We start from the raw sequence: 72089 nt of genomic DNA, 5'->3' as shown, positions 1-72089 counted from the left end.
AACTTATTCTGAAAATTCAATTAGTTGTTATAGAAAATATGTATTGCTTACTAGAAATCCAATAAACAAAAAGACCCATGACTGTTACATGAGTACTTAAACTTTATGTGGAGACATAAAAGTGGATTCAGTTCAAGTAAATAGTCAAAATGATCTATAGTATATGAATGAGATTGGGTGCCTTATTCTAGTAACACTATTGGATGCGACCCACTCTATAGTTGTTACAAGGAGTTGTAAAGTGCTACAGACGATGTGATCCTAATTCATACATATTATGACATGAGGAGTGAGGGCATTTTGTGCAATGGGTTTGTACAAGATCAGACCACGAAATCAGTCACTCTTACTTTATAACACTGTTTACTGTTTAAGACTGACTATTCAAAGCGATGACTTAGGTAACTTGACCTTAATCCTGAGCTAACTATGAACTCCTATTTATTTGAGATTATCCTCAGATTTGCATCGGTGGTTGGCTCAACAGCGCCAGCTCAATAAACCTCTATTTCAAGGGTAAGATCGGTTAGATAGCTGGGACATAGGGTGCAAGATGAAATTCACTCCTACCCGTTTTTAAGAATAGTAGAGAGGTTGTTCCCTTAAGTACTGACTCTGGGTCTTGAATGGGGCCCCACCCTCTCACTGGCCCGAGAGGGACTCGGTTTGTTGATCGGATCATAAATCAATTGTTCATTAGAGGATCAGTGAGACTTAAGGAACAAGAGGTAATCTCGGGGGTAAAACAGACATTTGACCCAACCGTTATTACGAACAACCTGTGAAGGGTTAACTTACTAATCATAGTTATATTGGGTGGACATAATATATCTACAGTGAAGGAAGTGCAACTATGGGCTTTAGTGGAGTGACCCATTAGTTAACGAATAGGGGTTAATTCGGTTTAAAGAGTTTAGCCAATTAATCTTGAATCGTTGGAGCTCATGATCTGTAGGTTCGTGAGGTACCCCTACTAGCTCGTAAATAGATTAGCTTTAGAGTAGCGTGATAAGTTAATTTGAAACGTTCAAATTAGAATTAAGGGAATTAGTACACGTTTAATTTTGGAACTAAACGTAATTGAAGAATTTAATTAATATTTAAATATGATTTAAATATTAAATTCATGAAGGTGGAATTTGTGTAAATTTAATTTAATATTGGATATTAAATTAATCAATCAATTAATTATTAATTATTAGAAAATTAATTTGTGAAATTAATTTTGTAAAATTAATAATATTTTCAATTTTGAAATCAAATTGATTTTTGGAATCATTTCGTAAAATTTGAAAAGTTTGAAAAACAGAAAATAGAATTATGGTTTTTTCCATTAACACCTTCAACTAGCTCACACTAAACCCACTTAAGTCTTGCTTCAAATCTCCAAGCATGAGCTGCACCTCATGCAACCTTCTTCTTTGCATGAATGTCCTATAGTAAATAGGGAAGAGTAGAGTGGAATTGAGGCATGCATCAATTGAGTTTTTGCTGAAAAATTCGAGTTGAAGAAGCTATTCTTCAAGTGGGTTGTTGTAGTGAGTTCTTATTCAAGTTCCCTTCATTCAAGCTTACTTTGAGTCTCACAACTCAATCTAAAGCTCCAAGAGAATAGTGGGGAATATCTTGAGGTGGTTCACAACGAGATTTGAAGAAGTTTTGCAGTTGAGAATCGAGAATAAAGAAGTTCTACAAAGGTATTGCTTGAAACATTCTTATTGTTATATGAGCATGATTTATTTACAGCCAAAATTAATGAATTATAATGCTTATTGATCATAGTTATTTCCGCTGCATGCTGATATACTCCTTCAGTATGATATAATTAAAGTGATTCAATTATATATGATATAATTAACATAATGTATTTGATACATTATAGTTTAATTGGAGGAATAAATATTTGAATGTGATTCAAATATATTTTCTATGAATGAGATTCATAGTTGTTAAATTTAATATAAATATGATTTATATTAAATGACATAAAATAGAGAAAAAGAACTATATTTTATATTGTATGTGAAGTAATATTAAAACTATAGGTTATAAATATAATATGATAAGTTGGTTATCATGTTTATTTATATTATTTATTATTTTGGATAATTAATCCATTTTTCTTTCAAACCACCTTAGTGGGTGGTTAAGCAATTTCTTATGGAAAATAGAATAAATAAAATATCCAAAAACGAGTCTACAAAATAAACACAGAGCCTATACGATAGAAGTTTTGAACTACACAATTGGAGAATCTTACTATGCGATAGTTTTTCTTCTTTATTCGTCTTCCTCCTTCAAACACATAAACTCCCTTCTAACCAAAATAGTCAAAATCCACCACTCCTAGGTTCTCACCCTGAGAATACCGAGGATACCAAGTTTTAGTTTCTTCAACCTTTTGGTTTGTGATTTACTTGAAGAGGGTCTTCAAGTTATTGTTGCTGTTTGTAGAGTTCCTGAAAGTTTGAGGGGTTTACGCGAAAAAAAGTTCTTCATAGGTATAATCACTTGAACCTTTTTTTTTTTTGTTTAAAAAGCATGCTGTAATTTTTGTTAAAGTGCATAATATGTTTGTGTTTATTGTAAATTTGTGTTTTCAATCTAAATTGAATTTGGACGATCCGCTTCCGCTCATGGATCTTTTTGTAAACGAGTTCCTTCAAATCACTCCAATTGACCCTAATAACCTTGAATTGACAACAGATCTTCATAGTTCAATTTTTTTGGCCATTTAATGAATCCTCAACAACCTTGAACTTCGATAATATAGAAGCTCCAAAAGCAAAAGTCCTAAATCGTCATCGCAATTTCTGATGCGGTGAAAGAGAAAAACAAAACAAGAGAAATCTTACAAGTGCCACCTCCTTTTCCTAATAGATAGAAGAAGAAAGACGATAGCCAACAATTCAAGATATTTCTGGATGTGTTAAAACAACTACATATCAACATCTGGTTAGTTGAAGCTCTTGAACAGAGTCGAAGCTATATGAAATTTGTAAAGGACATTTTTTCCAAAAAGTGCAGGTTGAACGAATTTGAAACGGTTGCACTCACTCAAGAGTATTGCGCATTATTCAAGAATAATATTCCTATCAAGATGAAAGACCTAGAAAGCTTCACTTTATCGTGCTCCATTGGTGGGAAAGAGGTTGGCCATGCGTTATGAGACCTAGGAGCCAACATCAACCTGATGTCACTTTCCATCTTTAAAAAGCTAGGCATTGGTGAGGCGAGACCTACTACCGTGACCTTACAACTAGCTGAACGGTCCATAACATACCCGAATGGAAAGATCGAAGATATTCTTGTACTAGTTGATAAATTCATCTTTCCTACATATTTTATTATTCTGGATTACAAAGCTGACACGGAAATACCAATCATCCTTAGGTGCCCATTTCTGTCAATTGAGCGAGCATTGATCAGCATACAAAAAGGAGAATTAACTATCAGAATAGGTGATCAGCAAGTCAAGTTCAATGTGTTTAACGCATTGAAATTCCTAGATAAGTTGGAAACCTGTCAGTGCGTCGAATATTCGGTGTTAACTACTGGGAGTTGAGTGAGAAGGAATTGCGAGAAGAAGAGGAGAGTGAGTTGGTTGTAGAAAAACTCCACGTGGTGATTAAGACTGAGCCTATTTTTGAGTCTTTGAGTTTAAGTGAAAGAGAATCTACAAAGATAAAATCATCATTGGAAGAGCCCCCTACCCTGTAGTTGAAAACTTTATCGGTGCATCACAAATACGCATACTTGGTCGATAACGACACTCTGCTAGTCATTATCTTTGGTGCATTAAGCGCAAATGATGAGATGACCCTACTGTAGGTGTTGAGAAAGCATAGGAAGGCCATTGAATGGACTTTGACCAATATACAGGGAATCAGTCCCTCGTACAGACCTTGGCCAAGATTCGGTTAGAGGAAGGGAAGGAAGGCTATGTGGAAAGATAGTGTAGGCTGAATCCAGCCATGCCTGAGGTGGTTAATAAAGAAATAATAAAATGGCTTAACTTATGGGTCATTTACCCCATTTCTGACAGCAACTGGGTAAGCCCAGTGCAATGCGTGCCAAAGAAAGGATGAATGAAGGTTGTAACCAATAGTAAGAATGAGCTAATTCCTACGAGGACTGTGATTGAACGGAGGATATGTATAAATTATCAAATGCGAATCTGGAAATAAATAAGTATCATTTCCCGCTACCATTAATTGACCAAATGTTAGATTGGCTTGCGGGGAACGAATTCTTCTACTTTCTAGATGGATATTCCAGATATAATCAGATAGCAATTGCTCCAGAGGATCAAGAGAAAATTATTTTCATATGCCCCTTTGACACATTTGCATTCTGGCACATGCCCTATGGGCTTTGTAATGCACAATGGATGATTTATTTGTTTTTGGTAACACATACAACACTTGCCTTGAGAATTTGGGCAAACTGTTAAAGCGTTGTGAAGATACCAACCTTGTCTTTAGTTGGGAGAAATTCCATTCTATGGTGACGAAGAGTATTATGATGGGACATAAAATCCCCAAAGCAGGACTTGAAGTGGATGTGGCGAACATTGATACAATCGCCAAACTCCCTGCACCTGTAAATATTAAAACCTTGAGAAGTTTTATCGGTCATACGGGATTCTATATTAGATTCATCAAAGGATTCTCCCAATTCGCACACCCCTTAAGTGTGCTCTTAGAGGCAGATAGACCATATAACTTTGATGACGCTTGCATTCAAGCATTCAACAAACTCAGGGATGTGTTAAATTCTGCACCCATTCTGGTGGTGCCAGATTAGTCACAACCTTTTGAGCTGATGGTGGCAATTGTTCCATGTTGGGATTGGTGTCCTAATTCTCCCGGAGTCTCGTTGTTTATAATATACACATTGTTTATGAATAAAATAAGTGTTATTTCATTCCGCATTTATTCATATCCAATAAACAAAGTTCCATGGTTATCTAATTTAAATTTAAGCATGTATATGAGATATACAAGTGGATCATGCCTTAAGTGATAACTTAAATAAGTCTGTAGTATAAGGATTTAGGTGGGATACCTGATCTTGGTGACACAACGGATATAACCCGTTTTGTAGGGGTTTGCAGGTGTTGTAAACTACTACATATGGTAGATCCCGACCATTCATGTGGAGACATGTGAGTGGGGGTGTCCTATACAAAGAGTTTGTATAAGACTGGTCTACGAGATGACTAGACTCTATGTATAACACCGTCGATACTAGAGACTTAAATCTCACCTAAATGACCATAGGTGACATGACCTCAATCCTGAGTATTTTGGGAACTCCTCCATTTGTGGGCGGTCCTTTGATTAGTATGGGTGAGGTTGACCAGATTGCCAACTCAATATGCCTACCTTTTTGGGGACTTGTCTGATCTGGGAGCTGGGAACTCAATTACACAAGATGGAATTCACTCCTTCCCCGAAGCATAAGTAAGTAGATAGATTGTTCCCTTAAAAACTGATTCCGGAGCTTGAACATAGTGGTCATAGCTTCTCTTTGGAAGAGAGGACTCGATCATAGTAAGACTATGACTTACGTTCATTAGAGGGATCAGTTGTACTTAAGGAGTTAGATGTAGCTACATGGGCATAACGGTTATTGGCCGACCTGTACTTACGAGTGATCTGTGAAAGGTTGTCGCACTATTGATTGGTTAAGATGGACACATAATATATCTGTAGTAAAGAGAGTTCAGCTGTCGGTCTTTTGTGAAGTGCCTAGAAGTTAAAGGATGGTGGATCCCGTGACTAAAGAGTTTAGTCAGTTATTCACATACCGTTGGAGCTTCGAGCTACAGGTCCAGAAGGTCCCCTTGGTATCTCAATGGATTCAAGTTGAGGATAAGTTCTTGGTGTTGATTTGAAATGTTTAAATTGATAAGAGGTAATTCGATTAGATATGATATGATCCATGTGGTGTATGAGATACATCAAGTGGAGGGTTAATGTAAATGAGATTTACATTAAGTGCCATGAAATAGAAAAAGAGCTATGGTTTGTATGTTTCATGAGATGAAATATTAAAACTATAGGTTATAAATATAGTATGGTAAGTTGGTTATCATTTATATTTATAATAATATTAATTATTGGATAATTATCTCTTTTTCTCTAATAATCAATTGAGTGGGAGGTTATTGGTGGTTTTATGGTAACCGTGAGATAAAAGGAAAAATGTTTTCCTAATTTTAGTAAGGTTTGCAAAAGTTGTTAATTGAGATTTCCAATCTTGGAAATTACTCACAGAATAGTTGTCAAATAAATCAGATTTACTAAACGACTGCTTGGAGAGACTACACGATCGTGGAATGTTCTTACACGATAGACACTCAGCTAGGCAATGAGCTAAACGATCGCATAGCTTTTGCTAGATGATCGCATAGCTTTTGTTAAACGATTGGGCATCGACCTATATGATAGGCTTTATCTTCTCCCACTTACTCAATCGTTTACACGATTTCTCTTCTTCCGGTTTCTCGCCTCTAACCAAGTCCACACAGAGCCCACAATCTAGATTCTCACACCAAGAATACCGAGGTAAACTTTTTGGCAGTGTCATACTTAACTCGACACAGTCGAGGTTCTGTGGAGGCCGTTCGCGGTGTTCAGGGTGTTTGTGACCTTGGTGATCGCTTTGTTCGAGTTCACTGTGATCGTACAGTGTAGCAGTCGTGTTGTACGAGTGTTCGATTGTTACAGTGTTGCTGATTTTTTGAGCTTTCATGATCGAGGGATCTTGAAGATGAATCTTGAAAAGTATGTTATGTTCTTCCCTTGATCGTGTAGTAAAGCATGTCGAAATTTCAATTTATGCATAACCATATTATTTCCGTTTGTGACTGTAATTATGTATGTTTATATATGATTGAAATTTGGAAAGATCCTTCCACTGCTCATGGAAATCCTCATGTCCGATTTCCTTCAATTGGTATCAAAGCCAGGTTGTTCTGATATTCCAAATTTTATTTCTGTTTTGAACTTCTTTTACAGTCTTGGTGGGTTTTCTGCATTTGTGTTTAAATATGAAATGCATTTGTGGATGGCATTGATGGTTGTTTATAGGTTTAATTGCCTCTATTTAAAGCTTTCTTTCAATTACAAAGTGTTAATTTGTAAGGGCCCCTGTGTTTTTTGTTGTAATTAACATGCAATTGAGTCTATAATTGTAAGAGTTTGAGTTAGTCGAGTTGTTCGTGATGAAGTTTTAAAGCATGAAGATGTGGTTCTCAGCGAGGAAGAAGACCAAGAGTTGGTCGTGTCGTGTAGTCTCGGGTAAACGATCGTTGGGATTTAACTAAACGATCGTATAGATTTTTCTATATGATCGTGTAGTATTTACTAAACAATCGTTTAGCTAGCTAAACAATTGGGTAAATCGTATACTCTATCGCGTAACATTGGTTGCCCATTCGCATAGACATTAGAGGTAGACGATCGTAGTAGAAGCATTTGATGCTCATCGTTTAGAAAAAGGCACACGTTAGACGATCGTGTAGCTAGCATGCCTCATTGCATAGTTTCTACCTACACGATCACGTGGTATACGATATGAAGGCGCTCGTTCAGCGATCATTTAGACGATGGTCTTAGCCGCATCGTTATCGTTTAGACAATCGTGTAGAGTTTTCATTGTGCGAAACGCGATAGAAGATCGCGTACCTCATGCTTCATCGCATAGTAAAAGGTACATGATCATTGCTAAACGATCGTTTAGCTCTGGGAGCATTGGTAAACGATACAACAAAGCATTTGTTCTTTCATGTAGACGATCACGGGGTGTTTGGTGCACGATCAGTTGGAGACGCGTTGCTTTGCCCGGACGGTTCAAGACCCAGTTCGCTTGTTTGAATCGGTGACTCCTTGTTTTGTAATAGTTAGCTTTAGTTTTAAGGATTTGAGGCAATTTTACCCGGTTCATCAACATTTGTTTATTATACATGTGATGTATGATGTTTTTATGGAAAAGTGTTTGACATATAGTTTGAAACCCACCTTAGGTTGTGCAATTATTCATGCATCATGTATTATACATGTTATAATCTAGCATGAAAAAATTACGTGAAAGCATGTGCATGCATTATGAAATATAAGAGTTATATTTTTGCATGCATTAAGCATTATCAAGCATCATTTTTATATTATAAGCATCATAGTATAAGAGTGTATGGAAGCATGTTGTGCTTGTTTCGTTGCTTGTTTGTATAAGCATTATATAAAAAGGTAGCAATGAATGAACAATGCATTGAACATGACACTTAGCCTGTTTATAAAAGTTATGAATGCCTTGTATGTGTTTAGCTTTGCGTTGTGGTTTTGGTTGTTTCCGTTTATAAGCATTATAAAGGAAATTAGAACTAAAATCGATAAGAAATAGTTGCATGCAGACTTAGGGTGAACTCATGTTTTTTAAAAGGGTTTTAAAATTGGATTGAGATAGACCTAAGTTCACTGGTTCTAATAAGATTAGTAACCTAAATTAATCTTTTAAAATCGATTTAATAGGATTAAATTGATTGGCATAAAAGATTAAATTTGTTTTAAATCTATCTATAAGGGACCTTTTGTCTAAGGCGGGTTCTATCTAGGCTGGGGTTCTTAAGCTGATGGAAATAGAACATCCCTACCTGGGAACCTACCTAGAAAGGTGAATTAGATAGATTTTCTACAAGCATGCGACAAATGGTCAAAGACTTCGTTGAAGAATTTAATGGATGATGATCAAAAGTTGATTAACTATCCAAGGTAAAAGTTACTCTTGGGCAAACCTAAAAAGTCACTTAGTTAAAATTTTTAGCCGTGTTTTTTCTAAGTAAACTAAACCCTAGATTATAAAATACTCAGTAGGAGGAAGAGATGTATATGATATATCAATGGTTCCACTCACGTTTCTCCCTGAATGTCCACACCGTGAGATTCATGCTTGGCCTCGTGGTGCTCTGGGAGCATCCCCCTTCGGATGGTGTTTGCATGAGTCAATATCAAGGTAGACGGAGAAAGTGTTTATAGTAAGTGGGTGAAGGGTGTATGTCAACACGTCCTATGGTCTCTATCATTGGTTCATACCGTGAGATCATTCTGTACTCCTTCGTGGCACCCTGGTAGTGTGCCCCTTTGGATAGGTTTTGTGAAATTGGTCAATATCAAGGTGAATTCCAAAAATGGATAGGGTCGCTTTAGGTTTTGTCCCAATTGGATTTTTTCCTTCGGATTGGTTGCTTGGGGCAGATCTCTAGGGCCTAAAATGGCGGGTCACACTTACAGGAGATTGTTAAGTAAGTTAATGATCTCTTGACCAAATCAATGATGGTTAGTCGTTATAGGAACAAGAGTTGTTCTAGTACTAATGACCTGTTGAGAATTCCTCAATTCAGAGGAAGGATAATTGACCTCCATTTGGCGGCTTTTGTCCTAAACCTTTGAAGCGTCATTGCGAAACTAGATGTCACACGGGGTTCATATTAGTTTTCCTAAAACCTTATTTGATGTTGTTTGTTTTACGAGTATTTGCTTAAAACCTAACGTAGTTCAATGTATTTTTTTCTTTTCAGCAACTCGTTAGGATTTTCGTTTACTGCCTTTAATATGACTGATTACATTCAATGGAAAGAGTCGTGTAAAATGTTTTTCGTGGTAAACGATCTCGAATTTGTCATGGTTGAGGAATGTCCTCAAGTCTCAACCCTTGATGCACCGCGAAATGTTCGCAAGACATATGAGGTGTGGATGAAGGCTAATTCATTGGCCCGACTTTACATTTTGGCTAGCATACCTGATGTTTTGGCCAAAAGGGTTGAGAATATGGATTGCACGCAAGATCATGAACTCGTTGCAAGATTTTTTTGAACGCCAATTCTTACTTTTCGAGTACAAAGGGATGGATGACAAGACCAGTATTGTCAGTTTTTTTGACATCGATCCCACTATTCTCCAAAAGAGGAGGACAGATAGTAAATCTGATTTATTGGTCTTGGAGACGTGTTTGGTAGAGAATGATGATTCTGCCTAGATCCTTGATTCGGGTGCTACCAACCATGTCAGTACCTCTTACCAAGGATTCAGTTCTTGGCAAACGTTGCCACAGGGAAAGATGGCTCTTAGAGTCGGTACTGGTGAGGTTGTTTCAGCTGTTGTTGTAGGTAGGCTGAATTTATTTGTTGACAAGAAACGTTATCTGTTCGGGATAATGTTTTCGTAGTTCCTCATATTAAGGGGAATTTAATCTCGGTTTCTTGTTTCATTGAACAAGGGTATACTATTTCCTTTTCTGATAATAAAGTGGTGCGGTTGATGACTTAAAGTCTTGTGTCCTATAGTTTGTAAACAGTTTGTATGAACGCTTGTATTGTATAATATATGATATTTACTTCACATATTGATTTTGCTCAGTTGTATGTTTTATTTACTTTACAATGAATAAACATAAAATCCCTAGTTATCTGTATGTAACTTAAGCATGTATGTGGTGACATACAAGTGGATCATGTCTTAAGTGATAACGAAAATGGTCTGTAGTATATGGATATAGGAGGGAAACCTTACCCTGGTAATGCTACGAATGCAGCCCGCTTTGTGGAATGGTCACAAGTGTTGTGACTTGTCACAGATGGTCTGATCCTGATCATTTGTGTAGGGGACATGCGAGCGGGGGCGTCCTATACAAAGAGTTTGTATAAGACCTGACCATGAAGTGTTAACGTCTCGTTATATAACACCGTTTATGACAGAAACTTCATTTCACTAGGATGACCATAGGTAACATGACCTCAATCATGAGTGAGTTGGGAACTCTTGACATTGAGGGCAGTCCTTTGATTTGTATGAGTGCGAGTGGCCAGGTCGCCGATTCAAACCTACCATTTTGGGGTTTCGTCTTATTTGGGAGCTGGGAACTTAGCTACACAAGATGAAATTCACTTCTTCCCCGAGGCAGGGGCAAGTAGATAGATAGCTCCCTTAAGGGCTAATTTCAGGGCTTAAATGATGTAGCGCCACACACATTCTCTTGGCCTGAGAGGTGGTCACACATAGTTGGACTATGTTGTATTGTTCATTAGAGGAATCAGTGGTACTTAAGGAGTGAGATGTAACTACAGGGCAAAACGATAAATTGGCCCAAATGTACTTACGAGCATCTGTGAAGGGTCATCGTACTCATGATTGGTTATATCTAATGGACACAGAAATATATCTATGGTAAGAAGAGTTCAGTTGTTGGTCTTTAGTGGAATGCCTGGCAGTTAACGGATGGGGGATCTCGTGGCTAAAGAGTTGAGTCAACTATTCACGTACCATTGGAGCTTCGAGCCATAGGTCCATAAGGTCCCCTACGTAGCTTGGACAAAGTTGAGAATCTGTTTTTGGGTCAGTTTGAAATGTTCAAATTGACAAGAGGGAGTTTGATTATATATGATATAATTGAACTGGTTAATTATATATATGATATAATTGATTAAATGTATGAGATACATTACTCTGGAAGAAATTAGATATAAATATGATTTATATTAAGTGGGGGAGAAATTACTATAGTAGATATATAATATCAAACTATAGGGTAAGAGTATAATATGATTATATTCATTTATTAATGAAATTGGTTAATTATGTGATAATTGGCCGGAAATATCTCCTCAATCGTGCGTTAATGGGAGAATCCGTATACGGTTATTGTAACTGAAGAATAAAATGAAAATTTGTTTCATTTTGCAAAGAGTTCGTAAAAGTTCGCAATCGGTGTGAAAACGTCTTGATCGCTTAGCTAAGAACCTATACGATAGAGCTTTATCGCTTAAACGATCGCACACATGCATCTAAACGATTGCACGCTTTTCTCTAAACAATCGCTTAGCTTTCCTAACTGATCGCCTAGCGTGCCGCATTTTCTAAACGATCATTTACCTATTACTAGACGATCGCTTGGTTACCTATACGATCGTGTAGCTTTGTTAAACGATAAGCATGCCCGCTATACGATAGTTTTCTCTCACACTTGCTTATCGTCTACACGATCAGCCTGTTCTTCCGACGTCTACCAAATTCACCAAGGACAACACTTTGGATTCTGAATCCGAGAATACCAATGGCTCTAAGTGGTGGTGTCGTCCCCGCTCTTGCTTGTTCGTGTTGCTATCGTTCGTGTAGACGATTGTGCTGCTGTAGCCGACTATTTTGCTGGGCGATACAGCTCGTAGACGATCTTCCTGTGTTGAGTTCGAAATTGAAGAGAGTCTTCAACTGGTATGTGAACTCATTCCCTTGTTTTTTATTTATCAAAGCATGTCGTTAATTAGTGTAAATTGCATAACTGTTTGATAGAATGTTTATGTTATATTTCAGTCACAGTGAAATTGGAAAGATCTGAATGTGCTCATGGATGCTCTTCATTAAGAGTTCCTTCAAAGATGACCAAACGACCTTTTACTGGAAAAGGTTACGGAGCCAAGAAAGCCTGGAGCTTGTATATTTTTACCTTTATGGTCCGATGTATGTTAGGGCTCGAGGTGGGTATGAATATTTCATCTCTTTCATAGATGATTATTCATGGTATGGGTATCTCTACCTAATGCAACGTAAGTCTGAAGCACTTGACAAGTTCAAGGAGTATAAGGCTGAAGTTGAAAACTTGTTAGTTAAGAAGATGAAAACACTACGATCTAATCCTGATGGAGAGTATATGGACCTCCGATTCAATAACTATATGATAGAACGTGGGCTTGCGTCTCAACTCTCGGCCCCAGGTACTCCTCAACAGAATGGTGTATCAGAAAGGAGAAACAGAACCTTGTTGGACATGGTTCAGTCTATGATGAGTTATGACCATCTTCCAGACTCATGTTGGGGTTTTGCAGTGGAGGCTGCATGCGATATCCTATATAATGTTCCCTCGGAAAGTTTTTCTGAAACACCTTTTGAGCTATGAAGAAGCCGTAAAGGTAGTTTACAACACATGTGCTTGTGACTAACCCAAAAAAGTTAGAACCGCGTTCGAAGGTTTACCTCTTTGTAGGCTACCCTAAAGGAAACGAGGGGTGGATACTTCTAGGATTCGAGTGAGAACAAAGTGTTTGTTTCTACAAATGCTATCTTCTTGGAAGAAGACCACATCCAGGATCATAAGCATGGAGTAAACTCGTTTTCCATGAGATTTCTAGTGAGACTAAGACTATTGAAGTTTCAACAAGAGTCGTTGATCAGGCCAACAGATCAACAAGAGTTTTTGAGGTCGGTGTATCTAGTCAACCAACTCAAGAGTTGAGACTGCCTCGATGTAGTGGGAGGGTTATGAACCCACCAGATCGCTACATGGGTTTAATTGAAGCCTAAAACGTCATTTTTAATGATGGGGTCGAGGATCCATTGTCTTTTAAGAAAGAAATGGAAGTTGTTGACAAGGATGAATGGATTAAAGCCATGAACCAAAAATGGAGTCTATGTACTTCAATAATGTCTGGGAGCTTTTTGATTCGCTTGATGGGGTAAGATTTATGTGGTGTAAGTGGATCTATAAGCGAGAAAGAGGTGTAGATGGAAATGTGCAAACCTTTAAGGCTTGACTCATGGCAAAGGATTATACCCAGGTCAAGGAAGTTGACTATGAGGAAACTTTCTCACTTGTTGTCATGTTCAAATCTATTAGGATACTCCTATCCATAGTCACATTATGATTATAAAATATGGAAAATGGACGTCAAGACTGCCTTTCTTAATGGCAATCTTGAGGAGACCATCTATATGACTCAATTAGAGGGGTTCATAGTTCCAGATCAAGAGCAAAAAGTTTGTAAACTTAATAGGTCCATTTATGGGCTAACAAGTATCTAGATCATGGAACATTAGATTTGTTGGATTTTATATCCTAAAACGCGTAGTTTATAAATTAATAAACATATTCTGTTTTGTTTTTCGATAAAGTTGTTATTAAAATTGTAATCTTGAATCCAATAAACTAAGGTCCTGAGGCTATTTAATGTAGTTTGAACTTTATATAGTGACATAAAGGTGGATCAAGTACAAATATATAGCCAAAATGGTTTATAGTATATCAATAAGGTTGGGCACCTTGTTCTGGGGACACTATGGTTGCGGCCCACTTTGTAGTTAGTACAAACGATGTGATCCTGAATCGTTCATATAAAGATATGTGAGTGGGGGCATCCTATGAAATGAGTTTGCATAAGTTTGAACCATGAAATAGTCACTTTTTACGTTCTAAATGCCGTTTTATGTATAAAACTGACTATTTCGTTAATTGATGACCTATGTAACTTAATCTTAATCCTGAGCTAACTATGAACTCCTGTTCACACGAAATTATTCTTAGATCTACATAGGTGAGAGCAGCTCATCTTCGCTGGCCCAATAAGCCTCCTATTTCAGAGGTAAGATCAGACGGATAGCTGGGAACGTAGGGTGCAAGATTAAATTCACTCCTATTCGTTATAGGGATAGTAGATAGGTTGTTCCCTTTAGTACTGAATCCAGGTCTTGAACAAGGGGCCCCATCCTTTCCTTGGCCCGAGAGAGGTTCGGTTTATAGGTTGGACCTTAAACCAATTGTTCATTAGAGTATCAGTGGAACTTAAGGAACAAGATGTAGTCTTGGGGGTAAAACAGTTTGTATGACCCAGCCAAGATTACGAACAACCTGTGAAGGATTAGCTTACTAATCATGGTTATATCAAACGGACAAAAATATATCTATAGTGAGGGGAGTGCAACTACGGAACTATAGTGGAATGACCCGTTAGTTAACAAATGTTGATTAGCTCCGTCTAAAGTGTTTAGCTAGCTAATCTCGGATCGTTAGAGCCCATGATCTATAGGCTCGTTAGGTTCCCCTACTAGCTCATATGGAATAAACTTGGAACAATATGATAGAATAATTCGAATTGTTCGAATTAGATAAAGAGAAAGAAACCGACAAGTATATGTGATATAGTGGTTGGGTTTTCAGTTTAGAGATACAGCTTTAATATTTAAATGTGATTTAAATATCAAGAATATGAATACGTTCATATTCGGAAGCTCGAAAATAATGGAAATGGTCAAAGATGTAAAAAGTCAAAGAGTTGACTTTTGATTTTGAAAAGTCAAACTTTGACCTACCTTATATTCTAATGTGATTTGAATTTCGAGCAAATGAATGCGGATTCATGCTCGGGAGGTCAAAATTAGTCAACAGGAAAAAATCATAAAAAGTCAAAATGTTGACTTTTTGGTCAAAGTTTGACTTTGATCAAATGACTATTTTTCCCTTTGACAAAAGTTAGTGGGAAAATCCAAACTTTTGTTGGATTATTCCACTAACAAAATAATGGGCTAGGTGTTGGCTTATAGTGGAGACATTAAGCCCACTTAGATAGTGGATTCTAGGTGTTGGATTTTTATGAATTGATTTCATGCAATTATTGCATGACCCTTTTCTATAAATATGGGCTTTTGAATTTGGTTGAAAAACTTTTGACTTTTTGCCAATTTAGTTTTCAAAATGTTGCTGGAAAAATAAAACCCAAACCCATATTCATTCTTATTTTTCATCTCTTTCTCTCTCTCGGTGTTCTTCATCCATCCGGTCCTACAACCCGGTTCTGAGTCCAAAGGATAGTAGGTCAACTCTAGTGGTGGTCCGAAAGAGTTCAGGTCAAGATTTAACGAGGAAGAGCGTTTTGGGAGCTTCAAAGGTAAGTTAATTTACTGTTTTTCCTTCATCTTGCATGCTAAATTCCTTTTGATTAAAAGTAATTAAAGTGTAATTAGATCCTTATTCCGCTGTGTTTGTCTCGTGTTCCATCAAGATTTGACACTGTGGTCAAGTCATTTAGCTTTGATCAGAACGTTGATGAGCCTTGTGTTTACAAGAAGATCATCAACAACTTAGTAGCTTTCCTGGTACTGTATGTGGATGATATCCTACTCATTGGGAATAATGTAGGGTATCTGACTGACATTAAGAAATGGCTAGCTGCGCAGTTCCAAATGAATGATTTAGGTGAGGCACAGTATGTTATAGGGATCTAAATCATTCGGGATCGTAAGAACAAGAGGTTAGCCTTGTCTCATGCATCGTACATCAATCAAATGTTGATTAGGTATAGGATGCAAGATTCTAAGAGGGGTTTATTACCCTTCAGGTGTAGAATCGTTTTGTCTAAGGATCAATGTCGTAAGACACCTCAAGAAGTTGAGGAGGTGAGATGGATTCCTTATGTTTCAGCTGTAGGAAGCTTAATATATACAATGTTGTGTAATAGACCCGACATTTGCTATGCAGTAGGGATTGTCAGTCGGTATTAGTCCAATTGAGGATTTGATCACTAGACAGTGATCAAGACGATCCTCAAGTATCTTCAGAGAACGAGGGACTACATGCTCGTGTATGGAGATAAGGATCTGATCTTTACAGGATATACAAACTTTGACTTTCAGACCGATAGAGAACTTGCAAATCGATATCGAAGTCAGTGTTCACTCTGAATGGAAGAGATGTAGTATGGCGAAGCATCAAGCAAGGATGCATCATAGACTCCATTATGGAAGCTGTATACGTAGTAGCTTGTGAAGCAGCTATAGAGGCTGTTTGGCTGAGGAAATTCCTTTCAGATTTGGAAGTTGTTCCAAATATGGATTTGTCTATCACTCTGTATTATGATAACAGCGGAGCTGTGGCATATTTGAAGGAGCCTTGGAGTCATCGTTGGGGAAAGCATATAGAGCGGAAATACCACTTGATTAGGGAGATTGTGCATCGCGATGATGTGATAGTCACGAAGATCGTGTCGGAGTACAACGTTGCTGATCACTTTATAAAGGTTCTCACGACTAAAGTGTTCAAGGGTCACCTGGAGAGTCTGGGTCTGTGGACATGCGACATCTTGTCTAGGGCAAGTGGGAGATGATATTGGGGTCAGTGAGTACTCTGATAAGGGTCGTTACACATAATTACACATTTAGATTCAAAACATTTTGACCATTGAGGAAAATAAAATTTCATTAAAATAATAAAGACAGTTTTCCAAAATAAATAACAAATAAGAAAAACCTTTGTTCGGAGCCCCTAAAATAATGAAAAAAAAATAACTTAAACAAATAAAATTTTGACCAACATTGGGTTTCAAATCAAAACTTTTAAATAGCTTGAAAATGTAAACTAAGCGGAAGCGATTTACATGTCCCATATGGCACGATCACAAGTCCCTCTCGTCACCCGTCGGTCCGTTCCTGTCATTACCTGAAAAACATAAATAAAGAAAGGTTGAGTATAAAATACTCAATAAGTAACCCCACTACTGGGGTCAGGCTAGGCATCTATGTCATCTAGATGCCTACCTCTAGTGGAACATATAAACTGCTCTAGTCCTCATGGGACACATAAATACATGAAAATCTTATTTCTATCCTACTGTATTTAAGTATGTCTACTACCTCTAGTAAGACCCGTAGGACCTACAACCTCTGGTGAATCCTGAAGGAAACACAATCTCTTACATACGCATGGTTATGCATACACCTCTTTTGTATACACATATCCCATTTAATGTGTACCTCTTTCGTACACATGATTACGTATACACCTCTTTCGTATACACATAACCCACTGAATGTGTACCTCTTTCGTACACATGGTTACGTATACACCTCTTTCGTATACACATAACCTACTGAATGTGTACCTCTTTCGAACACCTGGCTAAGTATATACCTTTTTCGTATACTCATAACCCACTGAGTATGTACCTCTTTCGTACACCCCAGATCTTCTCTATAAATATAGGGATGCGTATCTCTTTCATACACATGGTCATGTATACACCTCTTTCATATACATATAACCCATTGAATGTGCACCTCTTACGTATACCCCAGTACCCTCTAGGTATGTATCACTTTCATACACACCAACCCTAGTACATCTTTTTCATGTACTAACGTCCTTGGACGTGCATCACTTTCATGCAGTCACATAGTCTGAAAAGAAAAAGATATTGCATCTAACTTCATATTACATATAACGTTCACATAATCATGAATTCTCTAAAATCTCTTGATCAAGGTCTTGATCATGTTAATTAACCTCAACATACGTAATTAATCTAGTATTAATGGATCCACTCTAGTACATCACTTTCATGCACTAACTCATGTAAACAATCAAACATTTGAAATTTCATAATACATCATATAGCTTACACACTTTCATAATAAATCACATAAATAAGCACATCAACAAAATGCTCCAACTTTTACCTAACTTTAAAACATTCCCATAGTAGTGTCGCTTAACTCATAATTTAGGGTCATATCGTCCTTTTAATATATCTCAAAAAATTCTAAATCATGCACATACATTAACATGCTTTAGACATATTATCACATGCTCATATATCTTTTCTAAACAGTCCTTTAAATCTCAGAATAGTCAAAATTATCCTGGTAACTAGTCTTACAATCCCCAACATAAACCATAAATTTATCGGCACAAAGGCGATTCCAGTAGTAAGATTACTTACCTCAACTTGGTAAAAAACGCAAAACAAAATCTCCTTAGAACTTATTTAGCACACTTGAATCAACCTAAAGTTGTGGCTTGGTCCAAGACAAATTCCAATACTTGATTTAATTAGTCAATTTGATTATGAACTAAATCCAAAATAAATAACTTAATTTTTCACTATTACTCTCAATCCAAAAGAATAACCATCCAACAACTTACAAAACTTACCTATCTTCACCAATTTTCTGAAAAACAAAATGGTCTTTAGTTTGATGGTTAATGCCTCAAAACTTCCAAATCTTGAATCTAAGTTTCACACCAAAGAGAGGTTACTAATTTAACCCAAAATCAAAAGGGTGAACTTCATCTCCCAAATTATAAGGTAAAATAAGTCTTACCTAAGGTTTTCCTCAAAATTCCGACAAGGATCGAGGCAATGGCGGCCGATGGCGCGTCAACTTCAGCGTGTGTTGCTGTCGGACGACATAAATTGTTTAGGTTAGCGGCTGGTAGTGAGGGTCTTGTATGAGGAGGGTTTACGAGAGTAGGAGAGAAGGGGAATTTCTAGTTTACAGATTTTATTTAGCAGCATTTATGAACAAACCAGAACTTCAAACAACGATCCAACTGGTAAAAAATGAAACTCTATACGTCTCGAACAGGCTGACCAAATTTGAGCACGATCCAACTGTTCAAACTCTAGCAATCGACAATTTTGTTGAAGCTGTCACTGAAAAATCGAATTGCTTTCTCCCCCAATTTTTTTTTACCCCTTTTCACTCTGATTTAATTTCGAAAAAATCTCAATTCTTTTATTTTTTTCAAATTTTGAAAAGATAAATAAAATATTTTATCACAATATCTCCAAAATCTCCAAAGATTCTATCAAATTATCTTAATTTAGGCTTCAAAAACCAAAATTAAAGGGCATATGATCCATCAATTTGATACAAATTAATTTTTTTTTTCAAATATTTAAATCAATTCAAAACCACATGAAATTAATTATCTCTTTTTTGTTTTTTTTTAAGTTGGCCCTAAAATCCAAAATCAAAGGGAAGCAAAATTCAATATTTTCAAGATAATCAATTCATCTAATCAATTAAATTCAATTTAGCCAATAAAAGTTTCTCAATTATTTCAATTTAACCCCAATTTTTCAAATGAAAGGGAAATTTAAACTCAATAATTTTAGATAATTAACTTAAATTTTCCTGAAATTCGGGATATTACATATAACTCCCTCACCTTGTTTCTCTCTTATCAGGGACGTGGGAGATTGGGAGGTTACAATGATGATCGTCTTCTTCCTCCCAAAAAGACACAGAGTGTCTGTAAGGTTTTAGCTCTCCCAAAAACACTCTCTAGAATTATTTTCTTTCAAAATCCTTCCTCTCCCTCACTACCAATTTATTACATAGAGCATGCATAACTTATGTTTTTCTTATTGTGAGAATGCATAACTTATGTTTCTGAATTTTAATTCACTGTGAAATTGTAAATGAGGATCAATCATTGCTTCTACATCAGACCTCACAGTCCTTCAGTTCTAACAAAAAAAAAAAGTTATTACATTCCTTTTGATATTAGGAACATAAAATATATTTTCAAGAAAAATGTATCTATCTCCTAAAGATAACTTTAGGCCTCCCACTACTTTAGTTGAGACAACTTCTGCTGCTTCAACCTTTAAAGTCATCTCGCCTTCTACAAACTGTCTCCAGGAACTAGTTTCTTGAATAAAAGTACAAATATGGTTAACGACCACTAAATCAAGTATCCAAATAGAGTTATCATTTTCTACTAAACATATTTCAACAACGAGTAAATCATATTTACCTTGTTTTGCTTTTTCAGCTTTCTTCTCAGCAAGGTATTTGAGGCAATTCCTTTTCCAGTGCCTGTCTTTGTTGTAGTGGAAACATTTTCCTTTGTCTGTAACTTTTCTCTTGCCTTTGTGTTTTACAGGAGCCTTTCTTTTCCCTTTACCCTTCTTCTTCATTGAAATACTCTTATTCTATGAAATGGAAGGTCTAGACTTTGTTCTTGAGGACAATCCCTTTTGGAACTTTTTGGAGGTAACAACATTTGCTTCTCCTTCATGTCCCTTACTCTTCATAAGAGATTGGTAAGTCTGGTGCTCGTTTAAAAGAGTTGTCAAATTATATTCAATTTTATTCATCATTGCATTCGTACGAAATTGTAGGAAACTCTACGGAAGAGATTTCATGATGAAATTGACTTGACTTTTTCCTCTATGACAACGTTGTTTGTCTCTGCCACATTGAAGTGAATTATGATATCTAGAACATGTTCTCTAACAGAGGTTCCTTCCTTCATGCGACAGTTGTAAACGAACCTTAGAGCATAATGTCTGATAGATGTGGATAGTTGTCCGAACATCGTCTACAACGAATCCATGATTGCCTTAGCAGTGACCATGCTCTCGTGTTTTTAGTCAAGACATCAAATATGCTAGCTAAAATATAGGTTTGGGTCTTTTCATTTGCCCTTACCCATCTATCATAGACATCCCGAACATTTTGGTTTGCTGATGAGCTGAGAATTGGAGGACATTTCTCCGTTAAAACTGTCACACCTCGCCCTAAACTACCCTCTGAGCCTAGCAAAGGATGTGACTATAGCAGTTATCAACCATTTTGTTGACACTTACTGCCTAATAACTCTTGCGGAAATAGCTCTGATACCAATGAACAAATTCAACAACCAACTGATTAAGTCAAGGAGATAATAGAAACTGGTTAGGTAGGCCCATTTTATTACAACAATGTAATGTTTATATAACTCCAAGATTTAACTAAAAAGTTTACAACAACAACTGTAAAACCCTCCGGGAGTGTAACTGTGGCTTGTCGCAGACCTTGACCTTAGCAGCACCCTGGAACTCCTCACCTTTCGCTACCTGGGAAGAAAAACATTTGAAAACCGAGATGAGCTTGCTAGCTGAGTGACCAGAAAACTGATTCTTATCAAAAGAACTACCCCATACTTGGGTACTTTTGCTCAGATACCTTCTCAACTGTGTCATTCAGTATCGAGCTACTCGGATACCTTCTCAACCGTCCTTCGGTATCGAGTTTAAAATAAAACTAGTCATACAATGATTTTCTTTATAAAACTTAGAAAACATGTCTATAATCTGAAAGATCTTTCTTTAGCACATAGTTTTTTAAAACATTGAAAATATTTTAGTCACTCACCTTGATCGTTTAGGAATTTTCCTCTCTAGAAGTTCTTTGGTCACCTCAGGCTCCCTTTTGAACCCTACGATCCGGATTCAATTTAAAGCTCAGATTACTCATAGTTCTAAGCTTTATCTCGAGATACTTTCTTCTACAAATATACTCTAAAATGTCTCAAGACCAAAATATTAGCTCAGATATTCTCGTGGTTTGGCCGGAAACATCAAAACATCAAGACTGGACCAGCTTACCCGACAACTCGACCTCTCTATTTTTTCTTCATTCTCCAGCCCGATTCCTTGGAGCTTCTTCTCCGACAGCCCTACCCTGAAAACTAGACTCACATAGCTTTCAAATGGCTTTAGAATCACATAAAATGCATGAGTATTTTAGGAGAACTCCTTGTCCCAAGTTGATGTTACTTCCTATGTTTTCTGTCTGATAACATCTCCCCTCTTAGAACCACTTGACCAATGCATGGTCTTGCTACCAACGCATAGTATACACTATTCTTTATGTCCTTTGAAGAGAATTTTAGTTCTCATATAAAGTCCTTGGCTCTATTTATAGGCGTCTAAGATTGCTTTAAGGCCGACACCTCCTACTTGGCTGCATGTCCAAATGTATTTTCCTTACACTATCAACGTAATCTTGCGTCAGCGCAACCCAAGATGTCTTACTCCCCTTTTACCAACGCATAGCCCTCAACTTTTTATGTCTTCTCATGCATCCAGTTCATTTGCTTAAGGCTTAAGATTTCTTCCCAACAAGCCACATGTTCGGATGACGTTCTTGAATGCGACCATCCTTCATATGCGTTCATCTTTCATATGCATTCATCCAACTTCATATGCATTCAACTAGGATAATGACCAACACTCCTTTAATGCATACTACCAGCTTGTTCTATACCCCCACGTGCCTTCAGATGTCCAACGCATAGCACATGTCCAACACATAGCACATAGCAAACACATAGAAACCTTTGGGTTGACTTGGTTCTCAATTTAACACCATCGCATCTCTTATAACTAATGCAACCCACCTCATTTACCTTGTTATTGCAAGCCTTAGCAACGCAAGGGCAAATCACTATGCATCCACCTTAGCTCGTTCCATCGCATCGCTTATACCTTAGCAAGGCCGCTGCATCCAACGTATCCATTGTGCATGCCATCACTTACTACTAACGCATTCCCTTGGCTGCATACGCGCACACCATCGGCCGCATACCTTCGATCGCATACCGTAGGCCGCTCCATCGCACGCCCTCGGTTGCACAATCTCGTGTAGCAAAGCCGTCGCAGACCATCAACGCATAGCACTGTCGCATGACTTCAATGCATAGCGCTACCGCATGTCATCAACACATAGTACGGTCGCATGACATCAACGCATAGCAGCGCGTACATGTTATCAACGCATCCTTTCAGCCGCAAACCATCGGCCGCATACTCTCGCGTCCAACGTATCCATCGCGTCTGCCTCCATCGCCGCATGCCATCCATCGACGCATGCCTCACACCGTGTCATCGCATACCCTCACATCACTGCATGCCCTCGCACCACCACAACCTACCAATGCATCTCCTTCGACTGCATGAATGCATACAATCATGTCCAATGCATCCATCGTAGCCATCGCACCCCATGCGTTGATCTAACCTCCAAAAGTAGTGGCTGCCGCATGCATTATTCTTGGCCCTACTTCAATCTCTCTCCATGCCCAAGTAACCTCTCAAAACTTTATGGCCAACGCATGGCACCACATTAACGCATTGTCCAACACTTAGGCCAGTTTTCTCCTTGGCTTTCAATGCATGACAACTCTTGGCAATGCCTCTTGCCAATATTTTGGCTAATCATGCGTCCAACCTTACAAACGCATGGTTGCCTTTTCAACTTATGCGTTAATGTCTCCTAACTCTTAACACATGAGTCCTTTTGATCTTACACTTAGCCAAATTTCATCAATTAAAACTTAACTCAAAACTACTCAAGAAAAATCTATTCAACACTTAGAAATTCCTTCTCTTCAACATAGAATTTATCTTCCACATTCTTAAGTAGGAAAAATGGAAATCCGGGTTTCACAAAAACGAACCTCAGATCATCAATTACTAGTATTGTGTTTATATTGATTTTCATGTTGAGTAATTGTCACTGTTAAACTTATCTGAAGTGAGTAGTTCAATTATTGAGTTTGACATGCTGAAAATATAAAAAAAAAATTCTATTAGTGAAATATTATTAAATTCAATCAAGTTTTAGCAAAAGTAATAAGGTATTCATATCTAATTAATTTGCAATGATACTTCAGTGAGTCAGAATAACCATTACCGAGGGGCAGTCAATTACTCCTTCAATGAATCAAGACATTCTTGACTAAATGCTAATATCAAAATAACTCTTATTCCTATAGCATTTAGTTATCGCTTTTTGGTCAAGAATTTATTAACACTTAGTAATTATTTTAAGTGTAACCCGCCATTCTCAAATCCCAGAGATCAGTATCAACAAGCTATCGAGGGGTAGACAATGCTGAAAATGGACCTAAGAGACCCTATCCATTTCTGGAGTTTACGTTGTTCTGATCCCCAAGTTATAACCCTCCAAATGGGTGGTCACCTAAAAACGACACGTAGCCGGAACACGGGAATCTCATGGTGCAACCTAATGGAGGAGATTGTAGGATATTTTGACACACTTCCTTCTCCCACTTACTATGAACACCTTTCCCTATTCACATTGCTATTGATACATGCAAACACTTTCCAAACGAAGCCGAGCATGAATTTCATGGTGTGAACTCTTAGAGACGGGAAAGCTAAAAACAATTTTTTCTCCCACTGAAGTGTTCTTGATGATTTTGGGTGTACTTTTTCTTAGACATATTTCAGCTAATTAAATACAAACTAAGTCTAGGTGTTTATCCGAGTATAACTTTTATATTGGATTTAACCTGCGATGTCTAAGTGATAAACTATTTATTACCTCACATCGATCACGCATGCTTATAAGACCAAGTTAACAAAACTAAACAACTGGCTTGATCCCCAGATAGTAGGTGTTCTGTAAACCGTGAACTTAAGTACCTCTAGCCTTATACAGGATTTTGTTAGGTGATTTGGTACCGGAGTTTGACAAGGTAACGACCTATTTTAACTATTAAAACAAGTTGTCATTGTTAACCCTAAGTGAGCATGCATTTATTTTTCTTATAGATTTTAAATATCTAATTCATTTTATAACACTTATAACTTAGACATTCTCCATAACATACATCATACATTTCATGATTTAATATAACAACTTATATTAAAACTCATGAAATCTTACACATGCATACTATATATTATTACACTTATAACATCTTCCTATGCATCCAACATGCTTTCCTATAGTGGGATTTTAAATCTACATGACATACTTTATGCACAAACAAGATTTAATTTAATTAAATATACATCCATAATGCATAATTAATTAAATACACACTAAATTGGACTGGTTTTGGCACCTAAGCAAGCAAATAGCTAAATTATTAAAGTAATAACTCAGAATCAACTCCGAACCACTTCCAAACACTTAGAACTAGCCCAAACCAGCTGAAAAACCCTTGAACCAGACCTTTAATGCACCAAACCAAGCTGAATCAGACCGAAATGGGCTGAACTGAACCAAATTGGTACATTTGGACCGATGCTCCTCGCACGCACACGTTTCTGGAAATGCTAAAGAACAACGCCATGGGGCTGTTGAAGGCGTGTTGCAGCACTACTGCGATTCTAGGCTTATTGAAGAACAACGTCGTAGCGCCGCTTGACAAAAACAACTTCCAACTACTTTTCCTACTGCACCTTGCTCCAAATTCTTCCCATTGCAATCTAATTTCAACTCTAATGACTCTAGCAAATTTACAGACCTTTCTTCACTCATTAAAACTCATAAACAAGGGGCCAATTACAAAAAGTATAATAGAATTGAAGGTAATGCCAAAATCGTAATACATCCATTTCAGCAACCACAACATTCATCACATGAATTAACGCCCACCAAGTTAAAATTAATGCAAATTGAATACTTAAATCATACTCTGATACCAATTGTAAGAGTCTACAATGCGCAAGCGAAAATAATTAGGATCTTAAGCAATCTAATTACATTAATTTTGAGACTAAAGCATGCATGTTCATATCAAGAAATTAGGGTTTGAGATACAACCTTTTGTAGAAAACCAAAATTAGGGCAATCATGTGCTTGAATCTGAACGGTTTGTGGACTACCGCTAGAGTTTTTTTCGTTATTCTCTGACCTTAGAACAGATAATGGGATCTTTGTAGTGAGATTGAAGGGAATTTTGAGGTATATGAGAGTTTTTAGAGTATGAAACTTGAAAGAACAAAATTTCTCCCAGATCTAAAAAATGCATGAAGAATTCTTCGGCCATAATTTCTTCTATTCAAAGAAGATCTTGCATGAATCAAATTTGATGACAAATTGACACCAAATCCATTAAGAATTGGTGGGAAATGAGGTGTTTAGAATGGTAGAAAATGTTGGATAAATTCACTAACTAAAATTTCTTTTAAAATTTGATTTTCCAAAAATTAAAACTAAAAGGAATTTTAATTTTAAATAAAATTTCTTTAAAATAAATTTTAAATAAAATTAATTCTAGATAATTAATTAAATTAATTTAATATATTAAATTAATAATACACAAATTCCAAATATGAATCTCTATTAATGTATAATATTTAAATCACATGATAATTCATTCGAATGAAGAATCCTCGGACTCTTCAATGAATGTCTATTTGAATTCTCAGTAATTCTTTTCATCATTATAGATCTTGGATGACCCAATCGGTTATGCCAAATTGTAAATATGTCTGGATTCATGAACTGTAGGTTCATTGTTACATATGTTTCAATTACTCATATATGAGTATAATATAATTCGGAAAATACAGAAGGAAACTCTTCCAGTATACGTTTTTCATATGAGATAGTAGATATAATATAAAGATATTCCACATTACTCTTACTATTAGTCTTAATATGATAACCACTGCAGCGTATATATTTAAAATTTAGTAGATTCTCTTTGATTGACTAGAGAATAATGTATTGCCAATAAATTTTGTCCCTCTGGGCAAAATAAGATTTTCTTTTCCAAATCCTTCAATTAGGTTTGTCGAACCTGATATTGTGTTGACTTTTGCTTCCACCATTGTCAGTTTGAAAAAATATTTTCTACTTGTAAGTATTATGTGTGTAGTTGCACTGTCTACCAACATATATTTTCTTTGCTCATTGTTTAATCACCTAACATATGAAAATGATCCATGTTTCTTCATCAAAAGAAAATAATTGCAATAAGAAAAACAATACTCGGAATATACAAAAATTAACATTAAAAAACATGAAGATAGATAAAAAAAAAAAAAAAAAAAAAAGAAAAAACAACAACAACATTAAGTCTAGATATTCTCAAAGTCAAAAGAAATACTTGATGTTCTGCCAAATGTATCATTCTTCTCTTCAGGAGATTCAAAAAAGTCCATCACATCCAAATTTTTCATATGGGATGGGTCAAATATGTCATTATCCTGGTATGCAAAATTTGCTTCCACATTTTCCCCTTTTTCCTTCAGGGAGGTTTGATAGAGATCAACTAAGTGTTTTGACATACGATTGGTATGTGACCAATGCCCAATCATTCCATATCAGAAGCATTTATTTTCAACACTTTTTAGATTTTTATCTTGTGTTCCTTTGTGATCATCATTTTGTGTGGTTCTTTTGAAATTTGAATAATTAGAATGACCACCACAGAAATAATAATCATTTCTTCCTTTGCCACGGTCACGACCTCAACCTCGACCACGACCTTGACCACGATTATTAACATTCACAACAATCACTTCAGGGAATGGTATTGTTCCAGTTTGTCGAGATTCATGATTTTTATCAATAACTCGTTATTTTGTTCGGCTACAAGAAGACATGAAATTAGTTCAAAATACTGTTTAAAACCTTTCTCTCGATATTGCTATTGCGGAAGCATATTCGAGACATTAAATGTAGAAAATGTATTCTCTAACACATCAGCATCAGTAATTTTCTCTCCATGTAACAACAAGTTAAGAATGCGAAATTGTAATCACTTACTAATTTAAAATCTTGTAGCCTCAAATGCATCCACTCATAACAAGTTTTAGGAAGAATAATTTTTTTTTTTTTTTTATGATCATATCTCACTTTCAAAATTTTCACAAGACACGGGGCTCTTTTATTGTAAGATACTTAATTTTCAATCCCTCGTGGTGATGATAACGAAGGAAAATCATAGCTTTTACTCTGTCCTGACTAGATGTCATATTTCCTTCTTTAATTGTTTCCCTAACGTTCATAGTATTTAGGTGGATTTCGACATCGAATACCTATGAAAAATAATTATTGTCATTAACGTCAAGGGCTACGAATTCTAATTTCATAAGATCTATCAAAGCAATTAGGATCTATCTTCAGCAGGGGAAACAACAGGATTTTGTTCTGATAATGTGTTGTGAATATGAGGAGGACAAAGATGCACAACGAGAACATAGATACAGAAAAAATATAATATAATAATAATATATAATAAAATAAATAAATATTAAAATAAATAAAACATAATATATAAATAAAAAAATAAAATAAAACAACAAAAATATGAAATAAGAAATTTCTCCACTTTCTCCGACCTTCTTTTGAATTTTCACCAATGTGTGTATCTTACAAACTCCACTAAATACCTCTATTTTTAAACAAAATAACAAGTAGGAATGGTTTATTTGGACACTAAGAATAAGTATTTACAAGATACGTGACAACATATCTCAGGTGTAGAAGAAGTGACATTTGGCTTTTGACATTAAGAATAATGAGTATCTATTTTACACATAATTTGTAATATTTATAATACTAAAAACTATCCAGAGTAAAAGAAATGAAGAGAGATTCCCCTCCAGAGTTATTTATATATAGAATATATTAAGAATAAAAAAGGTAAATTTTGTTATATTAATATTTGGACTATTGACAAGCCCGAAAATGGGAGTTGAATCATCTTTCATCCTATTAAATAATATTTATAAACTCTAAACTCAAACTAAAACTGTAATAATGGTTGGTCGGGTCGATTTATAGAGAGCGCTCGTGTTTTCCTTTAATTTATTGTGATTTCAATGAATGAAAATAGCAGAGAAACTAAATGGTAAGAATTTAAATAGTATGTTTAGCCTACTTGATTAAATTTTTAATTAAACTAAATGTTCAATGTAACTAACTGGGTTCAATAACATTCATATGTAAAAATCTCACGTCTGTATTAAGTCTAGAGGATTTAAACAAGACAATGAAGATTTGAATAGCCTAAGTTACTAATCAATTTCATTCTTAAATTAAATCAATCGCGCAATATTGTAAACATGCTATTCTAAACAACCGATCAATCTACACACAATCATGTTTTGATTTTTGCTAATCGAAAATTCATGCGAGGTTATATGTCACATATCAATTATGAATCTCTAACCTAACAATTAAAAGATGATGGATGATCAACAAGTCCTCCCAATCAGTTTAAATGGATTTCAATTCTCCTCCTAAGCTAGGAAAAAGAACTTACCTTAGCCACAAATCATGTTAATCGTCTCGTGTCCAAGATTACAAAAGAAAATCAAAGAAAAGCTAAAACTAATGTTGTAGATGGATAGAGGATGAAAAGAAGATGAAAAAGAATGACCATTTGACTAAAATGCCCTCCTATTTCAAAAGTTATATCTTAAATAGCATAACAATCCCAAGTTAAGTTGCATGAGATAGTACATTTTAATCATTCAAATTAAATTCTAATAGAAAGAAAAATTGCATTTAAAAGCATAAAATTAAAAATTAAAAATTAAATTGATTTTGAGTGATTAAAATCGTGTTTAAGAGATATTTTAAATATAACCAAAGTAATTTTAATAATTTTAAAATCACCCCAAACATGCCTTTAAGTTTGTTAGGTTATATCTAAATTTTTAAAAGTTAAGTTCTTATAAAGAGAATTACCAAATACCTACGAAAGTGTAGAATGTTATGCTAGCATAACTCTTTGAAGTGATGTAAAAATATGGACACATGTAATGATATTTTTAATCCTTAAAATTAATTATGTTTTTTTCAAATGTATTGAAAGAAAGCTCGGATTGATAGTATAAACACTGTATCACTTAAGCATTTGATAATAAATAACTTTTATTTACTAACTTCTTTTCCTATAATTTTCTAATGTGTTCTTTATTGTCGATTTATCATATTCGCTGCAAAACATTGTAACGAAACGAAAAATACAAAATATATTAATTTTTTTTCTTTTAATAGAAACCTTTAGTAATATTGTTGAATGAGAAATTTCAGCCAATCAAATTTTATCAGGTCATCAAAATAACAACTCATTATATTTGGAGAAAAATAAGTGACAAACTAGAAAATGTCACATATCTTCGACCATTTGATCACAATAATAAGCTCGTCGATTTCAACAGTGATCAAGCCTGGACCATGACCGATAAATTTGTTTAGATGTCTAATTCAGATTAAAATTATAAATTAGATCAGGCTGAGGAATTAAAGTCGCTCAAATCTGACCAAAGTCCAACTCACTTTAAATCCATGATAAAAATTTAGTCCAAAAAAAAAGATTGGGCCTAAACCCATGTAAGCCCAATCAAAACCTCTATAAATATAGGTCTCAATCCTTCATTTTTGGAGGTTTAAAGAATGAAGGCCGAATCTTTGAAACTCCAAAGCTCTAAAAATCCAAGGTTGAAGCTCTAAAGATATAAAGAATACAACTCCTTGAAAACTTTGAAGATCAGAAGACAAACTAAAGATCCAAAGATCAACTTTTATTCTCCTCAAGATCTAAAAATACTAAAGCTCAGAAGATTTCGAGAAGATCAAAAGACTTTCCAAAACTCTCGAAGTTAGAAACCTCAAACGTCAATCCAAGTAGATCAACAACCTAGAGGCCCATCCAAGTTGATCAACAAGTCAAAGGTTGATCCAAGTCGATCAATAAGTCAGAGGTCAATCCAAGCCAATTAGCAAATCAGAGGCTAATTCAAACTGATCAACAAGCAAGAGGCCGACCTAGTCAATCAACGAGCTAGAGCCTGATCTAGGTCGATCAACAAGACATAGATCGATCAAGGCGATTAACAAGGTCGATCTAAGCTAATCAACAAGCTAAAAATCGATTTAAACTAATCAACAAGTCAAAGATCAATCCAAATCGATCAACAAGCCCAAAGATCGACCCTCCAAGAAGATCATCAAGCTCAAAATTCAATCATCCAAGAAGATCATCAAACACAAAGATCAATCATTAGAGAAAACCAACCGATCTAAAGATTAAAGTTTACTTTTCAAAAGAAAGCATCAAAGGATTATGTATTAGAGAGTTTATACTCAATATGCAATACTTAAATCAATATAAAATACATTCAAATTCAAAGATTTGAATTTCCCCGAAAATCTCGTCAAACAAATTCTCCTGAACTCTTAATTTTTCTTTTAAAAAAAATCTTTAGTATATGAATAAAAACTATTACTTTCTCATTTTACAAGTCTGGTTGAATTTCAAAAGGAAAAAAAAAATTGAGACAACTACCTTCTTTGGTCTTAGCGTTTTTGGAAATAAAAGTGTTTGGTTCCTAAGAACTAAATTTGTCCAATTTACTCTCTCAATTTTAAAGAATAGGTTTAATGGGCCCCTCTCTTATTTTCTAGTTTAATTATATATATTTATGTTATTTTAAATAATGAAAATGAATTTTAAATTTAGAAAATGATCACTTGAGTTTAATCTTGTCTTGGTAACACTTTGTTCTTCTTTTTTTATAAAGGTATTGTAATGAAAGTGTGGTGGAGGAATCGAATCTCAGACCTCAAGGTTAATAGTACGAACACTATGCTAATTGAGCTACGCTCTTATTGGCAATGTTTTGTTCTTCCCTCTCGGTCTTTGTTGGCTCCATTTAATTCATTCTGTTTTTAGGGTGAGTTAGTTGATGGAATTAGAAGAAGAATTTTGGGTTCAGTTGTGGGTTTTTTCATGGAAATAATTAGTTTTTTATTTTAATAAAGGCAAACTCCTATTCTTGCTGAGTTCTTTCTTGGGTTTTCTATTCATACCAAGATAGAAAAATAAAATTAGGGAGAGAGATCCAAGGAGAGGAAGGGGAGAGAAAAATCAGAGGGAGGAGAGAGGAGTGAGATACTATGTTTTATTATTATTTTTATTAAATTTCATTTTCAGTATTTAAAATTATAATAAAAATATATAATTGAATCCTTTTGAACTAGTTCATCAAAATTACGAAGCTAAGAATCCGTTTGGAATAGAATTTAAAAACAAAAAATTAAAACAAAGAATTCAATGAAAACGTAGTTGTATATCATGTTTTCAAATGTACGTTTAGTAATAGATTCAAAAATTTGATTTTAATTTAAACAATTGTTTAAAATGTGTTTCTATATATTTATAAATCATAAAACTAGTTGCAGTTACCTACTAATATTTAGTTGACAATAAACCACTATTAATTAATTTATGAATATACTTTATGTTAAAGACATTTATGTAATTATTATTTTGTAATATTATGTAATTTATAATATAGTACATAATAAATATCATATTTTTTAAACTGAATTAAGTTTATAACATGATATATTGTTTTTCTACATGTTATTATCTTTATTTAATATAATTCTGCATGTTAAAATTTTAAAATTCAAAATTTGGATTTAATAAAAACATAAAAAAAAATGTCATTTTCAGAATTTGCATCGTTTGGATCACAAAATCCAAAAATAGTTTTTAGAAACAGAGTCTAGATGGTCTGCCAAACACATATTTGCTAAACTCTGTGAATTTAAAAACATAAATCTGAATCTGAATTCTCTACCAAACAAGTCCTCAGTTGACCAAATTGAAACTTTAAGGATTTGTTTCTAAAAACTCAAGAACTAAATGGTAATTTTTTCAAAAAGTTAAAAATTTTCATTATTGTTATTATATGGAGGAAAACTGTTTTAACGGTAAATACATTTTTTTGACTTTTTTTAAGGTTGAGGGGTACTAAATATGAATGCAACTTAACGAGAACAGTACCAACATTTGTTCATATACTAACGATATTGTTATATTGTAACGATTTTTTTTTTTTAAGTTTAATGAATAAAACTTTTGAAAATTTCAAAAAAAATTTAACCAAATAACTAACTGTGTCCATAAAAAACTAACGATAAAAATATTTTTAAACTTTTTTAAAAGTTTGAGTTAATTGAATTTAAAAAAGTGTCAGGATATTTTTTATAATTGACAAAAAAAACTTTGTTTTTCTAGCAATATATTGTGTCAATCAAAAACTAACTATAAGGATATTTTTAATTTTTTTTTTTAAAGTTTGAGAGTTCATTGAATTTTAAATAAGTATAAAGGGTATTTCCAATAATTAATTAAATAGTTTCTTTTTTACAATATGTGGAATAAGGGAATGGGACCATAGAATTTCCATTAAATGTGATATTTTAATAAGGATTTCCAAGAAAGCCATAATTAGAATATGATAAAAGTTACTTTAAAAAAATAGTGTCACATCATATTATTGTACTTAGAAATGAAATCACTATCATGGATTAAATAGGAAATACATAAACAAAATAAAGAATGAATCTTTTCTCTTTTTCAACTTAAAGTGCCGTTTTAATTATTTTTCGTACGGATCGAAGTAGAGGGATTTGAATTACAGATCTCGTAATTATTGATACACTCATATGTAAATTAAGTTATATTCGATCTAACAGTATTTTTAAAATTTATGAGTAAAAAATAGGAAAATTTTTATAAATAAAAAAATCCCAAAATTATTTACACTTTATAGCCAAAAGTTCCAAAAGTGTTGTGTACTTTTAAAACTTTTTGCTATAAAATGTGACTATTTTTAAATATTTTTTATATTTAAAAGGGTCCCTAAAAAATAGTAAAATTTCAAAGACAAAAATTAAAATTTAATAAGGACGATAACTTTATTTTTTATATCATAGTTATACATCTTATATTTTAAATTTAATAATAATTTTTTTTAACAATATGTGGGATAGAGAGATCGAACATCTGATTTCGATGTTATTGTATATATTTGATGTTTATTGAACTATGCTCATTATGACTTATATTTAATAATTTTATGATATTCATGACATTTAAATAAACTTTTCTCTATATAGCCCTTTAATTAATTCTGAAGAAGACCATGAATGATGAATATAAATAATTAAGGATGATAAATTTTTATTTAATTTAAAGGGTAATCTCGTAATATAATAAAATCATATGCAATCCAACATATATTTATGTACTTTGTTTGTTAATCAATCATTAAATTCGGTTGTAATCACTTTATTTATCCAAATGGAATCCATAATAATTCCTTCAAATCTAACAATGAATTTGGTTCATCACAATTGAAAGTTTGAAAATATTGGCATAATTATAGTCAAGAAGAAGTTATTCATGCATGAAGATGAGCATAATATATAAAGACTATATATGTGTCACATGAAAATTATTTCAAGTATTCATTGAATATAATCAAAATTTTGATGATTAATTGTTGTATTTTCCTTTTTCAATCAATCTTGAAAAATTTTAAGGTATGTAAATTCTTTCCTAATTTTGTCCAATCAAAGGAATATATCCTTCATTGCATTTCTTAGTACTTTATTCTTATTTAGAAAGAAAAAATCAAAATGAAAATGCCCTTCTCCATTCCTTTTTCATTTCTTATATAAAAAAAAAAAAAAAAAAAAAAAAAAAAAAAAAAAAAGCAAAGTTAGGCACCAAACCCTACCACTAAAATTATGCATTATTCTCATATATTTATGTTTCATTAATTCCTTCTTTAAAAAACATATAAACGCAATCTCACCCAATTGAAATATTAGTTTTTTTTTTTTAATTAAAAGCAATAATGGAGAATAAGTTCATATTTAGGTAGAGGGTAACATAGTAATGTTAAAAATATAGATGCCAAAGCTTTGAAAATGAAATTATGTCTATTTTAAGAAACCTTTTTTTATATTAATGTTTGGTTGTGAAAAAAATACAATTGAAACTATATATATATATATATTACATAGAAAGAGATATCTATGTTTGTGATATTGTTGTAAAATTAGTTGAAACTTCCTCCTTTGATCATTTTTTATATTAATGTTTTGTTGTGTATTTTATATGTCTTGCCTTTTTTTTATACAAATAAAAATTATTAAAAAAAAAATTTCATGCCCTAAAATTTGCATGATGTATTAATTTACCATTCAACTTTTTTTTTTTTTTTGTCAAAACCAATTTTGGTCACTCAATATTTATATATATAGAAGTAATAATTTAGTTCATGAAATTAGTTTGTAACTATGCAATCCTCAGTACTTCCAAATTTATAATAATTTAGTTCATAAATTTACATATGTAGATTAATCATAAATTGATCTTGGACAGGTTGATCATAAATTGACTAAGGATAAAGTTTCTTTGTAAGTTAAATTATAGAGATTAAATTGTTACAAACTTTGAAAATATAAGGACTACATTGTATTTTATTTATCGGAGGTTTGAATTTTTGGATGAGATTGTTTATTCAAAGAGAGTGTAATTTTTTTTTTATGGTCAGCATATAAGGGCATATTTGTTCGTATTTTTTATTAATTAATGTGTAGCTTAATTAAATATTATACATTTCGACTTTTTTTTTTTTGGATAGAAATTGGGTTTAGACATTTTTCCGAGAATACCTTTAAAAATTAGACATTTCTCTGATCACCCCATATTTATATTGTTGGAATACTTTGAATTTATTATCTAGCGCTTCGAACAACTTACTACAGGAGTCTACGATTATGACTCTAAGGTTTAAAGGAGTGCACTATATAAACTCTCTAAACCTAGAGGTGTCATATCTGTACTCTGTAACATTCTCTCTAATAAAATTATTCTCTCTGCCCAATGGACATAATTAATAAATTTTTAGTGAATCACGTAAATTTATGTGTCGGTTATTTGTTCTTTTACATTTTTTGTATTCTTTACTAGTCGATTTTGTTACATACATACATGTTGTTAGGACCTATTGTAGATGGTCCTAACAGCTTTGCCCATGGCTCAACAGCCGAAGGCCCAATGGGCACAAGTTGCCTAAAATAGTAAGAAAGTCCAAGGAACTTTTCAATATCTAGTCGAGGAGCCTAACCGATTACCTTAAACATTAAGAAGGATCTCAAGTCGACCATTAGTAGTTCGAATGAGTTAAGAACCTTTTGTAATTCTAATCGACTCAACATCGAGCCTTGATACATTTGTCAGATGACAAAAATATATAAATAGCATAGAGACTCAATCCTCATCAAAGGTGCATAATTAATATTACGAGTTCTACGCTACTTTGATCTAATATTGACTTAGAGCATCGAAGGATGTTGGACTTAGCACCACATTTATGAAAGTATTTCTTTGTACTTTTATAAGTATGCCGACCGCAATAGAGACCTTAGAGCCAACTATTAACTCTACTCGATCGGATTTTTACGAAATAAATTAGAGAGAAAAGTCCAACACTTGAATTCTTTATTCTAACAATAAAATTAAAAAGACGCTGCCCTAAAGCGAGAGTGAGATTATATCATTTTTTCCATGTATCAATTAAATTAATCATATTTGTATAAACTGTAAAGCAAACTATTTCAGATTAGTGAGCAATTATTCTTACTATTGAAGATCCTTTATTTTGTTTTTCTTATTAAATACTTGAAGATTCTTTTAAATTAATAAAACAATTATATATCGAGAGAACAAATAAAGTTTTTTTTTTTTTTTTTTTTTTGATGAAGAGAACAAATAAAGTTTCTAGAAACACTTCTATTTCCATCCCAACACATATTCTCTATTATTCTTTAGTTTTATTAAAAATTGAGAGAATATATTTTAATTAACATCTTGCAAATAATTTACTAAAAGGAATAAACGTAAGTTAATAAAAAATAAATTTCAATTACACACTAATTATTCCAGCCACTATATATATACGCACACACATATAAACCTACCTCCAAAAACCCCAATTAACATTAATTTTCTCTCGAAATCTTTAGTTTATAACTCTCCATATAATATGTCTGGCGTTTGGGTGTTCAAAAACGGCGTCGTTCGGCTAGTGGATAACGCCGGATGCGATAAGGCGACGGACGGCGGTCACCGGTCGAAACTCCAGCGGAAAGCGCTGGTGTTCAGTCCGACGGCGGAGGTGATGACGTCATACGCAGCGTTGGAACAGAAACTGATGACGTTGGGTTGGGAACGTTATTATGATGATCCAAATATGTTGCAATTCCACAAGAGATCAACGGTCCATCTTATTTCTCTCCCAAAAGACTTTGGGAAATTCAAATCCATGCATATGTACGATATCGTCGTCAAAAATCGAGCCCATTTTGAAGTTAGAGACACCTAACTCATTTAAAATTTTAAAAAATAACAATAATAAAATAAATTTAAAAGAACTATTACAAAAAAAGAACTCTACTTTGAGGTTTTCTGGAGAAAAATATTCAATGGGACTGTTACAATTGGATGCTTCGCAAGGGTCAACTATTGCATGTAAGTTCATATGCTTCGTGTGATTTAGATTTGTCGGTCGTATTGCTTTGGTCGTTGGATTTGGATTTAATGGTGTGAGATATGTGTCTCTTTGTAATGAGTTTTTATATGAATATATGTATTTTAAACGGCTGAATTATGTTTAAATTGCTAGTGATAGTTGCTGATATAATATGATATGTATTTAATAAACTACTTTTATGTGGAAATTTTATGAATAAGAGATTTGATTATTTTGTTTGTTTGATAAATTAGTATCTCGTTTGATAACTATTTGATTTTTTATTTTATGAGTACGTTTTGCTCAAATAATGCTTTGATACCATATTAGTCTAGTGAAAGTAAATAGATTTTTTTTTTTAAATAATGTTATTTTAATCATTATTAACAAAAATAGGTTGGGCGGATAATATTGACAAAAATAGGTTTTTTAATCGTATACCCGATACACGATTAGAACTAAATCGTGTACCCGGTACACGAGTGTTTGTGATCTGGTATGCACAAACTGCCAATGTGGCAGTCATGTAGCGTTAACTGAGTTAATTGTGTACCCGGTATACGATTACCCTAAGTAGTGGTCCCTTAAACGCCGTAGCACCTTCTTCTTCCTCTATCCAAAGCGTTTTCTCTTGTTGTTGTAGCCTCTTTTCTTCCTCCCCATTACTGTGGTAGCCTCTTTTCTTCCTCCATCCGGCCGTGAGCCGATCTACCACCCGTTGTCTACAATCTTTATCATTGTCCACCTTAGGTAAAGTTTTTTCTTTAATTTTTTCCCTTATATCTATTTGTTTATAAAAATGAGGATCAAGTTTGAAAAATTTATAGTTTATGGATTCATGATTTAAATGTATAATCTTCATATATATATATATATATATATATATATATATATATATATATATATATATCATTTTGTTTGCATTTGGGCTGAATTAAATGTATAGTTTATGGATCCATGATTTAAATGTATAATCTTTTTTAACTTAGAAATTAGATTTTGTTGGACTGATTTTGTTGGGCTATTTTTTTGGATGATTAAATTGGCCTATTTATTGGGTTGATTTAAAAAAATATATGTATTTGTTTATAAAAATGAATATTGCTTCATATATATATCATTTTAGCATTTGGGTTGAATTAAATGTATGATTCATGGATATACTATTTTGATTTTATTTGAGCTGATTTAAATGTATAGTTTATGGATCTTAGATTTATGTTGATATAAATTTTAATATTTAAATCTTATATGTTAACTTAGAAATTGAATTTTGTTGGGCTGATTTTGTTGGGCTATTTGTTGGATTGACATATTAACATATTTTCTTGTCAACTATAACCGTTGAAAAAATCATAATAAATATATTGATGCGTCCTGAAGATTTAGCTATTCTTGAACCCAGAAATGATGAAGACAATGATATTGATTTTCAAGTTGATGAATTATTTGGAAAAGATAGGAGTGAGGAACATGACCTTGAGTTGGTACCGTCGGATATGTTCACCCAAATAGATTGGGAAATTGCTTATTCAACATGTGAACGAGGGTCAACTTTGGAGGAAAGGAGTATATGGGTATATAATTCTAATTTAATACAGAAAGAAATGTTATTTAATACTAAAGAAGATTTACAGCTTGCTGTAAAAATGTATTGTGTGACAGAACACTATGAGATTATTGTAGTGGAATCAAATCAAGATATTTGGTATGTCAGATGCAAACAATGAAAGGATTGTATGTCGGTGTAAAACTCATGGGATGTTCGAAATCACCAAACTTGGAGGGGAACACTCATGTTTTTTTTTTTTTCAGAATTGACACAAGACATTCACAGCTTGATTCAAATTTTATGAGTATCGAAATCCAAAATTTGGTTAGAGTTGATCCTGTATTTTCTTTCATTTGATGTTCCAGGTACGACTATTTTTGGTCGAGTTTTCCGGTCCTTCGATCCTACAAGAGAAGGTTCAAATATTGTAGACCATTATGAAACTCATCTCTACGAAAAGTATAAGAGGAAATTATTGACCGTCTTATCTATTGATGCAAACGGGCGTCGAATTCACGCGGAATATATATTCTACTGGCATGGACGACATAACCGTTGTGCACAGGGAGGAATAACAAATGGGCCAACTGTATCAGATGACAACTTTTCCTGGTACGATTCAATCACGAGGCGATTTATCACACCTAACGGCACTTACTATTACTACATGGTAAGAGATTTAAAATCAAACATTTTCTAAATATATGATATGAATATTGTTTAATATTTATTTTTTTCATCGTACAAAATAATTTTATCGGAGATGTACAACAATATTCAGTACAACACAACTTACCAAAGTTGGGTTCAACGTGTCACCAAACATTGGTCAACATAGAAAGTATTATTTTACAAACAAGACGACTCAATGTTGCTGACACTGATCGAAGACTTGTTCGTCGTAGACGACAACGATAATAGGATGAAGCTAATTTAGATGCACACGAAGACAACCCCATGTGTGGTAATTGCCAAGGGGTCGTTTTTAAATTCCATGTAAACTTCTATTTTCAAATTAAAGAACTAATTGTAAATCTTCTTCAGTATCATGACATTTTTTTTTATATGAATGCAAAATAATTATGTTTTAATTGTAGATTAAATATATAATTAAGTTTAATAATGAAGGAATTTGTGGACCCAGTTCTAAGGTCTTAATATTGTTGTACATCTCCGATTAAAAAAAATTAATTAATCAATCTATTTTCTTAAAAAAAAAAAAAAAAAAAAAATCGTGGACCCGATTCACAATTATTGTAATCGTGGACCGGATCCACGAGTCTCTCCTCGACGGGTCAACCAACTGAGCGGATATGGTGCTGATTGGATTAAATGCTAATCGTATACTCCGTAATTTTCTTTCATACCAAAACTACCTTATTTTTGTCAATACTTTCTATTCCCTCCTTTTTTAAAAAAAAAATGTTTTCCCATATACCCCATTTTTGTCAATAATTTGAAAATCCACAATATTTTTTAACTTGATCCCAGTAAATATAACAACATCTGAAATATTACTAATCAACCCAAGAAAATAAATAGGCTCAAAGATTACATGGAAGATACACGGCCCAAATACATAAATCTAAAATACAAATATACCTTTAAAAGATATTTTAACTTTCATGGTTTTTTTTTTAATTCACTTTTTACTAATATTAAAAAAAAAAAAAAAAAAAAAAAAAAAAAAACTAAGCTAGGTTTTGAAAACTATAAAAAAATATATATATTAAAAACATGTTTTTATTTTTAAAATACAATTAAGAATTCAAGTCCTTCCAGTTGAAAATTATAATAGAAAAATAGAAAAATAAGCATATATCTCTAAAAGAAAATGCGTTTTTTTAACTGAAATTTCATTAAACCAACTAAAATAATAAGGTCAAGTGCTCTCTTCGATGAGGGCAAACGAGAGCCAACACGGGTAACTAAAAGCTCGTTTGATAAAGTTCTCATTCTTATTTCTAGTTTCCTATTTTTAAGAACTAAAAATAAGAATATCTTTGGTAACTATTTCTGTTTCTTGTTTCTTGAAAAAAAGAAACGGATAAGAAACAGAAATAGAAACTTGTTTGATAATTGTTTCTTATTTTAATATTTTTTTAATAATATAAAATAACAAAGATATGTCATACATTAAACATCGAAAGAAAAGTGTATATCATCCTAATACAAATAAGCCTCGATGCATAACTATATCATTCAAATATTGCCCAAATTTGATTGACAATGTTATCTTTCACTTGAGTCATTTGTAAATTATTTCGACTAAAAATATTAGCAATGTCTTAAATTATTCGACTCATATCTAACTCAATTATACTATGCAAATTGTCTAGCAAACTCTGCATATCTTCACCCATCATATCTTCACCCATCTTAAATTGTTTTGTTGAAAAAGAACAACGAGAAATAGAAACTTGTTTGATAATCATTTTTTGTTTCTTGTTTCTTATATTTTTCTTTACTTTTTCTCTTATTTTATAGTTTAAATGTAAGTTAACTATGTAAAACAAAAAAATATAGCATGTATTAAAAAATAAAATGATACTTATAAAACATTTACATTATCAAATATACATAAGTTCCAATGCAAAATTAATAACAATAATAGAATAGTTTCTATCACTCATATGTTGCTAAAAATTGATTTACAATATTATTTTTCACTCAAGTCAATTGTCTTAAATGATGTTGACTTAAATTCAAGTCATTTGTCTTAAATGATGTCGATTTAAATTCAACTCAATCATATTATTTGTAAATGTCGTAATTGTAAAATATTAAAGTGAACCTAAATGAATGTCTTAGTAAATAAAATTCATATATTGTAAAATTTCAACTCGTTTGGAATGTACTATAGATAAAAAAAAATAAAATTTATAATAACATATATACATGCATATTGAAAACAATTTTAATTTAAAATTAAAAATATTTAAAATATTTAAATGTACCTAATGAATTTTAAATTTTGGAAATATAAATATTGGAAATCCTAAAAAACAAAATTAAATTAACATATAAATACAAAAATTAAACAATGTAAAGAAATAGAAATAAAAATGTAAAATAAATATGGCAAAAGAAAGAAATCACTACAAGAATTTGTTTGAATCCCGACGGTCGCAAGCGTCAGGAGAAGTAAAAATTACCATTGGGCCAACCTTTTCCGACGGCAAAGAAGTCATTGGCAACACCATCGGGGTATCGTCGTCGGGGAAACCTTTCCCGATGGTTGGGAGGTTTTGCCGTAGGAAAAAAGAATTATCTCGATGGATAAGAATGGGGCATTTTTCCGACCATAAAGGAAGCCATCAGAAAAAAGGAATAAGGCCCGACGGTCGATCGTCAGAATTTGTAGGTTAACCCGACTCCCAACCGTCAAGATTTAATCTTTTGCTCGATGACAGAGCATCAGAATTTATGATCAGCTCGACGGTCTTCTAAACGGTCAAGATTAGTTTTTATCTCGACAGTTTTTGACACCGTCGAGCTTCTTAATTTCGGTCGATGGTGATGTAGACCGTCGGTATAGCTTTAATGCCTGAGAGCGATGCCTTTATACCGACGGTGCATAGAGACCGTCAAGATAGTTTTAAATCCATACGGTGTGTAGTCACCGTCAGGAGTTCATTGCCCGACTCCTTACTGTTGAGAGTTCTTGAAATAAACAAATAAACAAATTTAAATACCTCTTTAAATTTGTTTATTTATTTTTTTAGATCTGTTTTTTTTTTTCAAATGTCATGCCTGGTTGAATCTTATAAATATCAATCAACTAAATTAAGATTGCCAAAATGAAGTAAATATCCATAATAGATTAATAATATATTGAAAACCTTAATTCACAAGTTCTATAACATCCACAATTACACGATAACAATGTAAAACCTAAATACGCTTCTTGCCTAGAGATGTATCTTCAACAAAAATCTCTAGATACCTACATAATACAAATTTAAATAAGTTTAATGCTCAATAATATCTCAATCTCAACTAAACAAACCAAGTTACCTCAATCGAAAGAAACCTACAAACTAAGAACTCAATCATAAACAAACCAATAAACCAACTCAATCATAACTTAAACTTAACATACTTGTACTTAAATATAGATATGCAATCAACTGAAACAAACTAACTTACACAATCAAACTAACTTATACAATCAACCGAAACACCCCCCTCCCCAAAAAAATTATTCTCAATGGTAATAAACAAACTAACTTACACAATCAACTAAAACAAACTAACTTTCACAATCAACTAAAACAAACAAACTAACTAACACAATCAAACTTAAACACCCCCTCCCCCAAACTTATTCTCAATTGTAATATACAAACCATCTGAAACACCTATACGTTTATGTTATTACCATAACTGCAGGATAACAACACATACACAATCATCTAATTTAGCATAAAATAAAATTCAAACTCAACTTCAAGATAACAACATTTACTATACGCTTATGTTGTTATCATAACTGCAAGATAACAACATTAACTATACGCCTATGTTACTACCATAACTGCAAGATAACAACATACACAATTTTACAATTAAGTTTACTATGAAAGTCGAAGAGCTCCTACCTAGTTCGATCTATCTTTCATGAGTTGTAAGAGCATAGCTTTCATATCCTCCATCTCAGCTTGTCTTTTGGCGTCCTGTTCGTCCAATCTAGCCAATCTAGCCTTTAAGGATTCTATTTCTTGTTGCTGCTCCTCTATAATTCTTGATGAAGATGTACTGGGTGATGATCCCTTAGATTTTTTCACTTTTTTAACCTTCGGTGTCCTACCAAGGCCCACTCCTGGGCCCAACACCTGCTCATTCGCAGCATGATTAACAAATTATTGTATGAAAATTGTATATGAATAAAGTTACATTGAGGAATAAAAACTTACATATGCATCATTCGCAGCATGATTAACAAAAGAGTTATCACTCCTACAGTGTGTTTCACTAAATAAATCCACTAGGTCCATCGGTTCACCGCCAGGTCCTTTCTGTAAAACAATTCATAAGAAAATGAGACATTAAGATGAGTGTACTTTAACCAACTGTAAAAATTATACTTTATCCAACTTACCGTGGATTCTCTTATGCGTATAAAAGTTTTAGAACCAGCTGTATAAGTGTACTTTAAGACTGACCTGTTCCTCTGATTCGTCTCTGCCACTTTCTAAGAAAATGAGAAATTGAACTTCGTTAGAGTAATTGAAAAGAAAGTAAACAAAAAAAAAAAAAACAAAAATTATTACTTTCCAGTCGGCGGATTCAAACTTGTTGCATAGAAAGTGCCAATCCTCTATGTTGTCCTTAAGACGATCAGGTAGGTGTGCTTGTGTCTCTTCAGGAGTTGCATATTTCTTATAGTGTTTGTGTAGTTCCCCCTATACTCTTTGAACGAATTTTTCATCTGTACATCGATGAAATCATTGACTAGTTTGCTGGTCAAGTCTAACACAAAATGATTTTGAATTAAGACAGAAAAGAAAAACTATTTAGTATGGAAGCTGATGCATAGATAATTTGTAAAATATAAATTGACCCATCTTACCAATAATCGACCTTTAACAAGCTCTCGTGTTTCTATTGGTACTTCTCTCCAAGATCCATAACGAACGGAAAAAGATTCCCGAACGTTGGTACCAATAGCATTGCTAAACCTCGTTGCATTGTTGCAAGTTGGTTTCTATCATTCAGGGTCAATCTCGATAGGAATTCTCCTAAATTGTTGAACATATTTATCCAGATCAACATTTCGAGAGTATCCACATCCAACCCTAGTAGTCGTATTACCAAAATCTGCAAAAATTATACGTCGTTAGTTTAATGAAACATTAGTTTATATAAAAATGTCACTCTAAAATAACCTGTATTATCTCCCACAGAGGATGATGCACCAATGGGCTCAGACTGTAAGAACTCCAGTATTGCCTCCTCATCAGTATGACCTACCATTGTTCTTGTGTAATCAATAATATATATGTTATACAACAATATGTAAGTTATGAAATGGAAAAGAAACAAGTGTTTAACGTACATGCTCATGGAGAAAATACGTATTTACATGCTTATTCTGTATCATTAAGATGTTCATCGAAACTCAAACTCTTATTAGAAGATGATTGAACATCCTCTTCCTGATCATTTATGAAGTCATCATCAACTCGCCGAATTATCCGTTCTACAACTGTAGGATCAACATCAACTCTACATAATCTGACATCAATTATCCGTTCCTCGTCATTTATGAAGTCATCATAAACTTGCTGAATTTTAACTATTTTAGAATCACTCCTAAATATATCCTTATTCCTCTTTTGATCCTATACAATTTGCTCTTATAAAAGTAGATCTAAGGGTAGAAAGGCTTGAGATGTTTGGAGATAGTTTCAAAATGCTAGTTGATGTCCTAGAGGTTGAAGCCAAATTATTGTAAAGATAACCAAATGATATACACTCAGATAGAGATTTACAGTTGAAGCGAAATTGATGACAAAATCAATGTTAGTGCTATCATTCTTATGATAGTGCTAGTTGAAGTCCTATCATAAGAATTGATAATATTTAGCTTCATATATGTATGAAGAATAGGTAGTTCAGAAACTAAAGAATACAGAAAACATCCCCTATTCTCAAAGCTAAACTATTTTATAGAGTTAATCGAATCACCCCATAAACTAACTCGAATATCATAAGTTGTTGACACAAATTCATTTAGCGAGAAATCTAGCAAGAGAAAAAACTACCATAGTCCATTGGCTATCTATAGAAACAGAGCAAATCACATGATACGGAATTGAATTGCTCTTTAGCTAACAAAGTACCCTCATTCTATGATCCACAACAAATCTACATTACAATCAACCATCTAATAAACAAAAACTCAACATCCAATTCCAACAAATTTATTTCTACTTAACAAATCACTAACATCATTACAATCAACCATTTGTTTATGGTAATACTCAATACCAAGAATACTAAGAATATCAAGTAAATAAGTAAAAAAGAGTTACCTTTCCGGTGAGGGGGAAATCGGAGATGGCAACGGACGACGAGAGAAAAAACCAACCGGCGAGATGAGGAACCAACAAACGGCCAAGGAACGAATGGAGTTACCTTTCCGGCGAGGAGACGAATGGACAGCCAGGGAACAAACGGACGACTGCCAGAGGGAACGAGTGGACGGGAACGGTTGCCAGAGGGGACGAATGGATGGCAAGATGGGAACGAATGGCGACGGACGGTGACAGGAAGAACAACGACAAGAGGAAGAAGAAGAATAAGAAGAATTGGCGAGAGAGGGAAGAAGAAGAATCGGGGATTTAAATTTCATTTTTCCAGACAAGTGCCAATCTACTCCCATCCTCTAGTTCCCGCTCACTCTCTTCAACTTATTCTTCAATTAGCCCATCTTGGTCACTTTCTTCTCCATCGGTGACAACTTCTCCATTTTTTATGATCATGGTTCGCTTGTTTGGATAATCACGGCTAATATGACCAATTCCTTGACATTTCCAACATTTGATATCCTTATTCTTTTCTCAAACCTCTATCGATCCCTCTAATTTTTTCTTGCCTTTAAAGCTCTCGACCTTATCCTTCTTGTCAAACCCAAATTTTTCACTAGGCTTAAAATAAACTTTCCCAATATTTTCATTCTTTTGCCAAGTGTTAGTAGAAATAAAGTAGATTTAGAAGAAGCATACCCCTTGTTGTGCAACTTCTCCCAAGCTAATTACCCTTCAATTTTGACAGCAAGGTGTAACAATTCTTTCATGTCAAGGTAAGTTTACCCATCCACTTGATTGCCCAATTCTCGATTCATTCCTTCAAGAAGTCTAGCCATTGTATCCTCCTCATCTTCATCAATATTTGCTCAATTCATAATGGTTTGCATTTCCTTATAATAGTCATCTACACCTTTGGATCCTTGCTGCAAAGAATAAAACTTTTGCTTGAGTTCTCGAATGTAGTACTTAGGAATGTACCTTTTTCTCATTAGGACCTTTAACTCCTTCTAAGTTTCAATTGGCTCTTCGTAATTCCATCTTCATTCGAGTTTCAAGGATGCCCACCATACACTTGCATAATCAACAAATTCAGCTACAACAAACTTCATTTTTCTTTCCTCACTAAAATTGTGGCAATAAAAAACATGCCCAATTTTGCTCTCATATTGCAAATACTCCTCTAGACCCATTTCCCCATGAAAGGTAGGAATTGTAAGCTTCACTCCCGCTTAGAATTTTGCAGTTCTTGATTCATTCCTCCAAGATTTAGAGTAAGACTTTTCTCTTAGAATTTTGCAATTCTTGTGATAGAATGTGTGTGAGGCATTCAATCTAACCTTGATCAAGTTGATTATGGAGTGACTCAACTAGAATAAGATTTTTCAATCTTGCTTCTAGATCTTGATCAAGAGGTAATCTATCCTAGCCTATTCTCAGGGTTGAACTAAATCGTATAAGGAGGTGTTGATTTCTTAGATTCAAAGGTTCTAGATACATAATACCTTGGGTCTTTAGGCTGAGGGTTAGAGCTACCTTATCATTTGGTAACAGAGCATAGGTTGCATCTTTATAGAATTGATACTATTTTTCTTTGTTGTTTTTGCATTTTAATTATATCTTTCAATTCTCTCCATTGACTTCCTTAAAAAAAATAGAATTTGTTCTTGAAATTATTCATGTAAATTGTGTGTTAAATCATGGATATTTGAACCAATTTTACACAATTGAGTTATAACATTAACTCTTTCTATTTTCTGTCATTTCTTAGGTTAATTGCATGTTCATTTGAATGTCTTTACAACTTTTTATCATTAATTGTTGAAGACTATTCAAATCTAAAACTTTTTAACTTCTTTCTGAACTTTCATTTTCTTTCTCAATGCAAACGGCCGAATTTGACTCTGTACCCTTCATATAAGTTTTAGATCAGCCTTGTATCTTGAATTTTTAAGAAGAGCATTTCGTCAAATTCATTGCAGAAGACCCTTTTATTTGTAATTCCAATTCTGTGTTCAGATTTATCTGAAAACTGCATTGTACTTTCCTTTATTTGTTTGTTCTTTTCATTGTTTTTCTTGTTCGATTTTGTTGTTATTTCCATAGTTATCTTGTCTTGCTTATATTAAATAACCTTCTATATCAGGAATTGCTTGCATAAACCTACCCAATATAATAATTTAGCCACTTTTTCAAATAGCCTATCTTTTATGTGCGTGAGTCTTCTTGAGTGAACAATCTATGAGTTGAGTATTTTGAGATCTATTCCTTTTCATTTAAGAGCATGTTTCATCAAAGAAGAAATCACCATGAGAGTACAATAGCAATGGAAGTTTTCAAAAGACTTTTCGCAATAGCTTGGCTGAGTTGCATTAAGCGGTTGTTTACCAATTTAAATTGACTCAAGAATTAAATTTGCGAGATCAAAATTTGAAAAATGTTAGTCTATCTACTTAAAGTACGCTCATTGTTATGGTAGAGAGTGATAAAGTTCAAGATAACATACCTTGTGAAAAATTAGTTGATTGTATTGTAACACCTAATATTAAAGTTCATGTTGATGTGTTTGAGTTAGAGGAAAAGACAGAAAAGGCCAAAACAAAAGCATGTAAATTGATTATAAAAGAATCTTGCGAGAAAAAGAGTGAGAAAGAAAAACATGAGGTTAATTTATGGCCTAGAGAAGAAAATGAGAGAAAAGTTGAAATGTGAGCTTATGTGAGAGGGCTAATGAGGTTAAATCTATTTTGTTTTAAAATATATATATATATATATATATATATATATATAAATTTTTTATCTTTTATACAAAAGAACTTGTTTTCTAATGAGTGAGTTCAAGCCATGTTTTTCTAGAGTTTTTTTTTTTTTTTTTTTTTTTTTTGGAGTTCTTACAGGAGACCAAAACACTTACAAAGATGTTTGATTTGAAGATAGTTTCTAAAGTCAACAGTGAAGTACAACATATAGACTTCAAGGCCAAATCATTTAATGAGAGGCACAACTCCATATTTGCTTCAAAATTCAACCATGGCAGCAAGCATAAGGTGTTCAAAATGAGGAATTGGGCATGGAGACACTTTTGGAAGGATCGTTGTTATTTTCTGAAGAAACCCAAGTGGAGTTCCATCGATAACTTACTTATGAAAGTCCATGATTACAAGATTACTCTACAAGAGGAATGAGATGTGAATTACTGTAATGACCTGACCCCCTAGGACTAAAGTTAGGCTGCTACTAAATACATGCATGCATGAAACTTAAAACGACACCCGTTTATAGTGAATTAAATGCTAAATAAATAAGGTAAATTCAAAAAACCTTCATTAAATTCAAATATTAAAAAAACAGACGATAGGGTACCCATAAATCATAAATGATAATAAATAGGTTTGAAAACAAATCTTAATAGTAAGTTTCAAACATCAAGACTGAAAGTTTAAAAAAACATGAAAGAATCTAAACATCATGAGCGGAAGCATAAAGATGGTCCCCAGTGGCTCGTTCAACGATTCCTCTTGTCATTCACCAGTGCGTCCTTGCCCTAATCTAAAATATAAACATGAGAAATGGTGGGTATAAAATACTCTGTAAGTAACCCCCCTACTGAGGTCAGACTAAGCATTTATGTCAAATAAATGCAACATGAACTGAAGCTCTCTACTAGTGGGACATGAAGATTTTCCTTACATGGCTCACTCTTTTTCCTTTCCCCTAGAGTGTACCTCTTACATACACCCCAGGTCCTCTCTATGATTGTAGGGACGTGTACCTCTTTCGTACACATGGTTATGCATATACCTCTTTCGTATACACATAACCTACTGAATGTGTACCTCTTTCATACACATGGTTATGTATACATTTCTTTCATATACACATAACCCACTGAGTGTGTTCCTTTTTCGTACACATGGTTATGTATACACCTTTTTCGTATACACATGACCCACTGAGTGTGTACCTCTTTCGTACACCCCAGATCCTCTCTATGAATGTAGGGATGCATACCTATTTCATACACATGGTTATATATACACCTCTTTCGTATACACATAACCCACTGAGCGTGCACCTCTTACGTACACCCCAATACCCTTTAGGTATGTATCACTTTCATACACACCAGCCCTAGTACATCTCTTTCATGTACTAGTGCCCTCGGGCATGCATCACTTTCATACAGTCACATAGTCTGGAAAGGAAAAGAGATTGCATCTAACTTCATATTACATATAACATTCACTTAATCCTGAGTCCTCTAAAACCTTCTCGTCAACCTCATGTTAATTAACTTCAACATATGTATTTAATCTAGTTTTAAATGGATCAACTGTAGCACATCACTTTCATGCACTAAACCATGTAAACAAAAAATTATTCGGGATTTCATAATATATCATACAGACTACACATTCTCATAATAAATCGCATAACTATATAGATCAGCAAATATCTAATCCTCATCTAGCTTTAAGACATTCCATTAGAAGTGCCACTTAACTCATAATTTAAGGGTCATGTTCAATCATCATTTTAATATAACTCATAAAATTCTAAATCAAGCTCATACATAATCATATTCAGATATATTACCACATGTTCATATATCCTTCCTAAGTCCATTCAACTTCAGAACAATCAAAATTATCCTCGAAAATAGTTGTAGGATCCTTAATATTAAATATACAGTTTATCGCTTGGCACAAAGGCGATTCCAATAGTAAGATTACTTACCTCTGATCGAAAACTCTAGGAACTAGCAAACTTAGCCTCTTCCTTGCCCAATAAAATGTTGAATCAAACCAAACTAACATAAAAACAAACATTACTTTCAGTCTCTAAACACAGATTCAAAACCACCAATCCTAAACCAAAAGCTTTTCAACAACTTACCAAACAATCTGCGGGATCAAACTTAAAACTCCCAAACGAAAACACCAAGAAACCTCAAGATCCAAATCTATTGTCCAAACATCATGGGTAAATTTATATTAGGTTTTAGTCTATGGTTCGGTCAAACTTAAAGCGAGCAATCCATAAAACATACAACATACATAACAACCCAAACGAGTTTAGAGCCTTACCCTTCACCAAAATTCGTAGACTAGGCCTTTAGTTGGCTGGATAACAACTTCAATAATCTGAAACCTCGTACCAACATCCAAAATGCGATGAGTATCAACAAATCATCCTGAAAATTTAATGAGTGCCCAATAGTCCTCACAATCAAATCAATTAAAACTTACCCTTTATTCAAGATTCTGATAGAAACTCTTGGCAGTAGTGTCTTGGCTGAAGAAACGTTGATGACGGCAGTTGGGCACGACGTTCGAAGCATGACCGACGACCGAGTGGCTTTGGATTTGGTTCAAATCCGGGCAGATGGCTGAGAGAGAGAAATGGTTCGAATCTGGTTCAAATCCGACAACTAGTATAGGTCAGAAGAAGGCGGGGAAGCGCCACAACGCGCCTGGCCTGATGACGAGGGAGAGACGTGGCTGGAGAGAAGGCTGGCGGCTGGGTCTGCAAGAGGCGCGGCTTCGACTGGAAATAGCGCCACAGATGCGACGGTGCAGATGAGGCAGCGCGAGGCTGGGCGGAGCGGCGAGCTCAAACCGACAGAGGTCTGGACGAGCGATGGAGGAGATCGGGGCGGCTGGGCGACGGGCTGAAGGCGGCGAAAAGGAGAAGAAAATTTCAGACGGGGGGTGTGTTTCACGTGTGAAGAAGGAGAAGAAGAAACTTTTAAATAATAATAATAATAAATAAAGAAAATAATTATTTTAATGAAAGAAATAAAATAAAATAAAATAAAATAAAATTTTATTTTATTTCATTTTATCCTTTCCTTCAATACACAAATATATATAAATATATATTTTTAAAACTCTTCCCTTTTCTCTTTAAATTCCAAAACCAAAATCAAATCAATCTCCCAAAATTTTAAAATTTTAAAATTTTCGGCATTAACTAAAAATTAACTTTAAATTAAATCAATGCGACATAAATCCAAACTTTTCCTTTAAACAAAACTGAATTTCAAAATGAGCAAAATTGCCCTCAAATTTTACGAAAATTCAAAATTTGAATTAGGAAAACTTGGGACGTTACAATTACTTTTTCAATGGACCTAAGTTTTATCCATTTGATGTAGAAGATACCTTCAAATTCAAGGACGAATCCTTTTGAAGAAGGGGAAGATGATATGGTTCGAGACCAATTAGATGCATTAGTAAACTTTAATTGTTTTTAATTAATTTTCAGCATTTTAGTTTAAGAGTTATTTGTTGTCTTTAATTAATTTCTAGCTTTTAAGTGTTAAATTTTTAAGTCTTGGAGATGCATGGAAGATGGTGGTTGAAAAGATGGAGGCTGCAATTAATAGTGTTGAATTAAAATATGGTGGTTGGAAGATGGAGGATGGAGAGGAATTTAATGCTTTATTTTGACTATTGTATAAGTCTTCTATCCTTCATTTGTAATAGATTAAAATTTTGATAAATGAAATTTGAGATCTCATATTTGAGACTTTTCTTTTAGAATTTTGAATTTCTTTTGATAGAATGCATGTGAGTCATTCAATCTAACCTAGATCAAGTTGATTGTGGAGTGACTCAATCTAGAACAAGATTTTTCAATCTTGCTTCTAGGTCTTCAATTAAGAGGTAATCTAATTCTAGCATTTTCTCGGGGTTGAACTAAATCATATAGGGAGGTGTTAATGTCTTAGATTCAAAGGTTCTTGCTACATAATAGCTTGGGTCTTTGGGTTGAGAGATAGGGTTGCCCCAAATGATAAAGGAACTATCTCAATCATGTTTGAGAACTCCTTTATTCTAGGTGAACCCTCACAATAGTATAAGAATAATCTTGATAAAATAAATGATAAGCAGCCCTAAGAAAGCTAAACTAATTTGGCTTGGGAGACTGATCGATGATCAAGAAAAAAGGAGAATTTGTTCCTAATTTCAAATTTTCAAACTCTCCACAATCTAATCGATCAAACTAGATTGAAAGTTCTAAAAACAGCATTCTAATACAAGAATATAAAGAAAGCATAAAGTTTGAGAGACTAAACTCTATAATGAAAATTCATTCAAATTTCAATTCCCTTGATTCCTCTTTCCTCTCCCCTTTCATTTTGGTACTCCCTTTCTGCCATTTTTGGTTGTAAAATGTTCTTTTCCCTTCTTCTTCCTCTTCCTCTACCTTGGCCTAACACTCTCATTCCCCTTTGATTTTTCCCAACCAAAGGAGTTTCATTATCGTCATCTTCTTCATTTTCAACTCCTTCATTGCAACCCATTTCCCTTGTTGAGGATCCCTCAAAGCTACCTCTATCCTATCTACCTGATCTATCAAGGATTCAACTACTTAGGTCAATCGAGTTATAAGACTAGCCCGTGCTGCTCTATACGAAGGTTCACTAATCTTCACATGATCTCCCTCTTCTTGACTTATAGTAATATTTTAAAAGGACCTCACACACTTAACTCACTAATTGTTCACTCGAGGACACTCGTGTTTACACACAAAAAGGTAGGTTATTTGGGAAAGTGGCTAAATTATGATATTAGGTAAGCTTATACAAGCAATTTGTTACAGAAAAACTCAAAATCAAGAAGAACATCACTGTAGGCAGTTGAACTGTTGTCGACATCTTTCTGTTATGTGTTATAACCACTAGAGCTTCATCATTGACTATAGCACCTACACATAAAAGAAAACGAATGTGAGATTAATGTAAAAAGAAAAAAGAAAACGAGAGAGCAAGACATTCGTTCTGTAATCACTTTGAAGAAGAAGTAATAAAAGAGAACCTCCCGATTTGCAGAGTGGACGTAGGCCTTTGGCCGAACCACTTAAACTCCTGTGTCCTTTCTTTCTAACTCTATGATCGTTTAGCATTTACTAAAGTATCATTTACATGATCATGTAGTTCCTATCGCATCGTGTACTCGATCGTTTAACTCCGCATCCAATCATCTATACGATCGTTCAGATCATCAGTTGTCGTCTACACGATCGTCTAGCGCTTCATCCTATTGTTTACATAATTGAACCATCATTTAGTTTTTGGAGCTTCATCTATACGATTGAGCTGCCATTTGGTAAATGGTAAAAGATTTTCAAGCCTCAGCATACTACCTTCCCTGACTCTTGAATTGTTATTGACCGTTAAATCTGAATGTTTTGTGATTGTGAATGTGAAGATCTTGTCATCTGGGACAAAAAGTGATATCAGAGCTCAGTGAACAGTTCAAGACAGATCAAAGATTTGAATTCTTGATTTAGAATAGTCAATCTTGAAGATCAAGAATGGCAACTACCAGATATGAGATTGAAAAGTTCGATGGTAAGACAGACTTTGAACTGTGGAAAGCAAAGATTAAAGTAGTCTTGGGACAGCAGAAGGCTCTCTTGGCCATGACGGACCCTATAAAGTACCCTGAAACACTCACTGAGGCAGAGAAAGAGACAATTGAGGTAAACGCGTATAGAGTCATTGTCTTAAATGTCACAGAGAGTGTTTTGAGGCAAATTGTAGACCAGCCTATTGCCTATACCGTATGGAACAAACTGAATGAGATATATCTCAACAAAAACCTACCCAACAAAGTTCTCTTGAGGGAAAGATTCTTCACCTACAATATGGATGCAGCAAAGTCTCTCACGGATAATCTGAATGAGTTCAAGAGACTATCTTCTGAATTCAAATAATTAGAAGACAATATTGGAGAAGAGAACGAGGTGTTTATATTACTAAACTCTCTATCAGAATCTTTCAAGGATGTCAAGACAATAATGAAGTACGGTAGAGAAAAAATAACCACAGAAGCAATCATATCAGTTGTGAGAGTCAGAGAACTTGAGTTGCAAATGAGTAAGAATGATCAACAAGGAGGTGAAGGTTTGTTCTCAAAACGGAAGAATAAGAACAACGGGATGGGGAACCAGAACAATGGTGATAAGTCCAAGATAAAGTGCCATTTTTGTCACAAAATGGGGCACATGAAAAATGACTGTTATGCCTTGAAGAGGAAATTGAACCAACAGAACAAGGGTGGTAAATAGACCGAGGATGCTGTAGGGGAGAATTCCCTTGTCTATTAAGATGTGTTGGTTGCTACTAAAGAAGGTGGAGACCAGAATACTATGGAGACTCAGGATGGGTGTTAGATTTTGGTTGCTCAACCCACATGACACCATCCAAGGGATGGTTTTGCACCTACAAGAAGTGGGATGGTGGACTAATCCATATGGGAAACAATAACACTTGCAGAGCTGTTGGAATAGGGTCTGTGTCCTTGAAAATATAGAACGGTTCAGTGAAATTGATTTGGAACGTGAGGAATGTTCCTACTTTGAAGAGAAATTTCCTATCTTTGGGGATGTTCGATGCCATAGGCTGTGAAGTAATTAAGGACTCTAAAGTAGTTTTGGTAGCAACCAAGGTGAATGGTTTATATGTCATAAAAAATGTGCAAATGGAACACTCGGCCTTGTTGGCAACTGATGAAGAACCCACAGAAGATGAGTTGTGGCACAAAAGGTTTTCTCATATCAGTGTGAGGGGGTTGCAAGTGCTCTCTAAACAGAGGATTCTTCCAAGGGGTATTGAAGACAACCTTAAATTCTGTGAACATTGCATATTAGACAAAACAACAAGACGAGGGTTCCCAAAAACACAACACACTTCAAAGGAAATCCTTGAATATGTTCATTGAGACTTGTGGGGGCTAGCTCACTCTCCATCTCTAAGTGAAGAAGGTACTTTCTTTCATTTATAGATGATTACTCAAGGAAGAGTTGGGTTTACTTTTTAAAATCCAAAGATGAAGTATTTAGTAGATTCAAAGAATGGAAGACCTTGATTTAAAAGCATACCTCTAAACAAATTAAACATTTAAGAACTAATAACGGTTTAGAGTTTTGTGGAGAGGAGTTCAACTTGTTTTGCAGGGAGCATGGCATAGTAAGGCATAGAACTATGAGGTACATACCTCAACAAAATGAAGTAGCTGAAAGATTGAATAGTACAGTGCTGGAAAGAGTAAGATGTTAGTTGTCCAATACCTTATTGCCTGAAAAATATTGGGCTGAATGTTAGTTGTCCAATACCTTATTGGCTAAAAAATATTGGGTTGAAGCTGTATCCTACACAATATACACTCTTAATAGATGCCCACATCAATCCATAGAGCTGAAAACTTCTGAAGAGAGGTGAATAGGGCAGCCACCTAAGTTAGAACACTTGAAATTGTTTGATTGTTTAGCCTATGTGCATCTAAGCCAAAGGAAGTTGAAACCTAGGGCTATAAAATGCATGTTCTTAGGCTTTACATCGAGAGAAAAGGGTTATAGGATGTGGCATCAAGTTGGAAAGAGGTGTGTGAATAGTAGAGATGTGGTTTTTCAGAGAAAATGAGATGTTTATGATGTTTGAACAACCATCTACTTCATGACAAAGACAAGTAGCACAAGATTTGAGGTGGAGCCTCAAAATGATCACGGAGTTTCTACTTCCTCTCAAAATCTAGAGTTAGAAGGTGATAAGACTGTTGAAACCAGTGAGCATGTGTCAAGTAAACAAGTTGAGACACATGGAGACTTACACACCTATTCATTAGCAAGAGACAGACCTAGAAGAACTATTGTGCCACCAGTTAGATACCAAGAGTCTGATTTGCTAGTGTAGCATTAAGTGCTACCATTTCTTTGAGTAATAATGAACCTACTAGCTTTGAAGAAGCAAAAACAACTCGGATGTTAGACAGTGGATTGAGGCGATGAATGATGAAATGAAGTCCCTCAAACAAAATGACACTTAGAGACTAGTACCTTTGCCTAAAGGGTATGAACATATCTCATGCAAGTGGATTTACAAGTTTAAAGAAGAGATTTCAGGTGTGCAAAAGTCTAGGTTCAAGGCTAGGTTGGTTGCTAAGAAGTTCACTCAAAAAGAAGGTATTGACTAAAATGAAGTCTTTTCTCCAGTAGTGAAGCATACTTCCATTAGGCTGCTCCTTTCTTTAGTTGTATAAAAGGACTTGGAGCTAGACCAATTGGATGTAAAGACAGCCTTTCTACATGGGCATCGAATGAGACCATTTACATGAGGCAACCTCAAGGTAATGTGAAAAGGGGAAAAGAAGACTTAGCATATTTGTTGAACAAGTCTATATATGGCCTCAAGCAGTCACCAAGATGTTGGTATGAGAGGTTTGATGATGTGATCTCCAAGATGGGGTTCAAGATAAGCTCATATGATTGGTATGTCTACACAAACTCTAGTAGCTTCAAGGAACCGGTCTATCTACTTCTCTATGTAACATGCTACTGGCCGGAAGTTCCAAAGAAGAATTGAGGCAAGTTAAAATGCTTCTTAAGAGAGAGTTTGATATGAAAGACCTAGGGTTGTCAAGAAGAATCCTAGGTATTGAGATTGAAAGAGACAGAAAACAGAGTAGATTGCTAGTTAGTCAATTTGAATATTGTGCCAAGATACTGCAGAAGTTCAAAATGGAGAGTGCTAAACCGGTTGGCACTTCTTTTGCACCTCACTTCAAGCTTTCAACAGCAAATAGTCCAAAGAGAACAGATAAAAAGCATTTGAACCATATGAAGGCTATCCCATATTCCCAAGCAGTGTGATCATTAATGTACCTTATGACTTCTACCAGACTAGACCTATCCTATGCAACTAGTATGGTCAGTAGGTACATGGCAAACCCTGGTAAAAGACATTGGGAGGCAATCAAGTGGATACTAAGGTATCTATGTTCATTCAAGGATGCAAGAGTCTTATATAGACAGAATGAGTCATCTAATGATGAAGTGTATGGTTACGTAGGTGTAGATTATGCAAGGGATTTGGACACAAGATGTTCTCTATCAGGCTATGTTTTCCTATGGGGGAACAATTTGATTAGCTGGAAAGCAAGTTTGCAGCCTGTTGTGGCCCTTTCCACAATAGAGGCTAAGTTCATCGCATTGTCTGAGGCTGTAAAGGAAGGTTTTTGGCCGAAAGGTTTACTAAACTATTTCGGCATAACACAAACAAAGGTCAGAATCTATTGTGATAACCAGAGCACAATATACCTATCTATAGCTGTTTCACAGTAGAACCAAGCACATTGATATTAAATATCATTTAATCAGACAAGAGATTGAGAAAGGGGAAGTCGAGATAGTGAAGATTCATACCTCAGATAATGCAGCTGATATACTAACCAAAACTGTTCCATTAAACATGTTTGGTCGATGTTTGGACCTTCTTGGGTTCAAGCTACCTGAAAAAGGTTAGCTCAAGTCAACTCAATAAGCAGAGAGGGAAAGGTACTCTGCTTACAAAGGTGGAGATTGTTACAGAAAGACTCAAAAGGAAGAAGAACATCGCTGCAGGCAGTTGTACCATTGTCAACATTTTTCTGTTATGTGTTGTAACCACCAGAGCTTCATCGTTTACTATAACGCCTGCATATAAAAGAAAACAAATGTGAGATTAATGTAAAAAAAATGAGAGAGCAAGGCACTCGTTCTGTAATCATTTTGAAGAAGTAATAAAAGAGAACCTCCCGATTTGCACAGTGGACGTAGGCCTTTGTTCGAACCACTTAAACTCCTGTGTCCTTTCTTCTTAACTCTACAATCGTTCAGCATTTACTAAAGTATCATTTACACGATCGTGTAGTTTCTATCGCATCGTTTACTCGATCATTTAGCAAAACGTCCAATCGTCTATACGATCGTTTAGCTCATCAGCTATCATCTACACGATCGTCTAGCTCTAGTCAATTGTCATCTACGCGATCATCTAGCACTTAATCCTATCATTTACACAATTGAACCATCGCTTTATATAATTGAACTATCATTTAGTTCTTCAAGATTCATCTATACGATTGAGCTTCCATTTGGTAAACGATAGAAGATTTTCAAGCCTCAGCATATTACCTTCCCTGACTCTTGAATTGTTATTGACCGTTAAATTTGAGTGTTTTGTGATTGTGATTGTGAAGATCTTGTCATCTGGGACAATACAATTCTTGAAATAAAAAACTATTCAATATAAGCAAGACAAGATAATTATGAAAATAACCACAAAATAGAACAAGAAAGACAATGAAAAGTACAAACAAATAAAGGAAATCACAATGCAGTTTTTGGATAAAACTAAACACAAAAATAGAATTGCAAATAAAAGGGTATTACGCAGTGAATTTGATGAAATGCTCTTCTTAACAATTCAAGATACAAGGCTGATCTAAAACTTTTTTGAAGGACACCGAATCAAATTCAGCCATTTTCATTGAGAAAGAAAAGGAAAGATAAGAAGAAAGGTCAACAAATTCATATTTCAATTAATTTTCAGTATTTAATGACAGGAAGTTGAAAAGGTACTCAAATGGACATACATTTGATCTTTGAATTGACCGAAAATAGAGAGAGTTAATGTAATAACTCAATTATGCCAAAACGATTCAAATATCAAAGATTAAACACACAATTTCCATGAATAATTGTAAGAACAAATTCTGATTTTTCTTGTCACTTTTTTTTTCCAAGATCTAAACTTGATCAATAAGATGAAATTAACGTAAAAACCTCTGAATCTAAAAAATTAAGATCTCCAAATACGATTTAATTCAACCCCAAGAAAAGACTAGAATTAGGTTACCTCTTGATCGAAGATCTAGAAGCAAGATTGGAAAATCTTGTTCTAGATTGAGTCGCTCCATAATCAACTTGATCAAAGTTAGATTGAATGGCTCATATGCATTCTATCACAATAATTACAAAATTCTAAGGGAAAAGTCTCAAATATGAAATCTCAAATTTCATTCATCAAATCTTAATCTGATTATAAATAGATGGGGAGAAGGCTTTATATTGTCTTGTAGAGATTCTAAACCTATTTAATGTAAAGTAGAAAAGGTCAAAATAAAACATTAAAAGAGTTCTCCATCTTCCAACTACCATCTTCCATCCACCATCTTTAATGTAACATCATTAATGGCAACCTTCATCTTTGACTAGTCATAGAAATAAAGTTAAAGTGAACTTACAATAAATTTTTTGTGAACTTAATACAAAAATTTTTCAAAGTGCTTAAACTCATGGAAACTTAATGTCTATTCCATGTTCCACTCCATCCGAGTAAACATTGACCTTTAATACTCCAAATAGTCCTTCATCTATTGGATTAGCATTTTCCACATGAAATAGAGGATGAACTGACCCTATCCAATCTTGTATGTGAAGAATAAATGATTGTTGAATCTTTGCTGCCTTGTATCTTGTAATTGGTCAGTCCAACCGGAATGTGTGGAATACCTTGATTCTTATCATTTATGGTCTCGTATGTGATCTTTCTCCAAGAAAGTAACATTTGTGGATATAAATACTTTATTCTCAGCTGGATCATAAAAGAGACCACCTCTTGTCTCTTTGGGCTAACCTACAAATAGGCAAACTTTTGAACGAGCTTCCAAGTTCTTTGGATTAGTGCTCAGCACGTGTTGGACAACCCCAAATATTGAAGTGTCATAAACTAAATTTACGACCTTTTCAAATTGCAAAAGGTGTTTCATAAACACTTTTAAAAGGAATGACATTCAAAATGTAAACTGTAGTTTATACTGCATAAACACTTTTAGTGCTCTATTGAGAAAAATGTCATTTTATGGCGACAGAAGGTATTGTGCTTAGGCACAAGGTTTCTAAAGTAGGTTTGGAAGTGGATGAAGCAAAAAATGATGTGATTGCAAAATTGCCTGCATCTGTGAACCTCAAAGCCTTAAGAAACTTTTTAGGCCACACAGGTTTCTATAGAAGGTTTGTCAAAGGTTTTACCCAAATTGCACATCCATTGAGAGCGTTATTGGAATTGAATAGGCCCTATGTTTTTTATGAAGACTGCCAATATGTGTTGACTCTAAGATATGCGTTAACAACAACACCTATATTGATAGCTTCTGATTGGACGCAACTTTCATCTTAATGTGCAACGCTAACTACGTGGCAGTTGGAACGAGGCTAGGCCAAAAGAGAGGAAACCTTATACATCCTATTTCTTATGTGTCCAAGATACTTTATGACTCCCAAGAACACTATACTGAGAAGGAATTTTTGGTAGTAATGTTTGGCGATTGAAAAATTTCGAGCTTATTTGGTTGGTGCGTCAGCAACCATTTACACTTATCACTCTGCTATAAAGTTCTTGATGGATAAAAAGGATGCAAAGCCCAGATTCATTTGCTAGGTATTACTGCTACAAGAATTCGATCTGGAAAACAAGGATATAAAAGGAACAAAAAATCAAGTTGCTGATCACTTATCACGATTAGAGAGCAAGGAAATACAGTTGGGGATGGCTGGAAATGAAGACAGATTTCCTTATGAAAGTCTGCTCAAAGTTGAAGATCGAGAACCATGGTATGCTGATATTGTTAGTTATTTAACCACCAAACAGTTTCCCGAAGATTTCAATGCCCAACATAGAAAATGGCTCGTGCATGATAACAAATCTTACTTTTGGAATGAGTCGTTCCTCTACAAGAAAGGCCCAAATCTGATCATGTGTCGGTGTGTCCTCGAAGTCAAGGTACAACATATATTATCTGAATTTTATGACTCCCACTATGAAGGTCATTTCGGAGGGCAAAGGATGGCTACAAAGGTCCTTCAAGGTGGGTATTTTTGGCCCCACTCTATTCAGACACACATGAGAATATGTACTAAAATGTAACCCATGCCAACTACGGGTAATATTTCAACAAGGGATGCAATGCCTCTTAACAATATACACAAATTCGGACTCTTTGATGTTTAGGGCCTTGATTTCATGGGGCTATTTCCTCCATCTTATGGTCAACAATACATTTTGGTAGATGTAGACTACGTGTCAAAGTGGGTTGAGGCAGTAGCTTGTGCAAAGAATGATGCAGCAACCATTTTAAATTCCTAACGAAGTACATCTTCACACGCTTTGGAACACCTAGGGCGTTAATCAGTGACGAAGGTACACATTTCATTTACCGCATTATCTCTAAAACTTGCTAAATAAAATGTCAAGCACAAGGTGGCTACTGCCTACCACCTACAAATGAACGAGCAAGCTGAAATTTCCAATAGAGAGATCAAGACAATCTTGGAAAAAGTAGTCAATGCATCAAGAAGGGACTGGGTGCAAAAGCTTGATGAAGCATTTTGGGCATATCGGACTGCATTTAGAACATCAATAGGTATGTTTCCATATGCCTCCGTATTTGAAAAAGGATGCCACTACCAATAGAATTGGAGCACAAAGCATACTGGGCAGTTAAATAGCTGAATTTAGACTTGGAAGTTACGGGAGAACATCGAAATGCAACTCAACAAGCCGAACGAATGGTGACTGAATGGATATGAAAATGCAAAGATATACAAGGAAAAGACCAATCGTTGGTATGACCAATGCATCGTTAAGAATGAACTTTTTGTGAGTCAAAAAGTTTTGCTATTTAACTCACGTTTAAGATTATTTCTAACTAAACTTAAATCCAGATGATCCAAACCATTCATATCAAGGAAATCTTTCCTCATGGAGCCATGGAGCTTACTCGATAGGATGGCACCAACACCTTCAAAGTAAACGGACAGAGAGTCAAGCCTTACTTTGAAGGGAACGTAGAACGTTACAAAGCATCCATCGCTCGCATCAAAGTCATCCCTATGTGCAATAAAAGAAAAATATTCCAAGGACGCTTACTCATAACTGAACATTATGTATACATATATGTGTTACCACTAGAGTTTTAGTCCAAGTGGAGGTTTCTTGGGTTTTATGTCCTAAAACTCGTGGTTTGTAAACAATAAACTTATTCTGTATATATATGTGTGTTATTGAAGTTTGATTCATAAAGTTGTTACTGAATACATGAATTTCCCATTTCATTTTAGAAATAATCGAAATCTAATAAACAAAGAACCATGGCTATTACATGAATACTTGAACTTTATGTGGAGACATAAGAGTGGATCAGGTTCGAGTGAATAGCCAAAATGGTCTATAGTATACGAATAAGGTTGGGTACCTTATTCTGGGGATACTATCAGATGTGACCCACTTTGTAGTTGTTACAATTGTTATAAAGTGCTACAAACGAAGTGATCCTGATTCATTCATGTAGAGACATGCGAGTGGGGGCATCCTAGTACAAAGAGATTATATAAGATCGGACCAAAAAATAAGTCACTCTTGCTTTATAACATTGTTTACTGTTTAAAACTGACTATTTCAAAGTGATGACTTAGGTAACTTAACCTTAATTCTGAGTTAACTATGAACTCTTGTTTATTCAGGATTATCCTTAGATTTCTATGGGTGAGTGTTGGCTCAATAAGCCTCTAATTTCAGGGGTAAGACCAGGTAGATACCTGGGGACATAGGATGCAAGATGGAATTCGCTCCTACCCGTTATTAGAGATAGTAGAAAGGTTATTTCGTTAAGTGTTGATTTTAGGTCTTGAACAAGGAGCCCCACTCTCTCATTGGCTCGAGAGGACTCGGTTTGATGATTGGATCACAAACCAATTGTTCATTAGAGAATCCGTAGGACTTAAGGAAAAAGATGCAATCTCGGAGGTAAAACAGCTATTGACCCAACCGTTATTATGAACAACCTGTGAAAGGTTAACTTACTAATTATGGTTATATCGAGTGGACACAACTATATCTACAGTGAGGGGAGTGCAATTACTAGGCTTTAGTGGTGTAACCTGGTAGTTAACTAATGGTGGTTAATTAGGTTAAAGAGGTTAGCCAGTTAATCTCAAATCGTTGGAGCCCATGATCTGTAGGTTCATTAGGTCTCCCTACTAGCTTACAAACGAAATAAACTTTAGAATAGCGTGATGAGTAAATTTGAAACGTTCAAATTCGAATTAAGGGAACTAATAATTATATACGATATAATTACATGTTCAATTATCAAATTAAACGAAATTGGAGAATTGGTTGATATTTAAATTCAATTTAAAAATAAAAATACATGAATAAGGATTCATGGTTGTGGAATTGCATTTAATTAATTTAATATTAGATATGAAATTAATGGAATTAATTAAATCAATTAATTCTAAAATTGAAAATTTGAATTTTGTGAAAATTAAAAATTAGAAAATAAATTTGTGTTTTAATTTAATTTAAAATTAGATTAAAAATTGAATTTTAATGAAAATTCAATTAATTGATTTTAAATCAATTTTAAAATAGGAATTGATTTTGAACAATGGAAAATTAAATTTTAATTTGATTAAAATTGAATTTAATTTGAAAAAGTGGAAAAACCCAAGTTGAGTGGGTTTTTCCAACTTTCTAACTTTACTCATTATTCCACTCAATCCCACTTAAATTTCTCAAGTAGGAGTTATTTAATTTTGTGCAATTTGATTGCATGTGTACAAAACTCAACTTTTTTGTTGAGATTGATGGCCATGCAAAAGTTGAGATTTTTTAGATTAAGTGATTGAATAAGAGTTCTTCAAGTTCCTGCAAGAAACCAGTTTTTCATCTAAAAATTCCCTAAATCTAATTCATTTTGAGTCTCACAACTCAATCTAAGGTCCAAGAGAATAATAGGGAAGATCCTTTCGTGGTTCACAAGCTTTTGGAGGGATAATTGAAGTGTATTTCGTGGATCAAATGAGTTCTTCAAAGGCATTTCTGAAACCCTCTTGTTATTCTATGAATATGTTGATTTAGATGCTAAAATTTAATGAATTATAGTGCTTAATGATCCTAAATTCTTCCACTTTTTGATTGCTAACTCCAACATTTCTCTTTCCTCATGCGTTTCTATAAAAGGGTTGAAATTTCAAAACTTCTGCTTCTTCCTATTTTCGATCTCTCGTGCCCTAATTTCTTCCAATCTCCTTTTCAGTCATTCATCTAGCTCCGATCGTCTTCCCAGAAGATCTTTCAAGCTCCCTCGTTAGAAACAATGTCAGACATTTTGGATAGCTAAAATGAGTTGTTGAGCTTCGTTGGAGACAGCCCAGTAAGCTTCTTCTCCTCTCCATCCATTTCTCTTTCCCCACCCTCATCTCCATCTCCACCATCAAAACCTGCACCTCAACCAAGAAATTACCTCTTTCATCTTCCTCTAGGGAGGCCACCGTCCAAACTAAACCCTTAACCCAAACAACGTCGGCGAAACCTCCCTAATGCCTTCCATCTCCTCCAAAACCCTCTCAAAGCCCACACCTTCCATCTCCCCGAAATCCAAAAATCCCAAGTCCACAACTCCATCCAAATCGAAGCGACACCTTGCGTCGAAAGGCCTTGCCAAATTAGATTCCACAAAGCCTTACAAAAAGCCAGCCCTCCACCAACCATTCCCACCATCAAGCCCAACATATCGCTGCATGACCATATCTCTGAACACCTAAGAATAGAACCATTGACTAACGTGCGTCTGACAGTACAATTAGCTGTTGAGCCCTTAGCCACCATTTTCCGTATTGATATGGCCCCTTCTTCTCTCGCATCGTCACCCAATTAGCCACATACACCATTCGACCTACCCCATGTTACACCACCACCATCCATCCATTGATCTTCCAAGTTTCAATAGTTATACGTTAGAATCAACTGCACAACCAGACCTCAGCAAGCTAGCTCAAAGAGACAAGTAAGAGGTCTTTGGACCAATTTTAGCCAGCCTCGACCAATGGAAATTCTTGGAAATGGATCAAATGATGCATCAAGAAGCTGTTGATGCATTGGCCGAGAACGAGCTAGAGAGAAGGGTTGAATGTGCAATAAGCTCAGTAGAAGAAGATGAGGTTGACCACTATGCCATTATGTTGGAAGAAGAAATGGATGAAGAAGAAGAGGAAGAAAGGTCGCAAGAATTTAACCATGCGGCAGTTGACCCTTATGCATCATTGCCACGCCTATCCAATGCGAATGAAGGATCCTTAGTACACTCTTCAAAAAGAAAAATAAGGTTATCAATTCAAGAAGAAGAAGAAAAGGAGGAAAATAAAGTTGTAACCAGTTCTATGGTTGTAACGTAGGAAGGCAGTTCATTTGACTCAAGTGAGCTGGAATGCAGGGTGGAAAAATAAAAGCCTGCAAAATAAAGGAAAAGGAAAAGCGCTCTCCAAAGAGAATTGGAGGATGAAAAAAGGGCGCTGGCTCGAGAGGCTGAGAAGCATAAGAAAAAGAAATGAGGGTGGCACCTGCATCACCCAAATGTACAAAGGGGAAGAAGCGATAATTTACTGATATATTTGTACAGAAGGGATTTTTCCCAGAATGTAGTCCGATGCCAGACTAAATTATAGACACCATCGACATAATGGTTGGCATCAACTTTGTGTCGACCCATCAAGAATTTGGCTCCACCTCATCCGTGAATTTTATAGCAGTGATTGTGATGAATCTAAGGATGCAACGTTAGTGGAAGACTGCATTGTGTGTTTCTTCTCCCAAGTCATCAACGAAGTGCTCGATTCACCAGACAACCCAGATGCTAAGGGTAATCGCATCATTAAACAACCAACTCCAAACCAACTGGATGATGTGATATGACTAATAGCCAAGCCTAGGAGTTCATGGCATAGAACAGGCATCATGACCATGGCCCTTTAGAATCTTCTCCCTGATACGAACCTCTAGTTGTACTTAGTAAAAAATAGAATCATGCCAACAATGCATGATGAAACCGTATCACGGAAGAGGATATTGGCTATCTACTACATAATGCATTGCATAACCCTTGACGTGGGAAAGCTCATTGTGGATCAAATCAAAACTGTCAAAGGGAAGCCACACAACCAAATGTACTTTTTGTGGCTAGTTTGTGCATTATGCGAACGCACTGACATCCCTTTGGGGGGATGACTTTATAAGGTGTTTCCTACGAGGCTCACCCAACCAACCTTAATTGCCTCCCAAGTCTAAGACTTCAAAGCCTCAACCTTCGAAGCGCGCAACAAATAAGAGATGCATCGAGACTCCTAATGACGAACCAAGTGATGAAACTTCACCTGATGAGCAAGAATGGGAAGCTAAGCTTGTGTTAGAATACGAGGACACCAACCTAGTGGACCTCAACATACCCCTTCAACCTCTAAGCCTATCAACCCTCACGTCCCTTGTTAATAGACCAATTGATCCAAGTCACCACAATGAAACATATAGTGATCAAATTTGTGAAACAGAAAGTCCTCAACTTTTCCTTCGTTGCTCTCCCTTATCACTTACCTTTGACTCCCCTAACAATCATCTATGAACAAACTGGGTTAGGAACAAGCAACGCCCACACCACTAACAGCTCAATTGGGGAGATGCATGAGCAATAACTGCTCCAGCCTAATGCCCTTACACCTCTTACCACACAAGTCCACATGGATGAGCTCAAACAGTTCATCCAAGCACAAATCAAACCCCTGGCTGCATCCATGGAAGCCTTATACATGCAATTGGTGACTTTGCAATGCCAAAACGTTGTTCTAAGGGATTACATGCGACAACAGATGCAGAGGAGTCAAGACCAGTTCAATTTTACAATGCAATATATCAACCAAGTCTTGATGGGAATGTTTGCTCTTCCTTCACTGCCACAACACTTAACCAATCCACTTAAATTCATGGATGAAGACCTGCACCTTAATGCAGGGACAATGCGCCTACCTCGTCAATAAATTTAGAGGTGTTGGCCTTTTTTATTTCTTTCTTAATTTTTTTGTAACTCTTGTATGTGTTTGTCTATGTTAACATTTCAAGTATATATCTTTGCCAATGAATGAAATTTACAACATTTTAATCCTTGCATTTTTCTTCAATATTCCTCTTATCCTTCCTTTATTTCTTTTGTGTCTTGCATTGTGCTTTGATACCACAATGATAACACTAATGTCTGATACCTTCATGTTTAGATAGCCGTTTGAAATCTAAGTCTAAAAAATTCATCAAATGAAACATAATTTTGATTTCTCATGCGTGCAAGTCTCACCTCAAACCTCCTTTTGAAATTTCTAAGGCATTTTTATAGTTCTTTTTCAGCAATGAGGACCTTGCTTACCTCCAAAATTTGGGGTTGGGAGGTTTGAGTTGACGTGTTCTCGAGTTTGCAATAATCTTCATAATTTCATTTAACTTTTCAATATAAATAAATAAATAAATACACACACACACACACATATATATCGGACATAATAGAAAACTCCACTATCAGCACAAAAGAGAAAACCCAGCTTGATATGAATTAAGATTGGGTATGGTACTTACTCGTAGTTGGATGTTCACAAGAGACCCATGGGGGCAAAACAAAATGAAGGTAACCAACACCAACGCATCCCAAACTCCACTATCTAAGCCTAAGGAAGAAAACATAATGCTTAGATAAGAGTTTAGTTGTGAAGGGCACTTGCTCGTAGTTAGATCTTTGCATGATATCTGTGGGGTAGCCAAAACGAAGGTGATTTACCTGAATCGATGCATAGGTAATCCTCTAAAGAACTAAAAAAAAAAAAAAAAACTTGTTTTTGTAAGAATTTTTGCAACAAAAAAAAAACTTCCAACGCATTACTGAACTTGAAAGATGGAAATGTTTCAGAAAGCGAAAGAGCTTTTGAAGAATGTGCTTCCCGCAAAAGAGATCAAGTATATATTTCTTTGGGAAGGGAATAAACTCATTTTAAACACCAATCTAAAACACTTGTAGAATAAAGAACATGATGTGAAGTGGATCTAGTGCGTTAAGACCATGAGAGTATTTTAAGGAATTATTTTAGGAATACTCGAGTTCGAGCATTGTTCAAAATTTAGGGGTGTGATAACTTGTAGAAATACAAGATATTGTTCTCTCAAAGTTGGAACAATTAGGATTATTAGTGTTGTAAACGCAGTCTTGTTAAAGGACAAACACATGAAATTCTGTATATATGATAAACCCATACAAAAGTATCCTTTAAATGAAAAACTGCTTCACTAACCCACTGTAATGCAGGAATTAGAAAAATCTACTAAGTGATATAGACAAGGCCAATGCAAGAGGTGTGCGTCCAAACTATTCGACGCGTGGAAGAAACATTCGGCTTGTGCGATCTACGTCAGATCATCAACTTGCAGGCATGGGCATCTGATTAACGGCGTCTAATAGAAGCAGAGTGGTAGGCAACTTTCTCAGGGTATGGAAATTAATGCAATCACGTCACCAAATGGATAAATGATTGCCTATATAAAGGCAAGCTACATGCGAGAAAGGGAGTGAGAAGAAAATCAGATAGTAGATAGTTAGCAAAGTAGTTAATTTTCACCTCTATCGTCTGCAAGCAAAGAATAACAGGGACGACCACCATATTCTATCATTGATAAAGAGGTGTTGTCGGAGATAAGCTCGAGAGAGACATATCCTTCAACACCTTCACCAAGTTGGCTTGAGCAAGCATTAAAAATAATGCCAAAGAGCACAAGAGATTGAACTCTGCAGCTTGACTTCTTCATTTTTCCTTACATTTTCATTTACCACTCCATTGATTGAACTGAGTATCTGTATCAAACTTATATCTTTAATTCAATCTAATTTTCGACCATTCTCCACATCTCCATCTATTTATTTTCTAGGTTATTTTTGTATGTGAACTGTTTGACTTGGTTAATGCATAAAATTCATGCTTAAATCTACTTGATTAGTGGATAAAGGTAAAAAAAGTAGTTAAGTCACTCGAGAGAGTAATTAATTGTTGAATGCATCAAGTTAGGGCGTGAAGTAATTTTAGAGATAAAAGTGTTCTTGTCTTCTGACTGTTTTTTGCAACTAACGCATGCACCCTAGGGATAGGATAAAGTGTGGCTAACACATTGAGAGATGTTAAATATAAACTAAAGAACAGATTTCCTTCGCATCACATATATACTTAGATTTAGCAGACATCCATACCATCTCCATATTCATTGGCATTGTGCTCTTATAGACTTGTTGTTCCCACGAGGAAATCAACGACTACCATTGATAACGGGTAGAAATGCACGTTATCATAGTACTAAGTTCTTAAACAATGTTGGATTGCGTTGATAGAACATGTTAAAATTGTGTCCATTAAGCATAAACTCTATAATATTGCAGTCGCCTGTGTCCAACGCATTAGGGCAGCTGATCTCTATATTTTTGTGCAGAATAATGCGTTAACGCAATGCAAAGAATGCGATCATAGGAATACATCGGTCGAACGCAACTTCACTGCAAGACTTTGCATTGATCGTGCTCGCAAATATACACCCAAGAAGAATCACCGCAACATGGTGGGCGCATCTGGATGAAAGGACAATTAAGATCGATGGGACAGAAAGCTGACAACAATCGGATCCAAATTAAGTTGACAGCCAATAACGGTCACAAAGTATATCCAGCTTTATTGGTGACAACTATCCAGCGCATCAGTCAAGAATTTAAGCTATCCTATCTATACAACCAGGAGAGAGAAGCCACCTTTCGCCTTTGATGCCCTATAAATACCAAGTGTATTCTTCAGAGAAGGGGTTAAGCAGTCGATTACTTCAGCACTTTACAAGTTCACACCTCTGTTCATAGTTTTCTTTTCCATTTCATTTCACGACGGAGTTAGAGAAGTATGGTGACACCGGAGATCGTCCAAGGCAGCTCGAGAGAGGACCTTGGGGTGTAAGAGTAGAGAGCAGGTTGACTCTTGCGAAAGCGAGAATATCTTTAGAGCACGAGTAAAACAGTGTAACACCTGGTGGCAAGAAATTGCCCCAGGCTCTTTACTATACTTGCATTGTTATTCTGTACTTCATCTTTTATCTATTCAATGAAAGTTATATTTCTAAATCTGCTCACTCTCTTAATACGCATGAGTAGCTAAACTAGTTGAATGGGTTGAGAGGAACTAAGCTAACATGATCTAGGAAGTTCATTGATTGCGATTGTCTTGTTTTATGCTATTCAAAACATCTATTTAGAGTTGCTCGAGAGAGAATCTAAAGAAAGAACCTAATTTCTCAAGAGAGCTAGGTTAGAATCTGACTTGAAAGAGCAAGATTAGGTCTACATAAACAAGAAATAGAGACTTAAAGATAAGCTCTGTTTGTCAACTTGCATCGCATGCATCCTAGAAATAGGAATGATATTATGCAGTCGCATATTTGTGTGAATGTCATGTTGTCATCGCATAAAAAGAAATAGAGGTTTATGTGTAAACCCTGTAGACTTATCGCATATTTGTCGCATGCGTTCTAGCCTTAGAAGCCATGGAATTCACGTCGAGAGGTGGTTTACTATTGTATGCATGTTGCATGATCGCAAGGCATGAACACAACCTAGGGAGTGTTAGCTGAAACCCCTCTCAACCCATTCACCACATATTCATCGTATTTCCCGTTGCCAACTATTTTCGAACTCTGTCGCATTTATTATTATTTTTATCAACACAACAACAAACAGACCACTTCAATTATTTACCTGGTTACCGCAAGGTTTTCATAAGAAAATTATCAATGTAAACTATTTTCACAAGTCCCTGTGATCAACCCTGCAAACTATTTTCACAAGTCCCTGTGATCAACCCTGGACTTACCAAGAAACTCAGAGAAATTTACACTTGGATTCTGCCGGGAAAACTTTAGTGCACAACGCTATCCATCAATACATATCATCCATATTCCATACTTAATAAAATCACGCATCAACCATTTACGCATAAATCATGTTGTTCATTCATGACCCATTCCTATCTCTCTGAACTTCTATGACCTCTTGCATATGGCCAGTAGTTAGTGTAAATAATCAACATCTGTCGAGTAATTAGGAACCCTTTGCAACAGATTCAAAGGCCAGCCCTGCGTTAGTAACTTTAGAATCCTTGTAGTCGACCCTGGACTTACCAGAACACTTAGGCTAAATTTATTCTTGGGGAGAGTTTAAGAAAACTTGTACGCATCAGTAAAGTGTGCACGCATATCATCAATCCAACACATAGTAATTTTGCATACTAAGAGATAGAT

At 34.7% G+C, this 72089-nt stretch overlaps 2 protein-coding genes across 16 annotated transcripts; one reads left to right on the top strand and one right to left on the bottom strand.

Annotated features, from left to right (window-relative positions):
• Nucleotides 1-36939: 36939 nt before the first annotated feature.
• LOC120068018 (flowering-promoting factor 1-like protein 1) lies at nucleotides 36940-40084 on the top strand. The gene is made up of 2 exons (XM_039019684.2): nucleotides 36940-37485; nucleotides 39404-40084. Exon 1 carries the CDS (start codon nucleotides 37001-37003, stop codon nucleotides 37337-37339), a length of 339 nt encoding a protein of 112 aa, XP_038875612.1. The 5' UTR covers nucleotides 36940-37000; the 3' UTR covers nucleotides 37340-37485; nucleotides 39404-40084.
• Nucleotides 40085-42848: 2764 nt separating this feature from the next.
• LOC120092496 (uncharacterized) lies at nucleotides 42849-51829 on the bottom strand. Of its 15 annotated transcripts, none has more exons than XR_016525414.1 (11): nucleotides 51319-51826; nucleotides 51157-51213; nucleotides 50966-51032; nucleotides 50807-50879; nucleotides 44927-45018; nucleotides 44611-44858; nucleotides 44312-44510; nucleotides 44140-44232; nucleotides 43955-44056; nucleotides 43640-43873; nucleotides 42849-42984 (listed from the first exon to the last, which is right to left on the bottom strand). XR_016525414.1 is itself a non-coding variant. In XM_090308571.1 (8 exons), exons 1-3 carry the CDS (start codon nucleotides 46423-46425, stop codon nucleotides 44749-44751), a joined length of 552 nt encoding a protein of 183 aa, XP_090164697.1. In that variant the 5' UTR covers nucleotides 46426-48829; the 3' UTR covers nucleotides 42849-42984; nucleotides 43640-43873; nucleotides 43955-44056; nucleotides 44140-44232; nucleotides 44312-44510; nucleotides 44611-44748. The 15 variants fall into 15 exon arrangements, 6 of the variants coding, with proteins under 6 accessions (XP_090164697.1, XP_090164700.1, XP_090164696.1 ...); XR_016525415.1 differs by lacking the exon at nucleotides 42849-42984 and adding an exon at nucleotides 45097-45275 and having other exon boundaries at nucleotides 43443-43873; nucleotides 44927-45007; XR_016525413.1 differs by lacking the exon at nucleotides 42849-42984 and having other exon boundaries at nucleotides 43443-43873; nucleotides 44927-45007; nucleotides 46076-50879; nucleotides 51319-51829.
• Nucleotides 51830-72089: the final 20260 nt, after the last annotated feature.

Source organism: Benincasa hispida, chromosome 12 (genome assembly GCF_027475165.1).
Source record: "Benincasa hispida cultivar pf3 chromosome 12, pf3_genome.v1.1, whole genome shotgun sequence".
NCBI lineage: Eukaryota > Viridiplantae > Streptophyta > Magnoliopsida > Cucurbitales > Cucurbitaceae > Benincasa > Benincasa hispida.
This window is presented reverse-complemented; position numbering and strand designations above follow the sequence as displayed.

Excerpts from the sequence above, each read along its gene's own strand:
- LOC120068018 (XM_039019684.2), top strand. The coding sequence starts at position 37,001 with ATGTCTGGCGTTTGGGTGTTCAAAAACGGCGTCGTTCGGCTAGTGGAT.
- LOC120092496 (XM_090308571.1), bottom strand. The coding sequence starts at position 46,425 with ATGGGAGTAGATTGGCACTTGTCTGGAAAAATGAAATTTAAATCCCCG. Across the intron at positions 45,019-46,075 it reads ATTTCCCCCTCACCGGAAAG|AACAATGGTAGGTCATACTG; the intron begins GTAACTCTTTTT and ends TGATTACACAAG. Across the intron at positions 44,859-44,926 it reads CTCTGTGGGAGATAATACAG|ATTTTGGTAATACGACTACT; the intron begins GTTATTTTAGAG and ends TAATTTTTGCAG.